Source organism: Tachysurus vachellii, chromosome 4, assembly GCF_030014155.1.
Source record: "Tachysurus vachellii isolate PV-2020 chromosome 4, HZAU_Pvac_v1, whole genome shotgun sequence".
Lineage (NCBI taxonomy): Eukaryota > Metazoa > Chordata > Actinopteri > Siluriformes > Bagridae > Tachysurus > Tachysurus vachellii.
In genome coordinates, this window is record NC_083463.1 from 12,927,333 (window position 1) to 12,999,421 (window position 72,089).

At 38.3% G+C, this 72,089-nt stretch overlaps 1 protein-coding gene across 1 annotated transcript; it reads right to left on the reverse strand.

The window, feature by feature from the left end:
* Positions 1–6,011: 6,011 nt before the first annotated feature.
* On the reverse strand, positions 6,012–59,486 carry znf644b (zinc finger protein 644b). The gene is made up of 8 exons (XM_060867254.1): positions 59,367–59,486; positions 37,938–38,059; positions 27,086–27,132; positions 16,807–19,539; positions 15,439–15,960; positions 9,989–10,114; positions 9,697–9,802; positions 6,012–8,368 (listed from the first exon to the last, which is right to left on the reverse strand). The coding sequence occupies exons 1-8, from the start codon at positions 59,484–59,486 to the stop codon at positions 8,197–8,199; spliced, it is 3,948 nt and encodes a 1,315-aa protein (XP_060723237.1). The 3' UTR covers positions 6,012–8,196.
* Between the last annotated feature and the right edge of the window lie 12,603 nt (positions 59,487–72,089).

Consider the following 72,089-nt stretch of genomic DNA (forward strand, 5'->3'; position numbering starts at 1 on the left):
CTCTGTAAAGTATAGACAAAGTGCAACAGGGAAAGCGATGTAACACCTCAGTTCTCAGCACGAAGGGATGTGATGTCGCATCTTTTTGTCAACACAGCCCTTTCTCCATGCATGCTCTTATGCAGAGTGTAAACTCCAACCCAATTTAGAATTATACTCCAGGATATTATACATGAGACATGAAAAAGCCATGATAAGACTTTCTATATATCACACTATTTGCTTCCTAGATTCCAATATAAACAATAAAATCTCTATAAGATTGCAGCAGAGATCAAGCACTTGGTTATAAAGTGAAAGAAAGTGACAGAATGCTGTTTTACACAGACTTGTTGAAATGATCACCCTTACCTCTGGAGGTTATTGTCAATACACCTAGAACAAGCGGAACTATTGTTCTGTTTTTATTTAGAAAATATGGAAAAATTCTTAGAACATATTTCAAGTGATAACAGGTCTTTTTGTGAAATCAAGGTTCGTATCAGTAAATGCATCTAATGCATAATATAAATGTACATTTGACATCTGGCCATACAAGAACACAACCTGTTTAGGAAATCTGTAAGTGAAAACACAACATATCTAAACACTAATTAATGCAAAAGTGTGTGAGGAGGAAAAGAAGGACATTTTATTCTATAAATTGCTTGCAGAATGATAATGTTATAACTGTTTCAGGCTGATTGATCACAATATACCCTCACACACACTCCTGTATTGTTGCATCAGAACACAGTGCTCCCATCATTCTCACCGAACCCCAGGACATTCTCATTGTTTGGACTCTGAGTACCAGGAGGGAATACTGTAAAATAATGCTACATCATTTTTATAGCATGTATCTTATTTTATTAGAAATCCTGAATAAAACCAATATGATTTCAGTTATTTAGAATGAATACTGATAATAAACAGAATGCTCACTGGATTAAAAAAAATAATAAAACTTTTTAAAGTTGAAATTGTTTTTATATAAGGATTTCAACAGTGCTGCCTCAACAAAGAGTCTGAAAGTGGGATATTGTGTTTAAAGGTTTCTGGGTGAAGTGCGTCGCCCCCCAGCGGTCATTTCCTGAAGCGCACCGCAAATTTCAGAAGGATTTAATAAAGCACCGATTTTTACTACTTTATTTTTTTATTTTTAACTTGCGGGCCAAAATATTGCAAAACCCAAACGAAGCGTTTTATCATTTCGGGACGATTAGATAGGCCCTATTTCTTGCCACATTTGGTTATTCCCGCTTTTAAAATGATTCATTAACACCCCAAAAAAGCGCGGGAAAGAGCAAATTGGCGCCGCATTTTATTAAAGCTGAGATTAAATTGCTGGTGCTTTGACGCTGCTGTTATTTATTTATAGCGTAGAATATGTAAGGAGAGGCATTAACACGTTTTACCCATGAGAGGAGACATTAGTAAAACGCAGAAGCAACTTTAATGAGATTCATTTGTTCAGATTTAAACTGACATGGAAAAGCTGCTGATGGGGAAGTTATAATAACAGTTATTAGCACATTCATCAGGCCTAAAACACCACCAGAGTCAACGTTCTAAGTTTCACAGAGAATATGATGGATGATGTTGATGAGATGCACGTTGTAGGCTATTATCCCCATCACAGACACAAAAGGGTTCAGAGCGCTCAGATATGGCGACACGCGAGCTGATGCTTTTGCTCATCCTCTTTTTCAGACGTGAATGGATGATGTTTTACGCTTGACGTGTTACGGCCTAGTTCACGTTTCCGCACGCTGTCTGACTCGTCACGTTTGGCTCATATTCTGCATTTCATCTCAAATTCGAATCACTTTGTGGCCTGTCAGGACTCAGCTTTAGCAGAGGGAAGAAAAGGAGGTCAGGAAGCGCCCAAAGGGATGAGGGCCAGCTGCTCAAGGAGCTCACCTACCTACAGCTCGTCTTCCTTCACACAGGGATTCATGGAAGATAATGGTGCAACATCGCCCTAAAGCATGGTTGTGCGTTACTATTTTATGCTTTATTATATTAGTTATTGTGGGTGACATTTCTGAACCGAGGCCCGACATGGAGATTCGGGATTACATATATTTTAAGGAGGGTATAGAAAACCTGGGCCATTTTATTTCCTTTTTTTTCTTTTATTTTAGAAATTGTAAGCTGATTAATACACTGCAATCGAAGCCTTCAATCAAATGTTGAACTACCCCTTTTTTTCTTAAATTACTTTATTTACTAAGCTAATAAAACAAATCTGCACAGTCAAATTCATTTTTACCATCTTGCTTAATGCTTCTTCTGACTAGCTCAGTAGCACTTGTATCTGCCCAATCAGCAGACACAATTACACCATCTCCAACCCTAATTATGTCTCAATTTAAAGCTGGCAAAGCAGTGTGTAATTCAGTAATTCTAGTCCTTTGTGCCTTTAGGGCAGTGTGTGATTAGGAGCTGTCAGCTGCTGAAGTGACCCGACTCAGCCAAGCGTGCAGGTCGACACGACCTGCTATTGTTAAGGCTTGTCAACATATTCACTCCAATTCCCTGCAGTCATTTGGGGCTGAATTACAGCATTAGAAAAGCCATAGAGAAAGGGGAAGGGGAGGAGAAAGAGGCATGCTAATTGAAAAACAATTGGCATTTTCTATGAATTAATTAAAAGCCGTTGCCACATATCAGATGATGCCCCTGGCTCTTGTTTTTTTTTTATTAATGCAAAATGTAGAGTTAAAAAAGCTAAAAGATATTTTTTTCCACTGACCTTTAAGCCTTAAGTTCGAAATAATATGGAAAATATAGTGGAAAATCAGCATGTTTAAAGCAGACAGGTTATGCTATGTTTAATATACATTGTGTGTATATTGTGTGTAAAAGCTGGGCATTACACAACACAGGCTGATCCTTCACCAAAAGATGTAATTGCATCTGACATGGGCAATAGCATATTTTTAGAGGACCAAAATGGTGAAACGTGAAACAGGTTTGATTCTTGTCAAAATGTATTGATTTTTTTTTTTTTTGCACTTTTGTGGAGCAGCTGATGTCTCTCTTACATGGCGAAGGTGGTCAGCAGGAGGAGATCAGTGTAAAGTGCTTGCCCTTACTGATGTGGTTTTAATGAGACCCTACAACAGCGTTTCACTCAATCACCACACCATACCGGCACATAGATTAGTTCGTGGTCCCTGAAAACCAGACACATTTACTGTTGTACATCGCTTATTTATAGGGTATATACTATTTGTATGTAATATGACATTTATTTTGGACTCACTGTAAACTTTTTCCTGTAAATACCTTAAACATTAGTTTGTGAGTGTTTGAACAGGGAGTATGTTCGTGAAGATCAAATTTCCTTCTTGCTAAACAATCTCTGGAACGAGTAGTGATGGATGACAGACACTGTGATTGGCTTATGATTTTGTTTAGCCCCTTTCTAACACCCGACTGAAGAATTTCTCTTTCGCAGTGGTGAGACTGTCCAAAAGCATTGAACGTTATCGCACGTTGTGATGCAGCTTAAAAAGACAAAGCTCGGAATGCCTCTGCCTACAGTAAACATCTAGCTTTATGGCTATACAGATTATGTATACCAGCTCGTTTCACCGCTTAGAGATTCAGAAGTATAACTTTGTATTTATATACCAGGCCAAAGACATGGATTCAAGTAAGAAATTTAAAGGTGGACTAATATTTTAACAGTTATACCAATTTTGTTATAAGATCTAACATAAGAAAAGAATAGATCAGAGGTTTTAGCGTTTTAGGGTGAATTAGACAGACAAAAATATTGCTAATTTCAAGCTGCATCACCAAGCATACTATGCTCATACATATTTCACACAGTCTCCTACACACATACACGCCATCACAAAACTCTTACATGCATATTGGATTATCGTAGTTTCTTCAGTATGGGTTGGGGGCAGGAGATGGGCAGTCAGGGGGGAAAAAAGAGAAGGCGAAAGAGAGAGAGAAAAAAAAAGAGCTAGTGGCCGACTGTGAAGGTGATGAATTTCTCTCCGCCACAATCAGTGCACCTGGGTTTCCTTTGGTGGATCCAAAGGTAAATAATTGATGCAGGGATAAAAGCGTTAGTGGAGAGAAGTAAGACAGTCAGACAGCCGAGGATGGGGGTAGGGTGTGAAAGCCAGACCATGTTCGACCCCCCCCACCCTAGAAAAGCCCTGATCCAATGCCCACTGCCTCCTCACCCCATGCTCCTCCGTGCCCCCTGAGCATGGCCCCTTGGCGTATGATGGCCCTTCACGCTCTTGAAGTGCAAATCTGTGTTCTGACTTGTTCCTGCGCACTGTCAGCATGCTTTCCTCTTGTCAGTGGCGATCGAGCGCGCAGGGAGTGTAGCGGGATCACTGACACGCCAGTGACACTGCCCAACCGGATAATGGAAACCTATTGATTTTTTTTCACAGCCTCTGACTTTCTTTTCCTTTCTTTTTTCCCCCACTCATGGAGGTAGCTGGTGCTTTTGAGTGACCGTCCGAAAGCCAAGACAGAGCTCAGTGATTGTGATCCCGAGGTCAGTCCTGCCACATGACAAGTGAGGAAAGACACACCTCAGGTAAAGGAAACAGTAAGCGAAAGAAAGACAAAGTGTCCATCAATCAAACAATCACTAGCTTTAATGGTCTGGGTTTCTACCCGAGACACTGCAACAAGAAGATAAAGCTAACTTGACACAAACTCACAGCTCCTCACTCCACCTGTCACTATCAGTCTGACAAAAAGGATGTGCTTATGTGCCGAGGTTGTGGAAGATTTTTAATTACCACCTAAGGTTATGTTATGATAGAAAGCAACATGCCAGATGTGGAGGTCTTGATTTAACAAATGAAACACGACGATTGTAAGAGTACACGTAGTTGCGTCTTCTGTCGTTTTGCAACCCTAACTCGTTATCCCTCTCCGCTCGCATTAGGCATGCTCTCTCGGCCATGCTTGTACTTCCACACGGAGAAGGCATGACGGGTCTACGCGCTTTTAATAGAGGAATCTCCTGAGAGCGGCGCTCTTTGATTCGCTGCCTAATGATAAGCGTGCGCTGGTGGCAGATGGTTGGTGCGGATCCTACACTAGATACACATTTCTTTATGTTCCTTGCCTCCCCCTCGATCTTGCTCATTCATAATGCTGCCAATAGAATAATGGGAGAAAAAATGCGATCCTGGTCACGGTTAGCTCAATCTCATTATAATCCCTCGTTTTTTTATTCATTCGGCCCCTGGGGATGCCCGGTCTCGCTCGAGAGGCCCCTTTTGATTCGGCCATGAGCACCTAATGAAGTCACAGAGAGATACAATTACTTCCCAAAGCAGGGGCATTAATGTACTCTGAATTCCCTCTGGAGGAACGTGACGACAATTGGTTTGTACAGCTTTGATCGCCTGTCTAAGCTCTGGCCGCGATAAACCAAGGGGTCACGCGGAGAGCCGGGCAGCAAGATGGAGATGATTACTGATTACATAACGCTGATGTGGCTTTTTCAGCGGAAACATAAGAAAATGACATGTCACCACAAAGCTTATACTAAAACAAAAAAGAACACAGTTTTACATGGGTTGTCAACTAATTTATTAATTATGGCGACTCAGAGAACCCTACTTTTGCTCAGACAAACTCACTTACAAGCTCTAACTTCTTTTAATAGTCCTCAGTAATGCAACACACATTCTGTAAAGGCAAATAAAGCTTAATTTAGATGAAACAGTCAATGTTTTCCGGACAATATATGAGGTATAAAACAAATGCACACATTCTGGGAAAAAAGAAAAACTGCATTCTTTTTTTCGTAGCAGTTTTTTCTATTACAGTTGCCCTAGTTCAGCACTGTACACTATCCTGAGGCCTTCACTAGAGCATTGATCTTAAATTCTGTCTGCTTTAAAGAAGACCGAACACTTCTTAAGTAATGTCTGTTCATCCAGTTACTGCCCCTCAATAATAGCAACCACTTCTAACAGTTAACAATAGAAAATTCACACAAGTTTCCAACATATGAGATGACTAGTTTGAGACTCATTTGTTAAATTATCTTTATTATTTTTACCTTTAATCTATAGCTCTGCAATGAACATTTCAGTAATAATGCTGTTTTGTTAACACATGGGATGTGGAATCTACCAGAAATTCTAGAGTAGCATGTCTACTGTATTTAAAAAAAGAAAAGAAATTTAAAAAAAAAAAAAACCTTAAATGGGAATATTATAATTAAGCTTAAATGAATTAACATATCTTGTTTCACTATATATGCTACAGAGGGCAAAGAGCAAATCTTATCATCTGGAAAACATGGCATGTCACTTATTCACATATAAAATTGTTCATAAATAGTTTAAGCACAGAAAGGTAATAGATTATTTCTCAATAAATCATAAGTAAGAGCTGACTATATCTATTTGGATGCCACACAGTTCAGTTAAGTGTAATAGATAAACAATGCTGAAATCTGCCATCGGAGCTGATGTTAATATTCATACAAAAAAAGCAGTGTATGAGGTTGTTACAGCAGTGTAGTGTAGTGTAATGTAGTATCACAGAACAGTGTGCTTTTAACATCTAGCTGAGCCTATATTAGGAGTTTTGAATTGTCTTAAAGTATAATAAGCATACATAGCGCCATTGGTATCCAAGGAGTTGAAATTCTTTTGATTTAGTGTGTCCTAAAATGCAAACATTAATGTAAAATGAATTTAAAGCATCTAAAAGGCCCGTTATCATGCATATAGAAATGCACACAAATTAAAAATTCAGGACATACTGCATCAAAAGCACAGAGTAAAAGAGAAGAAATGTGAATAATATAAGGATTATTTTTGGTTTTATTTGGTTTTTGTATCATTGCATAAATTCTATCCATTTTTTTGCATTTTGTTTGGGGGGTTTTGAGTAAAACCCAAGACTAATCACTAATAAACAAACAAATAGCATAAAATGCTAATCTTGCACTGCAGGTGATTATGGCTGATAATTGGCCACAGCTGTTCAGTTCAGTTCAGTTCAGGAGAATGTAATGTGTATGGCTGTATGAAAAGGTACACATATGAAGAGCAAGTCAGATAAAGCAGTGAAGTAGGTGGCCCGGTTGAGGAAACATAAATTCAGCCCAGGAATGGACATAGGGGATGAGATTGAATATTCACACACAAAAGATAAAGTGACATCACACATGATGCAGAACACAACCGTCCTTATTCATCAAATTTGCATAGAAACGAGTGCCGATGTGAGGACTTGAAAAAACATGAAGTTACTAGCATGAAGCCATCATATGACACCAAAACACTGGTGATTCAGGAGCAGATCATCTTCTGCTGTGTAGTAACAAGCTCCCACCCATTAGTCCCTTATTTACATGTCGTAAACAGTCATAGAATTATTGGCACCCTTGTTAAATCTGACTAAATAAGTGTAGGAGAAATGTCTTTGTGGTTGTTTAGCTTAATCTCATCCTGAAGTCAAACTTTTCATTCAAGTACATTGATTAATTCTAAGAACATAATCCCTTATCAAAAATATCTATATATTTATATCTATATGTATATATATTTTAATACAGAGAAGGGAACTAATGGTTGAAATTTGCAGGCTCGTTTTACATTTTGCTGTATACAATTTTGATGAATAAGGGCCAGGCTTTATTAAGCCACTAATTAAAAATGAAATGATTTATAAAGTGATACTGTTTGATATATTTAATCTTACAAAAAAAAAAAAAAAAAAAATCTTTTCATCGGACAGAGTTTCAGCACATCCCTACTTACACAAGAATTACACTTACAGAAGTAGTCTTAGCAATAAATGTAACACTGTGTGCACGAAGTATGATTGTGGTTTAAAAATAGATCAGAGCACATTATCTCTAAGCAAATATTCAGCTCTGTACAAGAATATATTAATGTAGGAACGTGTCAATACCAGACTTTATTTATGACAAATGTCATGTCTATAAGGGGAACAAAAAAAAAAAAAAAAAAGGGAAAGAGAAGAGAAAATATGTGCAATATAAGAAAATATTCTCTCTCTCTTGATCTCTCTCTTGTTTTCTGTTTGTTTCTGTTTGATTTATTCATAAATATGTTTTATATAGATTTCTACACTTGTCCAGAGATAGCTCTATAAAGAATAAATCTGTGTAGGTCTCTTCCTATGTACATAAGCAGAAGAGTGGTACCGTGAATAAAGCTTGTGTGTAAACGTGATTTAGAGCCCCTGAGTGACACAGTCTGGAGCACATGGCTCCTCACACACAGCTGGAACCTCCACCATCCCAGCGCCTGTGCCTCTGACAGCAGTGTGCATGAGGTGTCTCTGCAGGTGCTTCACCCAGTCCTCCTGCACACACTGTGGGCCCTGGAAGACCAGATCACAGAACCTGAGAGAGAGACAGAAAGAGAAAGGGAGAGAGAAAGAGACACAGACACAGATAGACAGACAGACCGATAGATAGACAGACAGATAGATGAGCCAAATGTATTATATTTAAATATTTTGTATTGTGTTATATGTAGATATTATATGAATAGGGTTAAATACATATTATATAGTATATATAATATATATATAGATCTAAAGGGACATATAAATTGCCCATTATTCTACACACAATAATCCATAAAAGTGAACACTTGGTTATTATTATTTTATTTTTTTGCAAATGCATTAAAAAGCAAACAACAGAAATCTGATTTATGTGACTAGAGTCAACCCGTGCAAATGTAACTAAGAAGACATGAATTAGAAAGACACCTGCAAAACAGATCTAGTCAATGGTATAAAACCATTCCTAAATCTCTGACTGTTCCAAAGAATACAGTGAGAACCACCAGGACTTCATGAGCTGGAGCTGGCTAGAAGGGCATTTGGTTAGTAAGAGGACCTGCAGAGATAAGAGATCCTGCTAGAGTAATAATCCTCTCCGAAATACTCCATCAACCAGTGTCTTATTGAGAGAGTGGCTAGAGAGAAGCCTAGACTGATGAAACAAAACATTTATTATGTGCTGTACTCTAAATTCTACGTCTGGCAAAAAAACAAACACTGCTCATTTATTGGCTAAATCCATGCCTCTATTAAAGCATGGGAATGACAGCGTTGTGCTAATGGGGTTCCTCTTACGAAGAGGCCTTAAAAAAACTGCTCCAAAGTGCACATGACATCTGACTGGGGTCAAAGTTCACCATTGTACCTGACAACAACTTAAAGCATACAGCCTAGACAATGCTGGAGAGGCTTCAGGACAAGCACCTGAATGTCCTTGAATGGCCCAGCCAAAGACCAGACCACAGAGCATCTGCTGAATCCCACATAACACCTGTGTAGAACTTTTAAGAAGGCAGTTCAACTGAAAACCCCATCCACTTTGATCGAGCTTGAGAATGAGCAAAACTGCAGAAATCCTGCTAAGAAATGCTTGAGGCAGACGCAAGACTCGAAACTATAACTGCTAACAAAAGATTCCTGTGTCTGGATACATGTATAAAATTGCAAATTTCCACATTTTTAAATAAAGTTGAAAAAAAAAAAAGTCTAAAAAAAAATCACTTTTGCAAGTTGTCATTATGGGCTTGTGTGTGTATCTGTAGGGCAAAGAAGTAAATGTAATATTTTATAATTAAATCTATAACGTAATGAAGTATTTAAAAACTGAAGGAGCCTGAATACTTTCCCAGCCCACTGTTCTCCAGGCTAGAGATAGAGTACCTGCATGTCAGTGTGTAGATCACTTCGGAGGTGGCGTGTACAGTGTGGAACGCCTTTCTCTTTGGCCCGGACCTCAAGCGAGGCAGTTTCTGATTACAATCATATGCTGAAAACCACACACTTACAATTAGCAAAATGTGCGTGGAGTAGCGTGTAAAGACTGACAGATTCAAAACTACGCACTGGTCTTATTATTTACAATAGAGCTACACAGAATCATTCCAGGAGAAGAGATTCACACTCCTGACATGGTCATATGTACATGTGTGAATAAGATGGAAAGAGTACGTACACGTTCCCTCCAGCATGGCGATCCTCTTCCTGCGTGCATAAGCCCTAAGATGATTGGAAAGACTGACGCCACTTTGGAAAGTTGCATTACAGTGGATACAAATCTTCTTATTTCCTTCAAACCTTCCTATAAAAAAAATAGATAGAAATGCTAATAATATACTTCATAAAATAAACAGAAAGTTGTTTGCATGTCAAACTGTACCAATATTTAATGCATTAGATTTCACAAACATTCCTACAGTACCACAAAAATGTAGTAGTATATGTTATTAAATGTTCTTATGTCTCAGCACTGCTGAACTGCTGGTCTTTATTTGCCACAAAAGCTTTTTATAGGTTTTAGTTCAAGTGCTTGTTCGAAATCATTGATTAGTTAATACAGAAACAACAATCACAGGGACTTGTGTGGCAGATATTACACACATTATTTAAGGAGTGTTTGTTGAGGCAAAATGTATAGTCATTGATATACTGGTTTTGCATAAGGTTATTAAACTTATTTAACAGTTATTGTAGAAGGTTCCAGTGTCAGCACTTTGTAACTGTAGGAAAGGTTTTTGCCTGGGGAGAGAAGAGAGGTAGAGAACAGAGGGCTTTGCACTTTCTGGCTTCTTTGCAACATGACATGCTGACATACATCATTAAATGCATCTATAAACCCCTAAACAGTATATGTTGTTCATTAATTAATCACAAAACTACAAGTGTTCGCATATTGATGTGTCATAGGAAGAAAAATAAAACTTCTGGACATGCTATAATATTTAAACAATAACAGAACAGCTGCTTAACGTTCTATACCTGACATATATTAAAGAGAAAAATGTGATCCTAAATATTCTCTAATTAAGGACAGATGATGGATATATGATTTGCCCACCCTGTCTGATCCCCTAAACAGCTTCTAAGATTAAATATGTTTTGGTTTGTGTGAAGGGTCCGAGATGTCATACACTGCTCTTCTCAAATAATTTTGGAAAAGGAGGATTATGACAAATCCCCCTGCTTTCTGTTCATTCTTATGTTTGCAGAATATTTTTATGCTTATTATTTCGCCACTCTAATGTTTTGGATTGTATTCTTGTAGCAAGATGCAAAATAGAGGTGGATTTCTTGTAATCCAGAAGGCATTAGGCAGGCAACAATAGCATAAAAAATGACTACTAAATTAAAAATAAAGTAACTAAGCGCAATTTTGATGTTCAATGCATACTGTATGAGAACACATACTTCAACAACTACAGATAATTTTATTAACATGTGAACACTATATTTAGATCCTGGAGTGTGTGTGTGTGTGTGTGTGTGTGTGTGTGTGGGCAACATTTCAAGCACACCAGCAGCTTGAGCGTAATAAACTGTGATTCCCTTAGTGTCTTCACCCTCTCACTCCATCTGTTGTCAAATCTTTACACTCATTTCTGTATTGTTGAGAACAATGTTTATCAAAATACACGACACACTTCTTTTTTTCTCTTGACAATGAGAGAACAAAAATCAGCAAGAATTCAGGAATGATTTGTTCTTCCTGAGATGCAACAGGCTGAAATAGACCATCAAATTATTATCATGTAATTCTATGCAGGATTTTATTATTATTTTTAATTAAAAGAAAAACTGACAGTCTCACACATAATACTGTGTATTGCCAGCCTGGATTGAACCTTTACACTGAACTGATTAGGCTTCATGTTGTGAGAAAAACACGTAGCTAGCAAGGGTTTAGGCATCTTTAACTTCACTGACTACATTTACTGCTGCGTTAACTGGATCATTACCTGATGTGACAGACAGCGAAATCAAGACTAAAAAAAATAGCCTAAATAAAAAATGTCAATGTCATTTTAATAGAATGTATAGTTCTGGTATTGTACCATGTAAACAGATGGACATATGGATGGATGAAAAACAAAGATGCAAAAGATGAATTGCGGTACATAAAGGGAGTGTTGTGGGAAAACTGTATAACAGCTTCTAGTTATTTCACACCAAACCATGCAAAACATATGCTACTTGGACTTGTTTTTCATAAGACACCAAAGGTTATTTAAATTACCTGCAAATTGTTGTACTGACAATTACGTGCAACAAATCAACAGATGTCTTAATTACCTTCCTAATATCTTAAGGCACATTTTCCCTCCATCTCGCTCGATCTGAAAGTAAGATCAAATGGTAACAAGTGCCAATGCAGGGCTTTTAAAGGTTTTACGATTCAAGTAATCTAACAAACAAACTGAATTTCTTGCCAGTGATTCAATCACTCCACTCAGAATATGGCACGGTCAATAAAAACAGTTTTAAACTGTGTTAAAAAGACTGGTTATAAATGTGGCCTGTGTATGAGTCAGTCAAAGTAAAAGGGGTGTGGCTTCTGTGCCCATCAATCACAATGAAATCGACATGGACTCTGTGCCCATTAGTCCAAGTTGAGGGCGTAGCCTCTGTGTACATTATTCCGAAGGCGTGGCATCTATAACGGTCAGTCTCTGTACAGGAAGCATGGCCTCTAGTGGGCCTGGTATCTGTACAAGTCCGTTCCAGTCTCACTTAAGATACCATTTTCCTACACAGGTACACAATACTGAATCCCATTATACTAATTCTCACCAACAATCAATCCTCTGTTGTGCACAAAAGCAAGCGGTATCAGATTTTTAACTCGTTTTCTCTTCTAATGCTATTGAAATGCTTATTTGGACAGACATGAAAACACAGGTGTGTAAACACAGCTGAGGCTTTTCCAACATTACTTCAAAAGACCATGGTTTGAACATTTGAATTTCAAAGCCATGTCAGATAATAGTCCATATTTTAATTTGTGTTATAATAATTTGATGGTAGCAAGTTTTATTTATTTTTTTTCCTTTTTTCTTTCAACGACTTCGAGAAGCATCTTAAGACTTGAAGGATACAAGATGAGATCACAAAGAGATCATCGCTGCGTTATGAAGTGTGTGCTGTCTGCCATACAAATTTAACAGTAGATTGGGTGGTTAAACCATGAAAGAGTTAGGGGTGGAAAAGATGTACAAAACAGCAAGAAAATAAGGTTTTGTGCTGCTGTAGCACATTTATCATCACCCCCTTTGTAAATGTCTCAGATTAGTTCCACCAAACATAATTATTATACGCATGCAGAGGCTGTAAAGAATAACACTATTTACATTATTGTGAGAATAAATAATGTTCCCTTCTCTTAGGTGACCCAGTTTTTTTTAGCGTATCATACAATTTAGCCATTACCTGTCTGTAGCATCACACTCACTGCGCCTTTGATTCTACATCAGTAGAGACATGATAGATCATACACACAGCTGTCTGAGACCGAGAGAAGGCCTCGCCTTACAATGAAGCTGTGTGCTCATTAAAACAGGCTGAGATGAAGTAGGGTGATTTATGTACACTTCAATTCAGTTCACATTACAAGGGAAGACTGTAGATTAACAATTACTAATAGCTTTCAGACACCTTTAACTAGAAACCCTGGGTATAATAGTGTGTGTTGTGCTGGTGTAATGAGTGTAACCTAGAAGTACATTTAGAGACTTAAACAATTCCTGTTCCAGAATGTTCCTGTCGGTTCAGTAATCCAGTGAGATGATGAGCAGAAATATTTAAAAGCTTTCAAGCTTAATATAGGCTGTAAACTTGGTGTAGCAGTGCAGACTCTGAAGTCGGGTAAAACTAACTTTTTGAAGATTTTTACTGGCATAGAGTTTACAAGTAAATTTCTAATTGGTTAGATATGTTGACATTAGCACTAATAAACCAGTGAATCAAACCTTTTTAAAGGGGTTGTAATAAATGATACTGGAAGTTTATCTCTCTTATCCTGCCAGCTTTATATCTGAGCGCATGCTTCTGTCTTCATGAGTACAACCTAGGATCCTTTTGTTTCTGTGCCAAGTGCCCATCAGTCTCACCTGTACTTGTACTCACCTATATTTCATGTTACTCCTAATGTAATCCCACTAAATCCATAAAGAGGCAGTCTACCTACACTAAAAAACAATCTGAACTTACTTAATTCAAGTGCATACACCAGTTCTATGTGGGTTACATCAACACAACGTCAGTTTAATTCAACTTTATTTTTTATCAGTTAACAATGGACATTGGCAGAAAGCAGCTTTAATTCAGGATTCAAATTCATAAATACCTTGTCTCTGACTTGCTCATTAGGAATATATATATATATAAATGTTAACTTTATAACGTTTATCCTCCTATAACATGCTTTGCAACAATGCACACTGTTACAAGTGCTATACAAAAAAATGTTAAATTATATTCAAAAATGTATATACATGTTTCATTCAAATGATATTAAATAAATGTTTCCAATTTATACTGTGAATTTACCAAACTTGTTTTTATACATCCAACATGATTTTGTGGTTAGGGTGTTGGACTACTGATCGGAAGGATGTAAGTTTGAATCCAGGTCCAACAAGCTACCATTCCTGGGCCCTGAGCAAGGCCCTCAACCCTCAATTGTATAAAATGAGATAAATTTTTAGTCGCTGTGGACAAGGTCGTCTGCCAAATGGCATAAATATATGATTTAGTATTGCATTTTTTGCTATACTAGTTTACATCATGTTTAAATCGTGTTCATTCAATATTTAAAAGTTCCTATTTAAAGTTAAAAGTCAGTGACAAAGTCCTTAAAAGTTTTCATAATGTAATTTTGTTAATAGTAGTTAATACTACCGAAAACTGATCACACTCACTCTACCTCATTCAATCTAGTCCAAAAATTGTTTTGAATTATGTTTAGTATAGAACAATTAAAATCAGATTTTAATAAACATAAATGTGTCTCTGTAAACGATATGCAATATGTTCTATTAAATCTGATTACATATTCCATTTTTCTTCAGTGTAGGGAACCCTCTCACAAAAAAAAACACCAAGAAAAAAAATAGTGATAATATTGAGATTATTAATATGAATTAATATAATGAGTGATACACGGTATTTAAAATGATTAACACTAAACACTGGTTAATCTTGTAAACTTCTAATTATTCACAGATTTCTATTTGATCTGATTGAATGCAATGGAAGAAGCGTGTCAAATTGTGGTAATGCAATCAATGTCGATGTGGAACTGTAAAAAGTGTGAATTTGTCCGTTTGGTTAAAGGACACTGTTTGAGAAGAGTGAACAGAGAACTGTTTTAAAAGTGAATATCTACTATATAAAGATGCCATGAGCCAATGCTATTTGCAATGAGCCAGTGGTATTTAAAAGGAGGTGTTAATTATAGCTAAAGTGCAGATATTGACTATGCTGTTTTAAACGTTCCATAATACCTGCTTATCCCTAGTTCTGTTAATTACTATGATTGCTTTTGTGAAAAGTGCTTAGCCTCTGCTGCAGTGTAGGTTTTTCTTTTTTTTTTTAATTTCACTTAAGCAGATGAATCTGTGATTTTCTCACCTTGGCTACATATGGTGTCAGGCAAAGCTTCAGGAGAAACCTTCTTAGATGGAGAAATGATAAAACGAGCTCTGGCTGTCTTCGAGTGACATGTGACTGCCAGCTCCTGGTCCAGTTTCTGCCTTTTAAGAAGCTCCACTAAAGCGCTTTTGCTGTTCTCATTCTTCATCTCCTTCCTCTTCATTTGCTCGCCTTCCTCATGCACCAGCCTGTTAGAGTTCTGGATCTTCACTGGGACACCAGTGGGTGCAAGAAACAGGCCCTCGCTTCCTGCAAACTTCCGAGAAACGAAGGGTCTGGAGAGGCGAGGTTTGGCCTCCAGTGCTCGGAGAACATTCTCATGTTCGTTCTCGTCCTGCAGGAGCTCAGTGAGGATGCACAAGGGAGACTTGCTGACACCTGAGATTGGCTTGCCAATCCGCTTCAGGTGACCCCGCACATGATTGGACAGGCCGGTTTTAGTGTCAAACCAGCCCAGACACAGTGGGCAGGTGTGTTCAGTCTGAGACTCGGGTTTATCTGCTGTGATAAAAAGAAGGAAACACTTTTTACATACAAAAATTGTAATGATGATCCTTACCGTTAAAGACAAACATAATTCAGAGGAGATTTTCTTACAACACTTGGCACATTATAAAATGTGAAAGGATCTAAATTGTAATTGCTAAAAAAATTGCAATATAATATTGTAAAATATTAAACATTAAACATTATTTAATGTATGATGTATTTTCTAACCTTCAATGAGATTAATTAAGGTATCAATCAATTACTAATTTAAGTCTTGGGTATCCAAAAGTATTCCTCTTTAATTGTAAACTCTTTTTAAATTGTAATTTAATAAATAAAAAAAATAAATAAACCTATGCATCCACTCAATAAACATTTAGTTAATAAATTAGACAAATATTGGGTTTATTATTTCAAGTATGTACAAGAACATTCTAGTCATGAAGTTTGTTATTACTGAACGTTCTCAATTAATCAAATAAGTTATAGACTTTAAATTATATCAGCTTGGATCTAATATGTCCTATTGGTGGAATCAATACATTCAAGTGACCAGGCTTATAACTATAAGAGAACCACCATAATAATAAGAGGAAGAAGAAGAAAAAGAAGTAGTAGTTTAATATTTATTACTTATAATATTAACTTAAATTTTTGTGATTTCATTTACGATATGAAAATTAAAATTAATTTAAAAAAAAAAAATCACAATTTTAGAGACCACCACTAGGGTCCCTAAATTCCCCTCTGCAGATGTGCTATAACTTGTGGTGGGGAAATAAGAACAGTATAGCTGAATGCTGTAGAGTAGCAGATTTTTTAACCCAATTGGGTAATTATTTTTCAGTAGCAATTCACCTCTCCGGATCCTGTTGTTCATGGAGGTTGCTCTTCTGCGAATGCGAGGCTGCCGGTCCTGAGACGCCACCTGTTCAGGTGACAGCATGTGACGAGCCTCATAGCTTAAACCACATCTGTGCAGATGTCCTCTGATGTGATTGGACAAGCCCACCCCTGACTCAAACACTGCAGGACAATATGGACAGCACTTCCGTTCTGTTTCAAACACGGGGGACACGCAGTAACTGGTGAACGAATCGCTGAGATTAGGATCGGTACACTCTGGATTGTCCTCGCTCACCGCACTCTCCATGTTCTCTTCTTTCACTATAAGTGTGCTGATCTCATCCTCACTTTCCATGTTGCTATCAAGATCTGACTGATCAGGAGAGTTATGGACGTCATCTTTGAGCAAATGTCCCTGCTGGGTTAAGGGGTCAGAGGCATCGCTGTTATACAGGTAGTGTGCTTTGCTTTGATTGGCACAATCAAAATTAGCACTTCTGTAGTTGCCTGTAGAACAAATATCAGTCCTTTCTGGTTGATGTTTCGGTACAATTATTGGAATTTTCTTGGGAGTGTTGTGATATGGAATGGACATTTTTCTTTTAGAAGGAGATTTTTGTGTCTGTACTGCTAATCTGCTTCCAGGAGAGGGACCTTTGGAAGTGTTAACATCATCATAGTCCAAATGTACAGCTTTGCTGGAGTCGGCAGACTTGGTTGCAAGGTTCAAGCTGGAAAGATATTTTGTGTTCTGTTTAGAGACAGCACTTTCACATTTTTGATCGTCCTCTTCACCATAGGAGAGACCCTTTGTCACATCTATCCTCTCTGTAGGCAGAGATAATTTACTTGGCTTGTCACATTGCAGGGAAGACGGTGACAGGTTGTTTGCTAAGCTGCCAAAACTCCATTTGATCAGTGAGGAGCTCAAATCTTTACAGGATTTTTGTGTGCTGTTATCTCTCAGAAAAAGGTCAGCAAGGTTATTGGACCATGCAGACAACCGTGCTCCACTTTTGTTCTGTTTTTCTCTGAGGTACTTTGGCTTCAGTGAAGGTGGAGATAAGTTGTCCATTTCAGTTTGGCCCGTTATCTTGTCCTGCTCGGACACAGATCCCGTAAGGTGAGCTGCCATACTGTGTGATTGAAGTTCATAATGCCAAAGTGGCTGGTCATGTACGAGTTTCAGGTGCTTCCTTAAAACGTCTCTATACTTTGTTCTAAATGTGCAAATTTTGCAAAAAAGCATACCCAAGGGTTTTATGACTCTTCCTTGGCATGCACTGAGGTGAGCTATCTGTTGGTGTGCTTCCATATCGGACTTGTTCAGCACTATATGATTGCATTCTTCACAACTGTAATAAAACGGTTTGTCCTTTTCGTGGGTCTTGGCATGATTAATGAGCGTTTGTGGACAGTTGGTTTCAAAAGCACACTGGGGACACCGAAGCTGAGCTTCTCCTTTCTTGCCTCTCAATTCGTTCAGATCTTTAATCTCCTCCATCAGCTTCTCCCTTCGCACCTGGTGGATCAGCATGTGCTTCTGCAGGGAAGAATGCTCACAGAATGAACGCCCACACTCTTTGCATATAAAGGGGTGGATGCTCGCCTGCTCTACCCGATTATGCCAATCTAAATGATACATCATATGCCTATGCAAATGCCTTTTCTCCTTGAAATTAACATTGCACTTTGTGCATTGGAAGAACGAGTGCTCTGACTCAAAGTCTGTTTCCTGCTCTCTCTTTAATGGCATTGGTTGGCCACCCACGTAGGTGTCTGCTTCATTGTGCCCGCCTGCATTATCACTTGAAATTAAGTTTTTCTTGTCTTGGCAATTCCCTAGATGGAAGTCTATGTGTGCTTTCAAACTTTCTGAATTCTGCATCAAGGAATGTTCTTCACTAATTGATGAATCAAAATCCAAGTCCATGTTAATAAGGGAGGAACAACTGAAACCCTCGTTAACTTTATCTTCTATTGGTATCCTTTTCACTTTGCAGGTTTTTCGTTTTCTCCTCCTTGAGCTGGCTGACTGAAGACCCCCAACCTTTATCTTTCCTTTTACCACCTCATCAAGTATCCTGCCTTTCAACAGGAAGCACATAAACTTTTCTCGGAGGCTCCTGTTTAGACCGTCATAGTTGTCAGAGGAACTTTCTGACTCAGAATCAACATCCCATAAGGATCCTGTTTTGACGCCGTTGTTTGTCCACACCCGGCTGATTGCCCCGTTATCTGCATTGTCCTCTACCAAGGGAGTCTCACAGTAGCTGTTGTCTGACTCAGATAGGGTCCGTGTGGATGGTGCTTTCATAATGTGCCCTTCTGGTTTTTGCCAAGTGTTTGATTGAAGCTCACAGGGAGGCTCCAACACCTCAGGGTTGGTGTCTGTCCCAGCCAAAGGGGATGCATCCTTGTTGGGGACATGGGGTTCCTCTGAGGTACAGTGTGAAGCAGATCCATTAACAATTGCTCCTGAAGGCAATGAATCGTCTGTGCAGGGGGCAGCCAGGACACCGCCACAGACAAATGGGTTCGGCTGTGCTCCATTTAAAAGACTTTGGTGACTGTCCAAAGATTGGCACTGCTGTGGTCCCACACTGCTGCTGTTGTTGTTGTGGGTAGAGGTGGTGGGAGACGAAGTGTGAGAGCCTGACAGCTCCTGAGTGTAACATTCAGCAGATTCCACCTCTTTTTCTTTCTCGGCACTATTTCTCACTGCTGCCATGGCAGAGACAGCATCTACAAAATAACAATTAGTATCAAACAGGTCCATTATCATGTAAGGTACTACAACTGGATAACTAAACAAAAGAAACAAAATGTGTTAAACAACAGTTCAATGAAAATAGACAGACAGACAGACAGACAGAATGTGGTCATCCATTTCCAGGCAAAAACACAATGACCAAGAAAACTAAGAAAATCTCTCCTCTTGCCCATGTACAAACAACTATTTTCTACTTTAGAGAGAGTAAAATGTTCTCAGTGGAGCCAAAACGAGAAGACCATTATTTTTAAGTTGCATTATGGGTTTCTGCACCTACTGCCACCGTATCTATTCACAGCACACCCTGCTGTTAGTCCTGGAAACACTGGTGAGGAAGCTTAATTATGTGAGCAGACCTTTGGGATCCAACCTTCCTGTTTCTCCCACTAAAGTTCTCAGCCACTTCTTAAAATTGACCAATTTCCATGGGAACAAAGTACACCTCCAATGAGATCATATTATTCTATCTTAGCACTCTGTGATGGTGCCAAAGCACATCCCAGCACGAGACTGTTGTTGCTTGATTCTTGACAAATTGGCATACATGTACAACCTCACACACACACACACACACACACACACACACACACACTTTACAGATTGATAGATGAAAAATAAAAGGGGCTAGTGACAGACTTGCACCTTGAAATGAAGAATTAGATTTAATGGCTTTAAATCCAAGCCTGCAGACCTTATTGAAGGTGCGTCATACTTTCCCTCCCCAATAAAAAAAACCCGACCCTTTAAAAGGGTCCAGACTTGCTCAGATAAATGTATGCTCTGAGGATTTGACATCCAGCACTGGCTGCTCTCAACAGGAAGCTGCGTTGCTAACGAAGTGGTAAATTCAGTGTTAATGAGTGGCTTCACTGTTACCACCTCCAAGGTAAACCTTCCCGGCTCCATATTCTCTCCATCTGTTCGAGTGTGAGGGGCGTTTCGGAGGGGGAACAGACGCTCCACATTTAAAGCAAACTTCACTGAAAGCCCTGAACAGCAGGGTGGCAAAGCCATCAGAAGCCTATTTCGGCATTAAATTTACAGGCCTCATTAGCTGCCAGCTTCCACACCAATCTGTTCCATACACCACAAACAGGGGTGAAATGCAATGCATCTTTTAAAAATTCATTCACTTCTATTTACTCCATTTAATCAATCTTAAAAGGATGACTTTGCCTTGCTGGGAGCTATTTACAAGGATTACAAGATTAAATAAAATGTGCACTCTGTACAGGGGATCAATCTGATGTGATAAGCTCTTTTTTCCTCCTTCCGAACTCACACTTGCTTTTCTTTCTTTCCCTCCTTCCTTGCCTTTGAACGGGTTCAATAATGAATGCACAAACAAGGACGAATCAGAAGAGAGCCCATTGTGATCTGTCTAAATTAACTGCAAAAGTAAAAGAGCGCTTAACACTTCCACAACACACATATGTCACTGTGCTTTCTCTCTCTGCCGCTCCCTGCTCTCTCCATCAGCACTTGCTCTAACACTTAAGTTACACCTCATCTCGAGGTTACTGCTGAAAAATCTGAGGTGATAATTGCATATTATCATTACACATTATTCTGTAATCCCGGAAGATAAACTTTTCTTTGATATATTTATTAATCAGAGGGGAATAAGAACTACCAGAGATTATCTACTGTGTTTTAAACTTTTAATTTCTTCTATTTTTTTTCCTACGTATTTGCAAAAAGACACAGAGAAAACTCACAACCATGAAGGAAAAGCCTGAAATAAACACTGTGAGTGCTCTATAAATACACATTACATTGATGGCACAGAAAAGGACTTTATTATAAACTTAAACGTTTAAAGATTTATCCAATAAATACTGGTGAAGCAGAACTATATCATTTCCAGTTTCTAGCTCTAGCTTCTGGTCTGAAACAATGCAACATCATTTGTGGAGGAAAACAAAACTGTGAAAGTAGTAACTCGGGTATTTAAAATATTTATAAAGAAAAAATTGAATTCCCAAATTTTGACTCAATTTATTAATTTACTTGTTTTACTTGGATTTCATACTCAACTCTGCAGTGAGCTCTCCTGCCCTGTTTATGTGTGCTGCATCAGTAGATAAAGGTGATCAGTTAGACGGACTTTGTATTGATTTGCTGTTCCCATTTAGGTGACCAGCAAAAAGCCTCAGAAATCACAACCGAGCCAGCGGAGCCACCTGTGTACCTCTAACCTACACTTATTATAACCTACCCCTACCTACCCTTGCGGAGAATATGTAACCTCAACTGTCCATATCGCTTTTATAAACTGTGCACCTAAAAATGATCAGCGAGTCTAACTACAATGTAGGTTTACCTAATAACCTGGCAACTCTGACTGACATGTTTGCTCATCCGTACTGTAACATCCCTGGGGTGTACAATTTGAAAAACACTGAGGAGAAGTTTTGCTGCAGTTCCTCTAAGTTGTAAATTTAATCAAGGGCGGTTACTAAGCAACTTGCTGTCTCTCACAGGTTTTTCCTCCCCCCACAGAGTAGGCTGAAGGTGCACAGCCCAAAGATTTCCCTTTTTGAACACATTTCCAAATAAGAGCTCAGAAATAACTTGCCTTTATTACACTACTTACTCACAGAGCAGAGGTGCTCGCTTGGAACAACTCCTCCAAAAAAAATGTAATAAATAAAAGCACCTTCAAACAAACTGGTGCTCATCGAGAAGCAGAGTCTGACAATTCAAACATCCTAGACGGCACAAATGGTGAGAGGTTGCATTTTCCCTGGGCAGCTGCTGAAAGCTATGCTGATGCAAAGCTGCAGCAATGTGAGCTCATCTAGATTAAAAATGGACCACCAAACTAAGAAAAAAAAAAAAAAAAAAGACAACAGAACACCCTGTCTGGATAATACAGTTTCTCAGATTTAAAAGAAATTCAGATATCTAGTCACCTCATCCTGGAGCTCATCAACTATTCCCAAAATAGACAGAGAGTTAGTTAGTGAGCAAGGGTCATGCTTGATGCTAGCTTTAGCATTGCGAAAAAAAGGCAGCAAGGGTCTGATAAAAGGGGACAGGCAGCGAGTGACAGTCGGGTTAAGACAGAAGCCTTGTTCGATAGCAGGTAGGGAACATCAAACAGCGAGTTCACAGAAAGCCCATGCAACCTCGTCTTGAAGAAGGATTTTCTGTTGTGGTGAGTAGATTAGCGGCTGACGCGGTCTCATTTACCATCCAGTGGTGTTCGAGCAGGGATTAAACCATATCAACTTTGAAGCCTTAAACAATACCTTTCAAAATTAAAGGGATTAAGAGAGGGATGTCTGATGGGGATTTCCCAGGGCTTTGTTAGGTTTCAACTTCCATCTCTTTTTCTTAAAGGTGGTGGTGGTGGTGGGGGGGGGGGGTGTTATATTGACCTGGATGTGGAGTCTTATACACACAAATCACAGCCGAGTCAATGACTTTGAATCGACTATCAAATTGATCTTTTGAAGTTAAACAATATTTTAGCAAAATTAAAAATACATCAAATGCAAATGTCTTCATTTCGGTAGTCTGCTTTTCAGTGGCTGGATTCGTTCTTTCAGTGTTTTGTTAACAGTGCTTAACAAACCTAAAACATCTCACAAATGTATGAAATTTACATAAAGAAATCACCCTCAGTTAAATCAGAACAGTTTAAAGTTGAAATTAATCCCAACCCATGCACAAAGGGAACAGAGCTCACATAACCACCAACAAGTGAAGTATACAGTGACTGTTCTAAATCTGTGACATCAAACTATGGAAGAAACTGATTCTGGTTTCAAGATAGACTCTGCTGCTAGTGCCTTCTGGCCATGTGATGTGATTTGCCCATTTTTATAGATAACTGTGTCAGAAACAACAATAACAAGTGTGTCTGATATATTGAAAACCTGACAGTTTTCATAACTCCATTTGGACTAAAGGGAGAAATGGTGTGTGTTTGGTTTGCCTGAAATGTTGCTTTCAATTTGTTAAAATTGACACTGACTGTTAACATATCGTCTCTGCTTAAGCCTCAAAACATGAAGCTCACAATCAATCTCATTTACTCCATTTTCCATTATGTCGCTTGAAAAACTCTGAGTGCAGAGACGTGTGCGTGATTGAGGGCACAATCGCAACCATCTGTCTCTGCTCGACTTCCATGAAGAAAAAAGCCTTAACGTTGTCACCGTCACTTCGCTTAGACACGTGACTGATCAGATAAAAGCGATCCCATGTCAGTGTCAACACTCAGCTCCAAAAACAGGATCAGGTCTGGCAAGCAGCCACCAGCACGCTCACATTTAGAGAAATGTCAAGAGCCGTAGGTATTGGGACGAGGCCGCTCTTATTAGCTTTCATTAAAATGTAGCGCGAAGTGCTGAGCGAGACGTGAACGACATAAGACAGCAGAAGGGAAGTTAATTTGAGGTGGAGAGGATCAGTAAAGAACTTGAAGCTGTGCTGATGCACAGATGTTACGTGCAATGCAAATACATTAGTATTTAGTCTGTTAACATGTAAACTATTAAATCCTTTCCAGTTAAACCAAATTAGCGAAGAAAAAAAAAACAAAAAAAGAAGGCTTTTGTGATCATCTCACCTGATTCAAACGTTTCCCTGAGGGTATTTAAAAAAACTGTCACTTTATTATTATTTGCCTGCTGTTTGTCAATGGTGACATTAAAGCTGAATGAAGAGGCGGAGTCACACACGAGCCGCCAATTAACACCCAAGCAGCCCTTGATCAGAGCGGCCTGGAGGAGGAAAAAAAAAATCAAAAGAGGGTAGTCAGTGGAAAGGAGTTTACAGCGGGGATAAGCAGGAGACAGGCCTAGTGAAAAGATGGAAATGTTCTCCCAGGAGAGTCACGCCTGGCTGGGAAGGAGAGGCTGGACGAGAAGCGACGGGAAGCTAATGAGTCTAATGGTAAATGTATACAATAAAGAGTGCGAGAAGAGGCTTTTGACGTCCCAATTAATACAAGGTTAGCAGCAGGGGGTGTGGGGTTGGTGCGGTGAGGTCATTAATCCTGCAAGGAAATAAGGGGACATGTTAAAATGTTAATGATGCATCACAGCCGAGATCAAAATGTGACTGACCGAATCAAAAAAGATCAAAATGTCTCTTTTGACATGTGATAGACAATGCGATCTCTGTCTGTGTGTGTGTCTGGAGGTTTAGTGTTATGTTCCTATGCATAATATAGCTTAAGTAAAAATGTCAGTTCAATAGGTATGATCTATTGAGGTTAGGAAGTTCATAAAAAAATAATACAAAATAAAAAGATTCAATCCTTGTTCAATTCTGCCTCACACACATTTTGATTGACTGCAATTATACTTAATACTTAGACGAATTAAGACAAAATAGAGATACTAACATGACAGTTGCTTTCCGTTTATTTTCACTCTTGACCAACAGATGGCCTCATAATTACATTCCCCAGTACAAGTCACTAAATCTCAGCACGAGATACAGAACCGATAAAGACAAGTACACCGAGACAATGTGCATTTGAACAAAATTAATGAAATCATGAAAAGTTTCATTTTTTTTACCAAACGTTGTAATCCTCAGTGAAACACCACTCTGCCCTCAAACTAATATACAAGCGTTGTTTCTATAAACCACGTTGTCTTTGTGTCTTTTATTCATCTTAAGAAAATGATCGTAGAGAATGGGGCATCACTTTGACTTCTTTTTTGAAGATCTGGAAGTTTCTATAATCATTAGGTGTTAGTAAATAACAGAACTAACATATGCACAGATCACAGCTAGTGTCAGATTAGCATTACTTTCCTCTACTGAAATATAATCACCACCATGCAACTTTCAAAATTTCAAATGTTTGGATACCACAAACGGCTCTTGCAGAGTCCAAGCCATAGCACTGCCAAGCTGCCACCACTGGGCCCTTGAGAAAGGCCCTTAACCCTCACAGCTCCAGGGGAACTGCATCATTGCTCCCTGTGTTCTGACCCCTACATCCAAAAGTTGGGATATGCAAAGAAAAAATTTCACTGTGCTTCCAAAAAAAAAAAAGCTTTTCATATGAAATTCTGTAGATTTAATTTGCTCAATAAATCAGTAAATCTGGCCAATCAGTGTAGCTGAAATGTTAGACACTATTGATCCAGCAATCCCTAAGAGACAACAGCAATTTACTGCAGATTGTAATAAGAAAACACTCCAACAGGGCGGTTCATGAAGTTAAGTGCTAAGCATTCATTGCATTTCCTTTTATTTTGAGTCAGTTTGGAAGAAAACACTAGCTGAATTCATTAATGCAAATGTTAAAATTACATTAATTTATGAGTTATGAGTAAAATTACAATTCAAACTATTCACATTTTGCTGTAACGAAGTTATAAACGACTTACATGAAATTATATTATAGACTGGTGTGGGTTTTAATGTCGGTTGCCACGATCTTCTAGCCAAGCTGCTGATTATTGTGATGAAGTTAAATAAGATCAGTGATCCAATTCTGCCCCCTAGTGATGAACCTAACATCACTGGCTGGCTATGGTGGAGATGTCAGAATTGTGCTTATTGTATACAAGTACAGCTTTGGAGAGGAGGTGTGAGCTTTTGTGTTTCCTGTAATTCCCTTAATGAAGTGGCTAATTAAGGAAAGCCTCTCGTTTGCCGGTTCAGGTGTGGATAAGCGCCTGCTACAGGGACATTGCGATAAACCTTATTCACGCCTGCTACCTCAGGTGAGGAACCTCGCTACCCCATTAACCGTTAACGTGACAGGGCTCGAGGAAGTTAAGGTAACAGACGAGCCTGGCACACGTGCAGGATGAGAAGATGAGCTGCTGTTTTATAGAAGCGAGCAGCACAGTCCCATTTCAGTCAAGTCGTCACAGCGGATATAAGAGTACAAGCTTTAAAAAGAACAGCTCTTTGGTACCGAGAACAACTCTAACAGGCATTTCTTGATAGCTGCTCGATCGCTTCACAACACGAAGCAGGTCACGGATCATTGTCCAATTACGCAAAATCATTCTGTCAGGTTTGCACATGCGAACGATACCAAGAATCTGCTTTCTTTTTTACTTTTGGGTTGTGTGCCAGGAAGAGAAGATGAATGTTGCCATGACGAGGTTGCCAGGCAAGTGTGACTGACAGCTCTGATTTCATTTGACTGCTGATCACACCCAGTTATAGTATCACAGTAGTTCACACATCCCAGCTCGACTCCAAGTGTCGCCGAACGTCTGCGACATTACACACAAGCACACACACACACTCTCACACACACACACACAGTACACCCAGAGTGAGTTTTGCTCATAGTTACAACAGATCCTGCATTGACATCTATTTTTATATGAAATATTATACTGTATATAAGCAATATACAGCTTATGAGGCAATATAATGTTACATGAAATTACATATAGGCCTAGACAAAACTTTACATATACAACAATAAGCAAGAGACAGGAATGTAATATACCTCATCCATCTGTTTCAGTATTATATTTTTAGTTCATAGGTATTATATGAAAGTGTTGGAAAGACAGGTCTTACCAATAGTTTCCAAAAGAGTGGCACCATCCAGACATGTGATCGCCAGCCTAGAAAAGAAAATACACATTAAATATGCTTTCTTGAACACAAAGCACATGCCACAGGTCAAGCAGTGATACAAGATGAGACTTTTCAAAAACCCATATGCTTAATGTTCCGTCTCTAATTTTTGTTTCAAATACTATCACGTACGAGAGGAGGGAAGGATGGGTGTGAGGAATCCGCAAAACTGCATTTGCACAAATCATGGTCAAGACCAGCCCAAACCTGCCCCCGAACAAAGCTCCTAAATATAATCACTTCAGGTCATTGCATCATAAAAATGCCTTACCTTCCCACTATGATGCTCTAGCAAAGAAAAAGAAAAAACTTCTCCAAAACCATAACCTGCTTTGAGGCTTAGCATGAGTTAACATTAACAAGTAAATTACATCAGACCCTTAAAAAAATCTTTTCCTTCTCTTATAAGGAAAAGTTTTATAACCTTCATTGCCTCTCCTTCACGTTATACTCCATAAAAGAATAAAACAAAACACACTTTGCATGAAACAATGGTCATGTGAAAGCCACCATGCAGACCAGGAAGTGCAGCACGCTACCAAACCTGAGGCTACCTGTAGGATTTGGTACAAGTTTGGATGCACTGGACCTGTCGTGCCATACGCCATGTTTTCTGTTCAGATAATGATCTACAAAAAACTGCTTTTATTCATAATTGCTTTTGAATAATTCGGTGAAGTAAACACCAGTGAACGGCATGTTTTTCTTTTCTCTTTTTATTTAAAATTGGAACAATATAAAAACAAAATCTAAAAAGCAAATATAAAATGATTCTACTTCTGGTTTCAGGAACCTGAAACAACAAATAAAACAATACCTCCTGTTTAGGTACAAGCAGCTCATCTTCTAGTAGGGCAAATGCCTGTTCGGTGTTGCAGGGAGTTTTCTCTGTGACATGCTTGTTTTTGTTTGTGCTACAGCACACTGCTGCTAGTAGTGCCGAGCTCCAACCTTAGTGACACGAAACAACTGCTAAAAAATGTCTCGTGACACTGGCGATACATTTTCTATTGTACTACAATACGTGTCAGCATGTCTCACACTTCACGTCCTCAATTTAGATATTCTTGAACTGGACCTCTTCCCATTCCCTACACAACCTACACTAGTGCCTGTAATACTGGCCTTCTTCTTCCCTTGTAACCTCAATCTCTAAAACCCCTAACCATCTTTCACAATCAGGTTATTTGGTCCTAACCAGTGATCAGGAGGTTGTGAGTTCAAATCCCAGCACTGCCAAGCCACCACTGCTGGGCTTTTAACCCTTAACTGCCCAGTTGTATAACTAAAGATAAATGTGAACTGCTCTGGATAAGGTTTGCCAAATGTCATAAAAGCAATGTAATGCACCAGTCCTCGTAATGTAATCCCCAAACACTAAATCCTAACCCACTTGCACTCTGAGGTTCTCTGCCATCTACTGGTCTCCTTCCATCTCTTACACCTTTATCCTAATCTAATAAATCACTAGATGCACTGTAGTTGCAAACATTCCACATTTGCTCCCTTAAAACATCTGCAACCTCCTTCTTTACAAGCTCAGAACAAAACCTAGCTTTTAACCCTTTACGGCGTTGCCAACTCATGTTCCGATTACTAGAGGTGGACGTTAATACCAAATCTGAACAGGGTCAAAAGGATACAGATTTGTCTAGATAATGCAGTTCTAGTATCCACCCTTTTTCCTTTATACACTGTGCTTGGGTTTAACAAAAGGAACTGTGCAAATAACTATGTAATTATTATTATACAGATAAAATCATATAATAGGTGGATGATTGCAAAGGTAAAACGGTGTGTAGCTGAGAAGAAGGACTACATGCCTCTATTTAGTGTCTATAATAGACTTATGGAGGACTCTGTGTTCTGGATTTTGCTGGAATTCCTCTGCGGCCCGATTACAGTTCTGCTGGGTTGCTAATTCAGGCTGCTGTAACTTCCAGTTTCTACATTTAGAGCACAGCAAGACTGGGATATGATGGACCACAGAGGTGAAGCTACGAGAATTTCTTAATTGTGCATATTCTAGAAATACAAGCCCGTGCAAACATTTGATTATGTATCGTAATTTGCACAAAATTGGCTTGCAGTGTTTCAGTTATTCAGGCTTACAAAACTGCCTGCAAGACTTGATTGGCTTGTGTGACAGGATATTTATGTTGAACCACCCACTCATTTCTGTGTGAGATTGCATAGTCATTTATATTCTACTGACATGTCCAGGCATTAGTTCTACATGCCTGTTTGCTTTAAAAACACAATGCTGCAGTATAAAACTATAGGTTTAGGCAACATTCCTCATCTAATTTTCAAGCTTTTCGGAGTAGGACGCTTTAACCATCACTCAATAATGTCATGTAATATCAAAGGTGAAGGATATTCAGCTTCACCATCCATTTTGGTGAACTTCACCATCCATTTTGGTGAACTTCACCATCCATTTTGGTGAACTTCACCATCCATTTTGGTGAACTTCACCATCTATTTTGGTGAACTTCACCATCTATTTTGGTGAACTTCACCATCTATTTTGGTGAACTTCACCATCTATTTTGGTGAACTTCACCATCTATTTTGGTGAACTTCACCATCTATTTTGGTGAACTTCACCATCTATTTTGGTGAACTTCACCATCTATTTTGGTGAACTTCACCATCTATTTTGGTGAACTTCACCATCTATTTTGGTGAACTTCACCATCTATTTTGGTGAACTTCACCATCTATTTTGGTGAACTTCACCATCTATTTTGGTGAACTTCACCATCTATTTTGGTGAACTTCACCATCTATTTTGGTGAACTTCACCATCTATTTTGGTGAACTTCACCATCTATTTTGGTGAACTTCACTATCTATTTTGGTGAACTTCAACATCTATTTTGTTATCCGTTCAGTTACAGAGTTAAATTTTATAAATGGATCAAGCATTGCATTTTGGTCCAACTTCGTTTGGTCCAATTTCACATTAGCTCATTGAAATGAATGTAATATATGTATATAAAGACAATGCATTGTGAAATGAAATGTGTTTCTCTTTCACAAGTATCTCAAGCAGATGTGCTTCTGGGGAAAGAATAATATTTATTAGGCTTTGAACTTTCGGAAAACTTTGATTGATTAGGCAATCTGTCAATGTATTTGTTAAACTGGCTTCTTGCACACTTGCAACTCATACCAAGGTTTGGAGGTAAATGCGTCTTTTCCTTGTCATTTTTGAAAAATATATTTTTGGGTTGTTTTTTTTTGTAGTCACAGTATATTATTAGCAGAAACATTCCAGTTTGGTCGAAATTTGCCTCTTTTCCAGAATTCAGTCGTAACATAGTTGTCATAGCATAACTACATACTTTTTTGTTTTCTGTTGTCAGTTTACAGAATTAATATAGATTGTGTGAGAACAAGCTTAATGGGTTACAAAGCTCATTGACCATCAATATCATCAACTCTTTACAGATCCAACCTCTATGGCAGAGTGCCATATTAGATAAACTACAAGCTTCTGGAACAATTAAAAATTTTGCCTTTAAATGAAAGAAATGAACAGTCAATTGGTTTGTAGTCCAAGCATAATGTTTGGCACAAACCAAATACTGCTGAGGGATCACAATACTGTGAATAAGCATCCTGGTGGTAGCATCATCTTTTATGCTTGCGTTCCTGCAGGAGGATCTGAAAACTCGTTGCCATCATGGGCAACATGGAAAGAATCAAACAGAAGTAAATGTCGAGGAGAATCCGTGAGAACTGATCAGCCAAGCGTCTGCATTTAGAGCAAAAGTATAGAGTATGTTCCAACAAATCAATGAGCCAATGCACTGGGAAAAAAATAAAAAGTTAAGGCTCAGGAAGAAAAAAAAGACGACTGCAGTTTATGTTTTGCTAAAGTTGCAAAATCTGCATTTAGGAATGGAAGAAAAATGGTGAAATGAAAATGTGCAAGCATGACTCAAAGACGTGCATGTTTTGACTTGACATTTCACCCTGATTCATCTTAATTTTATTTCGGTTGAAAGTCTGAAAAATCATTTTATATGCTTATATCTGATGTTGCAATTCTGCAATAAGTAAATAAACATACAAGTGTAAAAGAGGATATTTTCTAGCAACAGACTGTACAGTAGACCTAGACTGAAGAAGTAATAAAACTTCAGTATTGTAAAATACTGAAGTAATAAAACTTCAGTATTGTAAAATACTGAATCACACGAAATGTGTCGTTTTGAAATCTTGCGCTATTAAGAACTGAATCTTTCATATATCTGATCATTGATCACGTATAAAGTCTTGCCACGTTACAGTGTTAGAGAAACGCACTCCTAGTTTAAAACGACATGTCGCTAGAATGATTTCAAAAGGTTTAAAACCATTCATTGTGGAGCTGTTACAAGCTTTGGTTGTTCTTATAAATAACTCAACATGTCACTGATCTGACTGTAGTTTATTACATATGTACACCTAAATAACACTTTACAATGACACACTTTCAATGCATGATTTGGATTTGGCTACGTTAACATGCCTGAAAAGTTTATGGACTATTTATACCTTCAGTACTTATTTTTATTAAGAAAAATAATGGACTGAACACTTTAAGGCATACATCAGTGTCTGACGAAAAACCTGGCTGAACAACGTGGCAAATCTGAACCCACCATCCAGGAGCTCAATGTCTGGATCATAATAACAAATAACGTTATGTCTGTGCATATCTCGACAAGCTGAAAAAGAGCAGGAGAGAAATAGAACAGAGACTGGAAAACAGCACAGCAACAGAACGGCAAGTGAGAAAAGGCATGGAAAGTTATAAGGCTTTGATATGAACCTAGCTGTGTCGGAAAACACAACGATGCAGCCTAGAAGGCACGACTGGTTAACACTATTCACATCAGTCAAAAACAATCATCTCAAAAGTTAGTTTCAAGTCCCAGCTGTGCCACATGCAATAGTGAATCAGATGGTTGCTGTTTAAACATGTATACCTGCTTATATTCACATTTTTACAAAGCGGCGTTATAGAACTGGCAACAAAAACTGGCACGGTGACAGCCATTTAAAAAAATAATAATAATCCATCAAGAAGGCATGAGGGCACAAACATGAGGAACTAAATAACCCAAAAGTGGACCATGTCCTCTTCTGTGCCACACCTGATAGTGTCACGCATACACAGTGTCACAGGTGTGTGCTGGATTTTGGCCTCCTTATGTACGAAACCATGAACTTTCTCCAGCAAAAAGCAAAGTTGTTAAAGGAAAGTTCCTCCAAAAATAAATGTAAACTATCAGCCAATATACGTTTCGTGTCACATGTTTGCCTTTTAGCTGTATGGTCTACAAAACTACACATCACTGCTAAAACGGATTTTTTTGGGTCATAAAAAATAAACCATGATAAATTCTCATTTAATCTGATCTAGCACCCAAGAAAATTAAAATAGCAGTGGAAAAGTTTTAGAAAAAAAATGTGCAATGTTAAAACACTTTCAGGCTTTTCTATAGCTTCTTCCTGTTCTTGTTCGTTTTAAGGGGTTTCACCCTTCAGTCTCCTCTTCAGGAGGTGAAATGCTGCTCAAGCAGGTTAAAGTTTGATAATGTAAAAGAAGTTGTAAAAGCATCAACAAAGCAGAATGAAACAGTCTGGTGGGTAGCCAAAGTCAGTGGGTAGCCAAATTGATGCAGGTTTTACAAGCAAGGAATATGCAACCAAAATTGAAGACAGATCAGCCATTTTTGTAGGACGACTGAAGCCATAGAGCTCAGGAAACATTTACAAGATCTCATTGTTGAAAGGCATCCATCAGAAAATAGGTACAAAAGAATTTCCCACACATGTAACAGTGTGAAGGGCATGCATCAGCAAGTGACGTACCACAGTGACATTACCAAAGCAAGTGACGTACCACAGTGACATTACCAAAAAGAGGGCATTCGTCCAAAAATAGATGAAAGGATAAGATGAAAATTTATCAGACGCCGTTAAATTAGCTGCAGGGATATCTAGCAAGTTCTGCTCACTTCCTGCATATGACAATGTCTCAGCTTTTTTATCTCAATTTTTCAGCTATGTGGTAGAATGACTAGATGGAAGCCCTTTCTCATGAAGAAAAAAAAATAATAAATAAATAAATAAATAAATAAAAATAATAATAAAACCATGCTAAAATCCCCCCAAACCAAATAAGCATGTGTTGTGTTCTTTCTCCCTCTCTTTTCTTTCTCTCTCCCTCCCTTTCTCTCTCTTTCTCCCTCTCTACCTCCCTCTCATTCTCTCTCTCTCCCTCTCTCTTCCCCTCCCTTCGTTTTTAGACATTTTAGCGTCACGTTCACGACAAATGTGTGTGTAAAAACAGTTCTCCTATACATTTGATATTTCTAGAATATTTTTCCCCCAATAGCACAAACTTTTACTTGAAATGAGAAAACACTTGGCTAATTAGTGACCATCACCTACTTCTAACTACAGACGTTGACAGATATGAGGCAGGAGGCAAAATGATTACTCTTTCACCCGATGTTAGAAACAAAACTGCGCCTCACACCATGTGGGCTGCATGGAGTACAGTCAGGTCACAACAGGCCTAAAGCACTCCTCTCATTTTTTTAAGTTTTGGAGCACAAATGAATTCTTAACTTTGCTTACCTGACAGCATACAACCGTCAACCCTCAAGTATCCAGTTTTTCTCAGGGCACAATGTGTGGCCTGCCTTTACAAGATTGTTATACCTCATGACATGTGCTTTGGTAAAACAGATATTTTTGCTGCCTTCGTTTGGTAGGCAAGTTAGATTCGTGATAGTGTGTGTTTGGAGTTTACTTTTTTTTTTAAACCAGCCTTGAGGATTTGTTGATTTCATATATTTTATGTGCTTCAGTCTAACATGAAAATACAGATCAGTGCAAAGATAACACACATATCTACATAGGTAGAGATTGTGTGCTTTCCTTATAAATGTAGCTCTCACACTGTTTGCACGTTGTTTTCACTATTACAAAATAATCAGATACCCAATCAGTATATATTTGCTAAGATTTTCAGCATTTATCAGTATTTTTCACAGATTGAGTTGACGTCCAATTAAAGAAAGTGATAAAAGGAAAAATCTAATTTTACATGGGTGTCAATAACATGACTGCTTTAAATACATGACATCTGGAGCTCTACCTGTAGTGTCTCTATCTATATTTTCTGCCATATGGAGAATGAAAGAAGTCAGAATGGTGCAGTATTTCTATCCAATTACTTTTTCAAACATGCACATACTTATATATTCATAGGGGAAAAGTATTTGTTGTTAGGGCTTCAATAACACGTGTATTCCTTAGCAGCTTCTGTAAGCAAGCAAAATCTTGTCAGAAAGTCAGAAAGACAAAATAGTCTTTTTTTTTCAGAAAGAGTGATTAGCAGCAAGGTCTTACTACTGAAATACACAAAATTAGTTAATCAAACAGTGTGGCCTTTTTGAAAACAAAACTTTTGTCAGATTGATGTTCTGGAGGAGTCTACGTCATGCCAAGAAAAGAACACCAGCCATGAAACAACTGTGGCTGCTCATCAATCTGGAGAGGGTTATAATGCCATCTCCAGACAATTTAAATTCACCATTCTACAGTGAGAAGGACTGTTTAATGGAGAACCATAAAGACGGTTAACATTCTTCCCAGGAGTGGGTGTCCCTGAAAATTCAGTACAAGGTCAGACCATTTCATTTTCAGATATAAAGAAAAACCCAAGCGTTATATCACGTGACCTAGAGGCCTCTGTATGTACATTAAATGATTTATGATCATGACAGAACAATGAGAAATAACTGCACAATTACGGCTTTTCCACAGTGGCTACATAAATATTTCTCCATAAATAGTATAGCAGCATGTAGTAGTTAGAATATTTTATCTGAACAAACAGAAAATGTTCCAGAACAGTGCTTTGGACTCAAGGTGGGGATGTCTGGTCATCATGCACAGAACAATGTTCGGCAAAAATCCCTACAATGCATCACCACAAACACCTTATACTAACAGTCAAGCATACTTACAGTCAGCCATAAGCCCTTGGAAACTTGCTGTCATAGAGATAAAAACTTTATACCAGAATATTCTTGAGACCAGTGCAAGGCTATCTACTTATCGGTCCAACAGCTTAAGCTTGGCCTAAATTGGATCATTAACAGGACAATGATCCCAAGTAAAGAACAAATTGACATCATAATGGCTATAATAAGAAAAATATCAAGCTTTTGTAACGGCCAAGTCAAAATCCAGACCTCAACTGCGAGATGCTGTGGGCAGAGGTTAAGAGAGCGGTGCATAAAAGAACACCCTCAAATAAACCGAAGAACTGTTGCCAAGATGACGGGCATATAATTTCACCAAATAATACAAAGAGACTCCTTCAGAAAATATATACTTCAAGCTATTGTTGTTAAAGGTGTTTCTACAGGTTACTGAATTATAGGGTGTACTTCCAGTAAGGTCCATGAGGTATTTGGACAGCATCACATTTGTCAGAATTCTGCCAAAATAGATTTGAAATGAAGCAATCATCTTATGATTGACCCTCAACATGTTTGTATTAGTTTCCAGAATCAAGGCGGTCACTGACTGAAAATGGAAGAACAAGCCTATGTTAAAAAATGACTGCAATTCCTACACTTTAAACCCTTTGTTTGTTTTGTTAAAGCCTTTGAATTACAGCTGAAAGTCTACAAATCAGTCACATCTTGATTGCTTTATTTCAAATCAGGTCGAGGATGTACAATTATTTAATTGCTGGGTGGCAAATTATGAACAAATACTTATGAACCAGACTATTTTCACCACCAAGTTTCTGAATTTTGGTTTAATTGGTATTGACTACATATTTAAATCTGTTGTGGGCTATTTTTATTTTCTTCATATGCATTGTCATCTGTTTGTTTATAGGAGTTGATAGATCTGATAATGGTTTAGTACTGTGCATGATACTGTTGAATGCTAGTATAGATTTCTTTGGAAGGTTTTTGTTAGACAGATAGATTCTCATTATCAAGTATGTTATTATACTGTAAGTGCTCTTATAGCCTGACTGACTGATCACTTGAATTAAATGGGTTAATTATAACTGAAAAAAGTTGCAAGGCTATAAATAATGTCAATTTCGACAACGTGTTCTATTAGTGGAAAATCTAGAAATAAAAATATTGTTGGTACAATTAAACAGTCAGAACATTATTCTACAGATTTGAATATAACGTGTCTAACATTTAAATAGTTCATAAAATAAATATGGGATGAGGCGGTCAGTAGATTTTCAAAAAGTACTGTTTTGCATGCAGACACATTTAACTCATCTCTCCAGGCTCATTTTTAAACTTTTCAGAAGACTCTTGGTCTTTCCATTTTGGAGCTAATGACTGCTTACAGCATGCAGCGTAACTATTATCTATAAATCTGTTCTCCATAATAATTGTTTTTCACTTTATATGGGCTGTTTGCTGAGTCACATAATCAGCTATTTACGCCATAGAGATCTTATCAAGATAATATGTCTTATGGATAAAATTTTAGAGTTTTAAATACTGAAAAAAAGATTCACATTGAGATTACGGCACTACAAAATGGCTATTATTGTGGGCTACTCTAGTAACAATAACATCTACAATAGGCATCTAGAGATCTACCAGCTCCAGTTAGCTCCTCCTAGAGAGAAGATACCAACTCCATGTGGTCTTTTGCATCAATACAACATTTGCCAGTCTGTATATTTATAATCACACCCTCTAGTGTCACCCATATGAGGATGGGTTCCCCTTTGAGTCTGGTTCCTCTCAAGGTTTCTTCCTTTACCGTCTAAGGGAGTTTTTCCTTGCAAACTGCTGCCTGAGTCACCTCAGACTTGCTCATTGGGGATAAATACATACACATTTAAATATATCTAATATTAATCTTGAATTCTGTATTCTATTCATCTTTATATTATTCTTCATAATAACCTTTTGTTCTATGTTTATGTTCTGTAAAGCCGCTTTGAGACAATGTCAATTGTAAAAAGCGCCATACAAATAAACTTGAATCGAATTGAATCGAATCTACCATACATACCTTCTTGAGGCTTTGCCTGAAGTATCAAATCCCAAATATTAGACAAACTGAAGAGTTTGACATTTGAATTTTTATTGTGAGGTACGAGATAACGTGAGTCGCTCTGGATAAAAGGCGTCTACCAAAATACTGGAAATTAATTTGTGGGCCAAATCTTCTGACTTCTTTAGTGACTGACAGCACTCCAGGTCCACACTAACACCACCAGGCTTGTGTGGGTATAATACAGTATGTTCCCAGAAACACAACAGTCAAGAGTCTGCATGCTTTGCAATAGCAAAGAAACTTAAGAGTAATTAATCAATATTTAGTAAAAAGGATTATAAAACTGGATCATGTGTGTAAACATATCTAAATGGTGCCATATTGTGCTGATTTAAGAAAACTTCTATTTCTCCAGCAAGTCTGAGTAAATGGGTTGATCCTAAAATATTACCCCATGTTCTGATTACTAACAGTATGCTCGAATGAGAGACTCAACACTATTGTGTATGTACAGACAGACAGACAGACAGACAGAAAGACACACACACACACACACACACACACACACACACACACACACACACACACACACTGACTTGGCCATTTTGTCCATTTCCACCGTGTCTTTCAGCTTTTATCCCAAGGACTCCAACCCCAAAGGACACAACCTAGCTACATATCAAATGGATAAAGTCAGACACATGTAACCGAGTATCAGACCTACCTTTCCGACGCTGGAAATTTGTAGGCAATGGCAAGACCGCCATGACACTCGGTTAAGTGCTGGATATTCGCCTGCCATCCATCACCCTGTCGCCATTTTGCCTTTAAATTCCGCAGGTCGAACTATAAACTCCGAGAGGGGTGTTCCGGAAAATAACGACGTCTCTTACAGCGACCTGGAACACTGTCGGCTTCGTTAAGCTAACACAACAAATAGCAAGCTGTGTTGTTTATATCAGTTCTGTTGTTTGTTTGCAGAAGGTTGTCTTGTTTAACAGTCGCGGTGTTTAGTTTTAAAGTGATCCCCTCCTAGGAATATGGATTATTCCCAAAAAAAAAAAGAGGCTAAGGTTAATACATTCCTAAGCGAACTTGCTGCTGACTTACAGTAATGTACAGACTAAAAACCTCTGCGTATGATGAACACACCTCATCTTTTAAAGAATGAATTTTAATATATGAAATATTTTAAAAGTATCTGACGTTTTTTTTTTAAATTCTGGAATAATTATTAGAAGACAGTTTTGTAAGTTGTCCTCAGGTCTATCATGTGTACTGAATGTAGGCCACACTGGCACTAACTTGCATTTATGTATTTATTTATTTAGTATTTTTTTTTCATATTTATTTATGTATTTGTATTTTATTTTTTTATTGTTACTTATTTATTATTATTATTTATTTGTTTGTTTGTTTATTTATATTTTTATTATTTTTTTATTTTATTTATTTATTTATTTATTTATTTACTTACTTATTTATTTATTTATTTATGTTATTATATTATTATATTAAGCTCAGAATCGAAAAGGGGGCCCTGAAGCTGTGTGACCTTATTCCGACTGCACCAAAATTTTGTCCATATCATTATAACTTCGTATCGTTTATGGTATATATACGTCTCCAGTAAAACCTTAAATCAAAAATAAGACATTTTATTAGTAGTATATGCAAATCTGTAATCAGTTACCTTTACAAGCATGGTGCACAGTTACTGTAGTGACATGAGTTTTGCAATAAAAGGTGCTGGAGCTCAGATGACAAAACAAGATGGAAAGGCTTACTAAGTAACTTCATATCAGATATGCAATATATGCAAATCTGTAATCATTAACAGGCAATAATAGTACTAAGTTAAATGTGTCCATATAGTATGTTCCCTTTAAATTAAATACAAATAGCATTTAAACAGTGCATATAGGGGTAAATAAATTGTGTTAATATTCCCTGAAAATATTCTCTATTCACTGAAACTAAGTCCATAGAGCAAAGCCTGTGCTTCAGTCCTTTGAGAATAAACATTTCTATACTTAGCATTATATCAAATCTATTACCATTGAAAATAAGTGTGTGAGTTTTAAAACTAACCCTGAAGGTACAGGCTTTTTCACTGCTTTGTAAATGAGACATTTTTATCATCTCTCCCACAGAACAAGCCTCCTACAATACGGAATACAATTTTAAACTTAGTTATAATTATGTGGTTTTCATAACTGAGACAACTGAATATATATTGATGTTCTGTCTGCTGTTGTCATTTTTTCTTAGATCAGAATCCAGTTACAAAATCAGCAACATAGTTTAATCCAAAAATACGCCAAGTGTTAAAAAAAAGTAAATACATAAACTTGATTATGGGGTCAGGAGGCCGAAATATTCTGTAAACTGATGTTCTGAGCTGTTGTGAGTTTTGTCAGTGGTGTGTCTATGGTGTCAAATTGGAAGTAACAGGAAAACATGTTGTATGTCATATCAACCCACATTGAATTTAAGCACAAAATAAGTCAGTATTTAATTGCCCCTCTTCCCAAATACCAAACAGTTTATTAGGTCACCACTGGTGTTATTAATTTCTATGCATACTAGTTTGTGTGCCCTATCCTGTTTGGAATGCAGCTCTGAAATGTGTTACTAAGCAAAGTTCTTATTTTTCTTTTCAACCAGTTCAACAAGGGGGAGTGGGGTTTGGATGCTGACTCCAGTAGATAAAACTTGATTAGATGATTAGTTGATCAGTCAGTCTGATTGATTTCTTGTGGGGGTGGTTTTTTAAAAAGGTTTAAAACCTTTTGCTGCTGCTAAAGTCGGGAATCTGATTGGCCAATAGGTGTTAATAAATCTTCTATAACAGCATAGCAAGAAATACTGTTTTTGCTGCACAGTTGATATTCATTCATTCATCTTCTACCGCTTATCCGAACTACCTCGGGTCACGGGGAGCCTGTGCCTATCTCAGGCGTCATTGGGCATCAAGGCAGGATACACCCTGGACGGAGTGCCAACCCATCGCAGGGCACACACACACTGATTCACTCACACCTACCATGCATGTCTTTGGACCGGGGGAGGAAACCGGAGTACCCGGAGGAAATCCCCAAGGCACGGGGAGAACATGCAAACTTCACACACACACACAAGGTGGAGGCGGGAATCGAAACCCGACCCTGGAGGTGTGAGGAAAACGTGCTAACCACTAAGCCACCATGCCCCCACAGTTGATATTAACACACTTATTTTAATAGGCTATTACTTCTGTAGTACCAACTAATACACTGTGCCTCATATGGTCAAAAACTAATAATAAACAAGTTTTTATATTCCTGTTAATAAAAAGACTGTGAACATTGATGTCTTTATAAGTAGACAGTTATTCATTATATATGGAAGAAATCTAGCTTTTTCAACACGCAGGAAGAAAGTCTTCAAGACACATACTTTGCATTTTTGTAGTTATGTAGTGATTGAGGAATCAGTCAGTAAGTCCTATAAGTTTAATGGGTTAGTGGCAAAAATAAACATGCATTTTGTTCTTAGGGACTGGGTTGCAACTCTTCCGTTGTCATTTCAAAAGCATAATCTTGCCATGTTTGAGCACAGTCAGAAGGATTCTATACCTTTTCTGTGTTAAAATAAAATTGACATTAGCAGCATAAAATAATTCTTTTAATGGACAGACCTGACAGATTTGAGTCTAATATAATAGGAGAGAATCTTAAACCATTTCTTATGCTGTTTGTGCTTGGCACTGCTAGTTACCATCTGCAATTTATTCCCTACCTTGGGCTACAGCAGGGCCACTTTTCTCATTTTCACTGGCTTGCTTTTTTTTTTTTTTGATCATGTGCATTGCAGCCTAAGCTTCTGCCTGGAGCTATGGTGTTGGAACATCATCACAGAAAAATGCGTTATTATTCCACTGCACCAGCTTGAATAACAGGGCATAAGAAATAACACATAGGTCACAATACACCAGAGGAAGTTTGACTTTAATAGAGAGCACACATCTCTTATGTGTCTCCAGCACCACTCTTAACACATTAATGGAAGGCACTTTGCTTCATTGGGTGCTTCAAGGTCTCTCGGCCAAGTTCACATGTTCATAAGGAAGCTTTGATAATGCGCAACCTGCATGTAGATGATTTGCATGGAGCTGAAATCTGCACATCTATGGAGTTAGGCCAGTAATTTTGGTAAGAGCCTTGAATCTAAACCAACAACTCATGCTTGAATTTGGTAATTGTACTTTAAAGCCAAAGCTATGGCTATAGCTGCTAAGACTATGATGGATGTGTGTCTATATATAAATCTAGGTAGAAACACTAATGTCAAAAGGCTCCACTGTAGTAGGCAAAATGTGTGGAAAAACAGAACATTTCAGACAGAAGTTCATTGTCAACTTTATAAAACTCTTGACGCTGCAGGAGGTCAAACAAGTTGATGTTCAATTTTAATGCATAAATTCTCTTCAAAGGGTTTCCATAGTTACAAGTAGAATATTCCCTTCTCCATAGTATTACCAACTCTATAGCTAGCCTGACATGATCTAATATTGGTGGTATGTCAGTTACTGTCAAAAAATATGATAAGTTTGAGGTCTTTAACTTTGTGTCTGGAATTGCAGGTACAAATTATTTTCTAGTTTTTTAACTAAGTGTTTAACTTGGTTAGCTAGGGTCAATAATACACAATACACAACACACAATAATACAAAGTCCAAAAAGGCTACAACTACATGTAATATCTTGTCATGTGCAGAGCAGTTTAAGGTGATGTAGGAAAAATTTTATGTACATGTTGTAATTGATTTTTTATTTTCCAAGATTTTACTAAGTAGCAAAAAGTATTTCTATATATAAACTATAACTTTATAACTGTTATAATAACCTCCAATGATCTAGAAAGACATACCACAAGATTTTGGAGCATGACTTCTGAGATTTATATTGAGATGAGGATGTTGAGGTTCTCTTTAGGAGTGACGAGGATGGACAGGAACAAGCACATCATAGGGACAGCTCAGGTGGGCTGTTTTGGGGACAAGGTCAAAGAGATTGGGATGGTTTGGACATGTACAGAGGAGGGAGATGGTTATATTGGTAGAAGGATGTAGAAGATGGAGCTGCCAGTTAAGAGGTTAAGAGGAAGGCCAAAGAGGACATATACGTATGTGTTAAATGAGGACATGAAGGTAAGAGAGAAGAGGATGCTGAGGATAGAGAAGAGGATGCTGAGGATAGAGTTAGATGAAAACAGATGATTCGCTGTGGAGACCCCTAAGGGGAAAAGCCGAAAGTAGAGGAAGTAGAAGAAAAAGAAGAAGAAGAAGAAGAAGAAGAAGAAGAAGCAGAAGACATACCACAAGATTTTTGAGCATGACTGCTGAGATTTACATTGAGACGAGGATGTTGAGGTTCTCTGAGAACGAGGATGAAGAGAACTATGCAAGTATTAGTCAATTCACGCACTGATGTCAGTCAAGAAGGCACAATTTATTCAGAGCTGGGGCACAATTTATCTCAGGTTAATCTCTTTCATGGAATTTCCAATGTGCACAATGATATTGTCACGCAGGTTAGGGCTGCTTTCTTACACTGAAGGAAAACTGGTACTACAAATGCTTCTTTTTCTTGTCCACATATTTATGGTCTTATCGTGTACTCTGGTATTTGTAAGTGCTCCATAAATTATTAATTTTCATCTTCTTTTTGTTTCTCCAAAGTAGAATTAAACACTTTGTTTAACTAATATACTTTTGAATCCTGAATTACAGTGCAAAGCATTTGACTTGATTATTCTACTTAACTCCTAGAGAGCTAATAACAGTTAAGGTAATAATGTCTCAGTGGCTAAGGCTGTGGATTACTAATCAGTATGCCATGGGTGCCGACAATGTGCTCTAACCCATCATCTTAATAAGCTGGGTTATGAAAAGTATTTGATTGTGCTGTAATGTATATGTTATGAATAAAATCTTGATATCTTTTTTGCATGGGGCAGAGTAGTGGGTAGTGTTGGTTCCTCATAGCTCCAGGGTCCAGTTTAGTATGTGCACCATGTTTTCTTCAGGTTATGTGTTTTCCGCAAAAAACATGGTTTGTAGGTGTCGAAAAAACATGGTTTGTAGGTGGACTGCCTAATCTTTATTTTGCTCAAAGATGTGGATGCACATGTGCCCTGAGATCCAGGGTGAATTCTGTCTTTGACCAATATAAACCAGTTCTAGATGAATGAATGACTTTCACGTTAAAATGTAACTGATACATGATTAATGTCAAATTTCCATTAACATATACTGTGGTATTTATATTTATTTATTGTTTTCCCAAAGTGGCTAATAGATAACTTTAGCTAAATAGCTTTATGGAAGTCTTGGAATCTGGACTGACAACCTTCTGCTAACCAGCACAAACTCTTACCCACTAAGGGTGCATTTACTGTAGCTAGAAAAAAAAACCTTTACTAGCTACAAAAAAAAGGCATTTCTTTCATACCAAATTAAACTAGTGTACCTTATGACATCTGACCAAAATTGAAATAAATTTCTATTGCATTTATTAATTGAAAACAGTATAAAAATGACCTCATTAGAGAAACAACATTAAATGCTCACAGGCTTGAAACATTTTACCGAAAGCATAAAAATGAAGGAGGAAGTGTTGGAATACCACCTAATTTTGTGGAGCAAATACATGACCTTATTGCATTTACCCTTTGCTATCTTAAAAAGTATTTTGATAAAAAAAAAATCTTTTATATTTTGTTAAAATTTAATAACATTTAAGTGAATATAACTGAGACTCCCCTCATATTGTGGGTCTTGCTGTTTTCCCAAACATCCTCCTGTTTTTAGACTTCCAATTTCCATATTCCTCAGGTGCTCATGAACTGGAAATTAGAAGTCACAAAACCTCATAGTTTGGGTTTCATGATGATAGGCTTGAAATATCAGTAACCAAAGGACTGAATAGTAAAGACTAAACACATTCACATTCAGTGCCAAAATCAATACTGCCACTGTATTTTGTACCCACACTCATCTGCTTATGAAACAGGCCCAGTCTATTTCAACTCTTTAAACTTGTTTAACTCAAATACCTGTAAAAATCTTCAAGCATTTATTTGCACTCAAAATAATAAGAGAATGTACTTGAATTCACAAGATGTTTGCTGAGTTGAGACCTTTTTGGGTTTTATTGCAGTGGACAGTAGAACCACAAGGTGGCAGGGTGTCCTCCAGTTAACCTCTAATATAGTCCAGCAAGGAGCTGCATCCTATATGAATGAGACAGCTCTTACAGGGAATCTGCAGGTTCACTATCTATCTATCTATCTATCTATCTATCTATCTATCTATCTATCTATCTATCTATCTATCTATCTATGCAAAGTAAATAACTAGCTAGCTAGCTAGAGAGAGAGAGTGAGAGAGATCTATCAGAACAATAGAAAATGGACTCTTCTTTGTGTTCAGGGAAGTGCTTCTACTCACCTGAAGGCAAACACAGAAAGAATGAGAGGGAGCTTAGAGTTTGCACTTTACTTGTCTTCTCTACACACACTACCTCTACTGGATTTTTATGCCGTGTATACAGTATAGCATATATGCACTAAAATTGAACACATCTGCACTTTATACATAAAAGTCATATGGTTCTGCCACAGATCTGCATTCATGTACATAAAGTGATTTAATTGTTTGTTTGGTCAATTAATTGTTTTTATCAAATTAATAATAAATGATTACTTACAGATAGTTATTAAGTCCTTCAGCACGAATTAAAGGATCTTTAAATATGTAATCTACATTTGGTGTGTGTGTGTGTGTGTGTGTGTGTGTGTGTGTGTGTGTGTGTGTGTGTGTGTGTGTGTGTGTGTGTGTGTTTCATCCTTTTATAGTTTCTAGTCCTAGTTTCTCCTGTTGCCTTGTGTTTAGTATCACTTGGTTTGGATCTTTGCCTGTTTTACCAGTATAGAACCATGAAATGTAGCACAGCCTCAAGAGGCTTGCATGTACTGCCCCTGGCTGCTGTGTTACAAAATTGCAGCTTTGTATCTTCAGCTCCATCATTTATTCATGGCTGCTCCATAGAATCGTTTATGAAAATCTGCCCTTATGAAAATCTACAAACTGGTAAAGAATGGTAAAGAGCTTTTTTCCCCTTCAGGCTTCTTTGCTTTTTGTTTACTCAATACTTGGCTAATCTTTGTTTTAAAACTCAGACTGGCCTCCCTCTGCAGAGTTATTGTCTATATAGTTTGTAAAAAAAAAAGGCTAGCTCTCCCCTTTCTTATGCCATTTTATCACTTATGCTCTTCCCTAGCTTGCAAACTCCAACTTGGGTGCTCTGTAAACTTTCAGTGCCAGAGGCTTTGTTGACTGATTTACTTGAGCCCTGAATGTCAGTAAACTTAGCAAAGTGCACTATTGTAGCTGAGGCTTCTTTGTGCTTTGTTATGGAAAAAGCATCAGTGGGGCAATTATGAATTATGAAAACAGAGGGTTTAAAGCTATCATGCCAATTAAATTGTTCATTGTGAAAAAAAGATCCCAGGCCATCCCAGGATTCGGTACTTGTAAACAAGTTAGAAATGGATATAGATTACAAAGAAATGCAGACCGTAAGTCTTTTTCCTCCTGCTTTGATGTCATCCTGACAGGAAAATCATCAAGAACGGAGAGACCTTGGATGAGTGATGCCAGATGATTACTTTTGCACGCTAGCTGGCTTTGGAAGGTTGCTATGATATTTGTTTTCTATCCACTGGATATCTGAGGAAGTCAGACAAAAGTGAAAATGCTTTAAGTTTCACTGATTCTTTTGTTCTTTTCAAAAGAGAGAAAAGGCCTGTGATCCTTTACGTCCACTGTTGGTGCTCATTACTGCAATGAAGCGATTTGTGCCTCCACATCCCTCTATAAAGAGAATAGTCAATGAATTATAGAGCACCGCTGTAACTCCGCTTAATGTATTATTACAAAGGAATAAAAGATGTTGGCTGAGGCTACTAGAGCAAAAAAAAAAGTGAAGACCTCTGGCTGAAATGTTCTTCTTTGAGTGCTGTCAAATAAATCAAGTCCTTTGGTGGATGGCTGAATTTCAAGCCAATTCTTTTCTCTATTCTTTCTCAGTACGTTTACAATTTAAATTAATACTAGCCAATAAATAGCTTTACAAGGAAAACCAACTTAGAAAGTGACTGGGTGTTTACAAACACAGTAATCGTCGTCATCATCATCATCATCATTAGTAGTAGTAGTAGTAATAGTAGAGGACCTGTTCATTTTGTACTGTTGTATCTCACTGTACAGATTTCATGGTGTGTATTGTATTTGTTTATTACTCTTTGCCCTATCTCAGTATCTGTTTTTTTTTTTTGTTGTTGTTTGTTTGTTTGTTTTGCTTTTTTTGTATCCTAACTGTATTTTAAATTTACCAAGCTACTACATGTGTTAATTAACATATTAATCAACTAATCAATTAATAAAGTTTATTATATTCTATTCTATTACCACAACTTATTTAAATGCAAGGTTGCAAGATTAAAATTTTAATTTATTGATTTAATTAATTTTAAGTTGCAAACATTATTTTGAGGGGTTGTACTGATATAATCATTTTGCTAATACCATCAAGGTAATACTGTGTGTAATTTAAACTAACATTTATGTGTTAATTGATTTAAAAGTCAATTAACCTTGAAAACCTTGAGTTTAGTGCCCACCAACTACCCACTTAACATGACTGGATATATTCAGATAGAAAAGACTGTGTGTTAGAGGATCTGTAGGTTAAACAAATCCAATACAAAGGACATTTGAACGTGATAATCATTTCATTTGCAAATAAATTCTACTAAAGCAATACATTTTTGGCATATTCTTAATTGTGATGTGAAAAATAGTGGGCCCGTGTACTGAGTTTAGGCTACACCTGCTAATACTGTTGATGGAATGTGTTATACTACTACACTAAGCTAATTCTACGCTAAACTATTGATATTACTAATGAACTAATGTCATATTTATCAGTGTACTTTGACCATCTACCCATTAGTTTAGATCAAGAGTAGATCAAAAAATGACAAAGTTTCATTTGACAAATCTGCTCAGCTAGAAAATAAATGTAGGGTAGAAAAAAAAAACTTGTTCACCTGTGTGTTTGTTGTGTGTGTTTTTTCTTTTTTTGTGTTTAAAAAATACATAACTGCAGTATTGCAAAATTTTAACGATATTGTTGGTGAATGAGTTAACTTCATTAAAAGATTAGCCACTGGCGTACTCGATTCCTGAGACCACCAAGCTGCCACTGCTGTCCAACTTTTCCTTTAACTTTGTTCATTGAACATAATTTGATTAGAAATTTCCTCGGAAAACCATTCAAAAAGATTCAAGCAATCTGTTGCATAATTTTTTTTTAGCCTAAAAAATTGCCTTTAGAATGTGCTACTTTTGATTATCATTTATTTGTTTGTTTGGATCTTTGTTTGTTTGAATTATTATTATTAAATTCTCTCTATGATGTCTTGTGTTATTAGACTTAAAAATATACTCTAACATTGTGAAATTCCATTTGGATTAATGTTGTTAGTCATCTGCAATCAACACTTTAACTCCATCCATGTGATTTGTGGTTTGGCCTTAGTAGGCTATATATTTAGCTATATATATATATATTAACTAAACTAACCTCCTTTAGGTTTTACAAGAAATTTGAGGGTCTACCACCATCCCCACCTTTTTTTTGTATTCAACCTACAGTATAGATTTAGCCTTTCCATGTCATTCTATCTATTTCTTTAATAAATGTGAAAAGTAACGCAATTTGTTGGCTGAAATATCATAGTTAAAAATACACCAAATAAACCACATTATATCAGATGTCTTTATATTATACTATATATTTTTCAGTATGTAATTTTAAAAAACATGTTTTAATTAATTGTTGTATCGATTTCCATATTGGAATAACATATATTGTTATGTCACTATCTATACTGGTGTAACAGTTATTTAGTAGCAATTCTCATCTGTATAAGTCACAACTCGCACTGAATCGTTGTTTTTTGGTCGGGCATTTAGCTACAGTGTGAAATATGACAGTGATTTATGTTCTTCTAAGTTGTGTCAGACGTTGTGTCATTGTGTAAGAGAATAGAGAGGCATCAGTACACTCTCCTCCAAATCAAGTTCCAGCAATCTGGTTCTTCTGCGGCCCTGCACGGCCAAGCAACTTCCTGTACAACTGACTTTTAGTGTGTGTGCTCTGGAGCCGTACTGCAGTGATGTGGAATGCAGACTTTGGCAAGTGTAAGCAGTCTGAGTTATAAACGCATACACAGACATACACTTAGAGCAAACCCTTGACCTATACACATACATATTTACATACAGCACACACAGCTGATATAAATACTCATAGCAATCATATATTAACATGTCTCAACCAACGGGGACCAAATTCCATTCTGTCATGCCACAGTCCACTACAATTTAGAATGTCCCTGTTTAAAGCAACAGGATGTTCGATTTTGAAATCTGGATAGGAAGAGAAATGGGATAGGAGTGATCCTGAAGGATGAGTTTGTGAGGAATATTTTAAAGGTGAAAAGAGTGCCAGACAGGATTCACAGTTTGAAGTTAGAAATTGGAGGGATGATGTTGAATGTTATCAATGGTTATGCTCCACAAGTAGGCTGTGAGTTAGAAGAGATGGAGAGATTCTGGAGTGAGTTAAATAAGGTGATAGAGAGTATTCCCTAATGGGAGAGAGTAGTGATCAACATGGCATGTTGGTGAGGGGAACAGAGGTGATGAGGAGGTGATGGGCAGGTTTGGTGTTAAAGAAAGGAACCTAAAAGGACAGATGGTGGTGGACTTTGCTAAGCGGATGGAAAAGCTATAGTTAACACATTTCCAGAAAAGAACGGAACATAGAGTTACATATAAAAGTGGAGGTAGGAGTACGCAGGTAGAAAACATAATATGTAGACAAGGCAATCTTGTCTACATATTATGAGAGAGATTAATGATGGCAAAGTGGTGGTAGGAGACAGCATCGGATGGTGATGTTGCCAGACAGCATCGGATGGTGATGTGTAAGATGTACCTGGTGGTCAGGAAGAAGAGGAGAGGAAAGAATAAAAAATAACCAAGTGGTGGAAGAAATTCAGACAGCAGCTAAGACAGGCTTTGGGTTGTCAGGAAGCGCTTCCAGATGACTGGGAAAGTACAGCAGAATTGATTAGGGAGACAAGTATGAAGGGGCTAGGTGTGTCATCTACAAGGAGAAAAGAAGATAAGGAATGGTGGAGGAACGAAAAAGTACAGGACAGCAGGCTATCTAAAATGAAGTGGGTAGAAATGAGCGAAGAAAATAGTAAGGATTACAAGGAGTCACAGCACAGAGTGAAGAGGGACATTGCAAAGGCCAAACAAAAAACATTCGATGAGTTGTATGCCAGGTAACACATGAAAGGGAAGGCATTAACTACTTGTACAGATTAGCAAGACAGACAGATATAGATGGGAAGGATATGCAACCGATAAGAGTGATTAAACAGGTGGAGAGTGTGCAGAGAAGACGGAAGGAATATTTTGATGAGATGATGAATGAGGAAAATGGGAGGGAAAGACAGGAGGAAGAGGTGAATATTGTAAAGCAGGAAATACCAAAGATTAGAAAAGATGAGGTGAGGAAGGCTCTGAGGTGAAACAAGAGTGGAAAGGCTGTTGGTCCCGATGACATACCTGCGAAGGCGTGGAAGTGTCTAGGAGAATCTATCTATCTAGTGGAATCTATCGCAATCTATCTAGATTGTACAACCAGATTTTAGAGAGTGAGAAGATACTTGGTATTCTATGCCGATCTTTAAGAACAAGGGCGATGTGCAGGCATGTTGGAGTGGGTGGAGAAAAGTGTCAGGAGTGTTGTTTGAGAGAAGAGTGTCAGCAAGAATCAAAGGAAAGGTGTACAAGACAGTAGTGAGACCGGTTTTGCTGTATGTGTTAGAGACAGTTGCAGTGAGGAAAAGACATGAGGCAAAGATAGAGGTAGCAGAGACAAGATGTTGAGGTTCTCTTTAGGGGTGACAAGGATGGGCAGGATTAGGAACAAGCACATCATAGGGACAGCTCAGGGTTGCTGTTTTTGGGACAAGGTAAGAGAGGCTGGATTGAGGTGGTTTGGTCATGTACAGGGGAGGGAGATGGTTATATTGGTAGAGCGATGTTGGAGACGGAGCTGCCAGGTAAAAGGTCAAGAGAAAGGCCAAAGAGGAGATATATGGATGTGCTGAAAGAGGACATGAAGTTCATTGTGTGAGAGTAGAGGATGCTGAGGATAGAGATGGAGTGTAGAAGAAGAATCATGAGTAAAGTACAATATTGATAGGTTAAGTGTATCAATCTACATAGATTAAGAGAGAAGCATCAGTTCATTAATAACTCTTATCCTCAACAGTCATGCTCATCCTTATCGGCACTTAAGTGATTCTAATTTTTAAATAATTAGTACTTGAATGTGTCTCAACCTCGAGGATGAGCATGACACACCAGTGATTATCATCTTAAAGAGAGTACAATATTGATGCTTTGAGCAGTAATCATTCGCCATAGTAAAAAGTAGTACGCTTGTGATGACTTGAAATATGGTCTCCTTGTGTTGAGGAAGTAGAACGGTGGGTTACATATATAATCAAGGTTTCACAACTAAACAGAGTACCTCTATTTGGGTTGAAAACAATGACCAGAGGATGTGAATGATGTCGCAGGGGGCTTTTATAAGCTACATGTGCAAGGTCAGAGTCACAAAGTAAAGCCTTTTCTATTAGTACTTGGCTTGGAAATGAGCACACAGGAAAACTCCACTGGCTCTGTAAATGGCCGAGGCATTTCTCCACTTGTTGACATACACAACCTACCATTTTCATGACCTTTTGGCCACTAAATAGCTTTATTTGTACAGAATATTTTATACACAGATGTAATTGTAAATGATTTACACAACTCCACATAAATAATTAACACGCATCAATTATATTATAAAATTATACATTAAGGAACATATTTTAAATGATTAATACATTTAAAAAGGAAAAATTTACTATTTTTCCTATTAATATTAATTAATGTACCTAATTTGCTAATTGTCTTGTAAAGGAGCCAAACCCCCAAATTTCTGTTGGTACAATCAAAATATTTTTGCATTCATTTTGTTTTAAGGGAAAGCAAACTTTACTAGAATTTTATCAGAGGCAGGAAAACCTCCCTAACCAGAAAGGAGCAACATACCTAAAAAGGAACCAAGCCTCAGTAGGGGGCGCTCATCCTCCTCTGACTACTACTAGAAATTGAACAGATATTTTAGGAATTTATAAGCAATATATTTTAAGGGTTAGTGAAAATGACACATTATTCTAGATAGCTTGGTTTTTCTTCGGAAGAGGGTTTTTTTTTTTTTATAGTTTCTTGGGATTTTTAATTTTCCTTATTGATTCATGTGTTAGTAGGCAAATGTATTATTACAATGTCTTAACCTATTAAAACTCCTTGTAGTGTTTAACAGCATCAGTGGACATTAACTGCATATTGAGTCGAATCAACTATTATGTTTGTTCAGATCTGTAGAACATATTTAATTTTCTAGGATTTCAGAATGCAGGTCATACTGTGTATGCATTTGAACAAATTGCAAAGACAATAGATTAAACACAATATCAGGAGACCTTTAACCTCCTCTTACACAAAGTAACCAATCGAGGGAATTGTAATAAAACTGCTTCCTGGATAGTTTAATAATCATCCCAATGCTGTACTGACACACAGATATTACAGTGGATAGAATAATTACTGTAGTAAGAAGCTGGAATATGTGTGATTTATATTATATTTATTATATTCTGAAGTACATTAATTAGGCTGCAGTGTGGTAAATACGGTAGAAACCAGAAGTTGACTCTATGTGTAAACCCTATTAGAAACAAGAATTTAACTCTTTGTGTGTGCGTGTGCGTATGTATATGTGTGTAATCATGACTGAAGTGCTGATATCTTCTGAGGATTGGATTAGCCAACACTATTAGCCTTGGGCACCAAAACATGCTTCTCACTTAATCAAATTCAGATGAAAGTTTTTACGCTCAGTACCTCAATCCATTTGTTTTCAGTGATAATTCATTCCATTTTTTCAAGTCAGTTAACCTTTCCACATATGCCAGATTTCCTATACATAGTTTTATGAGCTGTGCTTGGCCATGTCCATTATTGCATTCATATGTACTCCTGTATCTGATTCTAGAACATTCCCTCTGAGAGGTATAGCACATATATACATGATGTGGTTTGCTGATACATACCAGTGGTGAATGGGAAGAGAGACTCAGACAACCAGAAAAGTGAACCTACAAACTAGGCCTCAAGGGTCATACCGAAAAATTGGCCTCTTCTCTCATATACATCGTTACCTTGAAATGTCAGATCTAGGATTACAATAAACAGACACAGTAAAACAGACACACACCACTTCGGGACCTGTTACATGTCACATATGTGACTGTTCGTTGTTCACTTGTATTGCGGTTTAAAAGAGTGAAAATAATAAGTCTATTATAATACAGGAGTCATCAGTTTCAGTTTAGTAGGGTCAAAGTTGACCACAGTTGAAGAGGTTCTGTCAGTAGTTTTTTTAATTTATATAACTGAGCAGTTGAGAGCCTTGCTTATTGCTCAAGTAGAGGCAGCATGGGATGCCGGGATTTAAACTCTTCTGAATATTAGTCCAGTGCTGTACACTCAGCTACTACTGTCCCTAAAGGTACAGTGGACATGTCTTCAAGCTTATGCATAAAGCTATAGTCAGTCCCTTTAAAATGTTTCTGAATAGACAGTTTAAGATTACACTCAAAGAGGTCAGGTTTTCATGGCCTGTTGAGTTTTAACTTACACATCTCAGTTTGGCGTAAGTCCAATCAAAGTCTCTCTCTCGCATTGGGAAACCGCAAGAGTCCAGCTGTGCCAAACCATACTGCTCACTGGCAGTACAGCCCAACCAGCTCCATCTGCAATTAATTATTTTGAAGGACTAAGGGGTGCTGTGTTTTTTCTCTTTCACTCACTTCACACTGCTTCATGTTTTTGTCTTTTTAAGCATCACTACGTTCCGGCCTGCATCACATCCTACAGCTTTTTTCCATCTCTTTGCTGTTTGTAACACAATTAGAAAAAGAAATATGGTGTATGTGTCTCCCAATATGCTTTTGTTTTGTCTTTTCATATATGTTGGCAGAAATTCTAATTAAACAAGCATGATTTCAGTATGATTTTATTTATTTTAGCTCTTGGCAAATCTAATACTTATGAAATATCCCTCTCAAAACATGGTGTAGTTGCAGGATACAGTTCTTTATATATTTATTCTGTTTTTATGGATGTTTACATTATGTCATTAGGCAACTTCTGATCTGATTGTGCAAAAAGAGAGCAGTATGGTGGGCAAGTCAATAAATACAGAATGTTGTCCTTGGGTTAATGTGGTTTCTAATATGAACAGCAATGATTTACTTTAACACATTTTGCAGCTTAATTAAGATTTTGAAGGTAAGAAACCTCCAGCATCCTGGAAACATTACTCTTCCATCTTCTCCTACTGTATGATTTCCCTTGTCTACTAAGTATAAAGGTATTGTTTAATTATAACATCAATTTATAATTCTCACTCACTCTCTCATCTTCTACCGCTTATCCGAACTATCTCGGGTCACGGGGAGCCTGTGCCTATCTCAGGCGTCATCGGGCATCAAGGCAGGATACACCCTGGACGGAGTGCCAACCCATCGCAGGGCACACACACACTCTCATTCACTCACACAATCACACACTAAGGACAATTTTCCAGAGATGCCAATCAACATACCATGCATGTCTTTGGACTGGGGGAGGAAACCGGAGTACCCGGAGGAAACCCCCGAGGCACGGGGAGAACATGCAAACTCCACACACACAAGGCGGAGGCGGGAATCGAACCCCGACCCTGGAGGTGTGAGGCGAACGTGCTAACCACTAAGCCACCGTGCCCCCCCAATTTATAATTTAATATATAATAATTAATATTAATATTTAATCATTTAATATTTTATTTAATTTAATATCTTGGGAATGGTGGCTTGGCTGTTAGCATATTTGCCTCACACTTGGGTTGGGGGTTTAAATCCTGCCTCCACTGTGTGTGTGTGGAGTTTGCTTGTTCCTCTGGGGTTTCCTCCAGGTACTCTGGTTTTCTTCCGCAGTCCAAAGACATACGTTGTAGGCTGATTGGCATCTCTAAATTGTCTACAGTGTGTGAATGGGTGTGTGTGCGATTGTGCCCTGGTATAGACTGGTAGCCTATCCAGGGTGTATCTTGCCCTGAGTCTCCAGGGATAGATTAAGTAGGATAAGTGGTGTAGACAATAAATGGATGGATAATATGGATAAAATGGATGGATAAAATGAGGAAAACCTGAGGAATGGTAAATATGTCTGACCAGCTTCAGACTTGTTTAGTCACTGAGAATATTTTAATATACATTTCATGCATGCACTGATATACACAGTTGTTCAGACTGTGGTGTGTGTAAGAGGACAGGCAGTTAAGTGTAGTGTGAGTGATGGTGAATGCTCCTAAGGGAGCCCTTTCCCCACACAGCACTAAATGTTCCGTCATGTCTGTCCTTCCTCCTCCTCTGTCTGGTTGTATCTGTCTCCTGGCACAAGATAGAACTGTCCCCTTACACAATGGCACACACACACACACACACACACACACACACACACACACACTGTATTTTATTGCATTGCATTGCTCTCTGTCTTTCCTTCCTTCTGTTTTCAGTCTTATTTCACTGCAATCTTCCTCCCTCACCACTTTCCTATACTTTTTCTCCCTCTCTTTTTCCAGACACAGCCAGATCTCTGGGTGATCTCCAGGTGACATGTTTTCTGTGGCTCCTTTGAGAGAAGCAGGTGGAAATTTAGCAGGTTTTACCTCCGTGAAAAGACTAAGACAGACAGTGAATATACTGCCATGTGCATGCACACACACACTGACAATAAATATATCAAAACTTATGGAGAAAAAAGTGAAAATTATGAGCACTTCATGCCTTACAGGTTTATTCACAGCAGAAGGCAGGTATTGACAATGATATCTACTAAATCACAAAATTTATAAGATCATTCACACGATTAGAAAAACTAATGTTTGTCAGTTCACTGGAATTCAGTGAAAGATTGAAGTCACATTCTTCACTCAGTCAATGGTCATCGTTAAAAGCTCACACTTGCAGGACAGATTGCCATAAGCCTAAGTGCATGAGCATACCATCAGAGTGGGATGATGTCCTAGGAATTGGGAGAGTGAAGCAAGACATTGATCTTGACTTTAACTAATTGATACCAGCATTTCATATAAGGTATGTAAAAACTTCCCTAAACTCCTTCTCAAGCCATATGGGGAAGATACCGGATTCCACGGCAGTGAACAATTAAGTAAGGGTTTTACTAGTTAGACTAGTTCTGCATCATCTATTTATTGAGTGTTGAGAAAAAATATTCTTCACCTTCTGACCACCTGATTACATTTTTAACAAAAAACAGCTTGTCAGTAAAGAGCCCAGAAAGGGGCTATCCCAAGAATGCTAGATTGTTTAAAGAATATGGAAAAGTTTTAATGAAGCAACTCACAGAAACCAGGGAGAGTATGGGTAATATGTAGTGCTGTGGCAGGATTACTAAATACCCCTAGGTATACTCCACTCATGCTTATACATCAGGAACCACCTCATCAGATGGCTGACCTTCTTGGGGGCCTGAGCAGCAATTGCAACTACATCGAAGATTTTTTTTAAAGGAATTAATAGGAAAAAGATCTGAGGTAATACTTTGCATCAAAGAGACACACATTATAGGGAGTCCAAAGAGTCCAAAGGTGTCCAAAGCCTAAACTGAGGAGCTGGGGACAGTGAAGAGTAGAGGATACTGTTCTACAAAATTAAGGCTCCATCACAAACAACTAGGGGGATTGGTGACCTGGGGCAGGGTGAGGGCTGGGGTTCAAATTTCTAATACTGACACTGTCACAAGGAAGGTGAAGCACTTCTTAGTCCAGGAGAAGTTTTGCTGTACAATGTCTGTCCAGAACCGTCAGTGTTTTGGGAATTCTGAGAGTGAAGAAATGAAGAGACATCCATAATATCACTGAAAAAATGGAGAGAACTTTGAAATTGAGGAGCCATCTGGAGTCTGATCAGCTTCAGCTGGGTCACCTGGAGGAGGGTTATGATGTTAAAAAAACCAAAATATTTATTGGTTCTAAAAGCATGCACAGAAGATGAATGAGCTCTGATATATTTAGTCTGGAAAGATATTGAACTGCTTATTATTAAGTGGAGCTGACCCAAAAGTTTTGCTCCAGTTTTTTGTAAAATGATCATAAAGATAGGGAGCTAACTAGCTCTAGTTAAAATAAGGATTCATACAAAATGGTGATTAAATAAATGGTACATTAAATATCAATATAAATATAAGTTTATAATATAACTTGATATGATATGATATAAACTTATATCAATATAAGTTTAGCTGAATTAGTTAAATAACAATGACTATATGTTGTAACTTATCTTGTTAACAGGTTAAACAGCTGCTCTAAATTTCTTACAGAAGTATTTTCTGTTCATATTCTTGCGAGCTCATTCTTACAAGGTATAATCTGGCAAGAACAGTCTTTCCAGGAATGCATGACCGTTCTTCACATTAATGTTATTGAGAAAATGCCACAGTGTTTATAATATTACGGAAAATATTCTGCATAAAAATATATAAAATATGTATAATATTACTATCAGGTAGTTAATATTTTGTTTTAATTATATGAGGACATTCTATTACTCTCTCTATGGAGGTAATTGCATATAGACTAATTATCACATACCTCTTATGAGCTGTTGCATTAGTCCAATAAATGTGGAGCATAAACATTCAGAAAAGTCAGAAGGGTAAAATGTCCCTGTAGACGATGCCATGTTGGTGATTATTACTTCATTTTCAGTAATTGTTTCCTTTTGTTTATATGATGGCTTAATTGAGGCTGATGGAGAACAGCTGTAGCGCTGGCATGTTTGTTTAAAGGGCAAACTGAAAAGTAAGCAGAGTTAAAAAGGTGAGGTGACACATGAAATCATGTGACGTCTCCTGGTCTTAAAATCAGTATGTCGGCTCCACTGAGTGTTCGTCTGTTCAATACCAAACCCAAACAAAATACTCTGCTTGGGAGGTTTATAGTTTTTATGCTTATCCTTGCTAGGGTTTTGTGAATTTTTTTACTGATTTTATTTTTAAAGACACTGTCTGTTGTTAAAGAGTGTTATGCAAATAAAAGTGTGTAAACATTCTATTGCCCTCAGTAGGGTGTAGGGTTAGGATTTTGCACCACAGTGGAGTGTTCATCTGTTCAATACCAAATCCAAATCCAAAAGTAAAGAGAAAATGGGCTCAAAGTAAATATTCAGCTTCTATTACGTTTAGCCTTTTCTTCAAAGATTTTTTAAAATGAAACTGTCTATTGTTTAAAGAATATTATACAAATTAACTGTTGTAAAAATCCTTTTGACCTCATATGGAATAGAAATTTTTCAACTGAATTTGATGTCAAGTGCATCATTTCCTAGTGGATCACTGAACTTATTATGAAATTATTGTTAGGATTTTGAAACACACAATGAACAAACAGATACGGATGACCTTTTGCAAACATCATAGTTCTGAGAGATTCTGGCTGCCCCACTGTCCTAGAGAAATGCTACTGTATGTTAAAGCATAGAAGGATGCTTGTGGATCAAATGGAACATTTCTACAGTTTATCTACCGGGTGTCCCAAACGTCTCTCTACATAGGGAAAATCAACACTTTTTTATTCAAATGTAACTTTATTTACAAAATATCTTGATTTGACAATTCTCTGAAAACACAAATAGGTAGATAGAAATTTGGGAAAAGTGTTCATTTCTGCTATGTATAGAAACGTTTGGAACTCCCTGTAGATTGGAAAAATATCTGATATTGATTAGAATTTAAAGGACATGACATCTTCTAACTGGTTCAGTCATGCAGAGATGCTTTCTCAAACTGGAATGTGTTTGAAAAGGAATTCTGGCCAAAGTCCAACAATGCCACAGCCCTCCATGCTTGGGAAACCAAGAAAGTATTATTATTATTCTCTTTGGGTGGTAAAGATAATATATCTCTCTTTTATCACTCAGATTTGATGATAGTGGATTGCAAACATCTGTAAAGAGTGGACATTTCATTCCTCTTTACAGCTTACCTGTTACTTTAACTGTAACTTACCTGTCCTTTACTTTCAGCTTATATTTATGTTATAAATGTTATATATTATGTTGTATTATAACAGTTCAAAATGTTGCAGTAGGTGTTCAGTGTAATAAGTCTGTCTGTATTTTACCCTGTTTCTGTCTGCTGTCTGCCCTGCTGTTAATTGTTTGCTCCGCCCACTCATTGGTTACCATGGACACTAATTGAACTCCATCTCTCCCTCAGGTGTGTTGTCTTAGTCTCTGATTGTCTCTGCGCTGTGATTGGTTCCTGTTTGTTATATCTACTCTGTTTGTTCACTTCCCTGGTGTTGGTCGTTGTTACATGTCGTATGTTTGTGTCTATGCTCCTGTTTCCTGTTTGCTCAGTGTTCTGCCCTGTTTTGCCTGCCCGTCTGTGTGCCTGTTTCGGATTAATAAAAGACTGTACTGCACTTGGATCCTCGCTCGCCTTTGTCTCACCGTGACAGAACGACCAACCCTTATGGATCCAGCAGAAATCTTGTTCTGTTTACGTCAGGGGGATTCCCCAGTCGAGGAATATTCGTGGACCTGTGTAGCCAGGTGGACTTTGGGGGAAAAGGCTCTTAAGGACATGTTTAGGCATGGCCTAAAGGACCAGGTACGCTATCTGATGCCTTTGGGCCGAGAGATGGGGTCTTTCACAGACCTGGTCAATTTAGCATTGCTCCGGTAGGCATCGGGGTCCGTGGGCCACAGAGCCAGACCAGCCACGGACGCCTGAATGCTCTACAGTACCTCAGCCCAACCCAATCCTGTGTACGCCTGTGACCGAGCCTGTCCACATGGCTGCTAGACCGGAAAGCTCAGTTGAGGCCCGTGTAAACCGGCTGATCTCCAACCTGGCGGATACCCCGATGGTGTCGGTTCGGGCGGCCGGCATCCCTACGGCACCTGATTCACCAGCCGGACCGATCGGGTCGACGTAACCAGGCGGGCCAACCGGGTCGACCGGGTGTTTGGAGCCTACCGGCTTGATCGGATCGATCGCGTCGGCCGGGTCACCCGGAATGACGGAGTCAGTCTCTCCCTCTCCTGTCCCTACTTATAGGTCCAGAGCACCTCCAGCACCACCCTGGCCGCCAACTCTGCTATGGTCTCTGGCTCGACCTGTAATAAGTCTGTCTGTGTTTCATTCAGAAACCAGAACATTCACCATGGATTTTTCCAGATTGATAGCTGTGAGAGGGACTCAGCCAACAGGTGGAAGTTGGCTAAAATAAAATAAAAAGGTGATTAAATAAGACAGTCTTCAAATTTAAGTGCCAAACTATAGGTGGAGGTCACAGTGGAGGTCCTGGAGTGATTAAAACTCCTACAATTTGCTCCTCCATAACTAAAATTTCCTTTCCACTTAAATGCAATCATAGGAATATTTTCCTGCATACATTTCTTTGAGCACACAGAAAATTAACCCTTAAGATCCTTGTCGGTTTCCATCATAGCTCATTGTAGTAGAGCTAGTTTGGAGTTTAACCCAACAGTTTGATGTGTCATAAATTCTTCAGATTGAGACCTGGTATTCAGTGCAGCTGTGCACCACTACGGCCGTCCCATCATGCTAATATATTACAGCAAGAAAAATAAAACTGTCAAGGACATTAAAGTAAACAAGGCTGTCACTTTGAGTAAATGGTACAGGGTCATAATCCTGTATGTTTCTGTTTAGCTTGCCATATATGGTGAGAAACCACTATCCCTGCACACACATGACCAGGGTCAGCAGGTCTGTTTATGCAAAGAATAATCAAACTGATATGATTTTTTTTTTCTTGTGAAAAATCATGATAGAATCACCAGGGGGAACTTTAATATTCCAAGACTCTTGACTTTGGCACATTTGAGAGCAGTGAAAGCAGATGTCTCAGTACAAAGGCAGATATAGACACAAACTGGCCTTCATGTCTGGGCCGCCTCTGAGCTGTTTATGCAATCCATGCACGCTAACGTCTGTGGACCGTTATCGATCCTCCAGAAATCCACTCTGTCTGATTATATAAATGCTTACATAGACTCCTGCCTTGCCTCTTCACAAAAAAAGTTTTCGTTCTATTTTAATGATGTTTAACAGAACTGCTGGCCTGAAAGATTGGCAACTCACTGGTACTGTGATGCAATGTGTCATCGTTGGAGTGGCAGTGATGCAGGAGGAAAAAATATGAACTATTTAGTGCTGCTAAGGTGAAGAATTGTTTATTATTATTATTATTATTATTATTATTATTATTATTATTATTATTATTATATCAGGACCAAATTTTAAAATGATAATAATAACAATGATAATGATAATAATTCTTTCTATTTCTATCTACCTTTTTTCCTTAACATGATTACAGAATGAAAACATTATTAGGATATATTCAACAAAACTTAAATAGATGAAAAAATGGAGACTAGAGTTTACTAGTATACTAGCGTGTTTAAATGATTTAATTTTGAGTATTGACATTGACCTATATTTGAGGCAATTTAAGGGGTTTATAATAGCTAACCTCTGAATGACTCTGTGTAGAATAGCAATATGTCATTTGATTTAAAGTTTAAGGATTTGTTATGGAAGCTGTTATAATATTCGGTAAGCTTGTGATTTGTTACAGACACAGGAGACATGTTTGCAAAAGAGCTACTTGACCTGCAGCACTTAGTTTTGTGGACAGGTCTGGGGCAGTAAAAGAATAACATGGTTGTTGTGTGTGCGTTTGTGAGAGAGAGAGAAAGAGAGAGTGTGTGTGTGTGCGTGTGCGTGCGTGCGTGTGTGTGTTTTGTTAGGTGTTTTTCACTGGGTATTGACGTTAGCCAAGTGAAGGGAATATTGTAGCAGGTGATATCTTCATTAACGCGATGAATAGGAGGAGATAAATATCTTTTCACCCAGCCTACATTAACAAAGAGGGTTACTCTTTATAGCTTTGCCTGCAGTAGGGAGGAAATATGGAGGTCTCTAGGTGTAAATTATGGTTCCCTCAATTTCTATAATCCTTGGCGTTATTCTACAAGCACTAAACTACAAGCTATGTGTTTTCCTAGATAGCTCTTAGTATAAGACAAAAAATCTAATTGAACATTGTGATGTGGATCAGTTGAATATGTTAATTGGGCTTAATTCAATTCAATTCAATTTAGTTGTATAGCGCTTTTAACAATTCATATTGTCTCAAAGCAGCTTAACTGAAGTATAGAAACAGAAAAAAATAAATAAATACATAAATGTAAAGTTTAAAATTAATTTCTTATCTCGTGCCACAACTTCATATTTCACTAAATAATGTACAATTTTTTACCTAGAAATAAGAAATATTTATCAACAAATAAGTCACAACAGCAAGACAAAGGTTTCTTTAAAAAAAAATCATGATAATGCAGAGATATTGATGAAAATAAAATAGAAAGGTTGTATGTTTTACTGAATCCCTAATGAGTAACAGTTCATCTCTTTAACAGGAGAATTTTTGTCCAAACCTTTGCATACAGCTGTATATAATATAAAACACATACTGTACTTTGGCATGGAAATGATTTCTGTAAAAATAATTCTACTTCTTATTTTACTTCATCCTTTTTTTTTGCATAATGGTGATATGACTACTAAACCTTTTACAACACATATTGTATATAAATTTGTTGTATATTTTATACATTTTTTATTTTGGAAATGGTTTCTTTTCAGCTATGATATTGTCCATGTGCTATCAGGGATATTCCTACATTTCTCTAAACTAAATAACGTCCTCCAAAGTGACAAAACATTTTCCATCAGAGTATCATAATATGTACAGTATAATTAGTAAGCATGTTAATCAAGCTAATGTTTGTCGATTATGAAACCGATTTAAAAAATATATTTTTGTTACATTCAGGGTTGCAAAGAGAGTTATTTTGCTTCTTCTTGGCCATTTGCCATTATACTCTAATCAAGGTTCTATCTTTTCATTCAAATATCCGCTGTAGAGCATTAGCTTAATTAACAGAGCGTTAGCTTAATTTACAGGAATGTAAATGAAGCTGAAGTTATTCATTCCCATGTTAATTTTATATACAAACAAATCTTTCAAAAACTGGTTTACCTCAGAAATTAAATGTTTTAATTTATAACAAACTTAGGATTAGCTGAATAAACTCTTACACTCTAAGTTTATTACTCACTAATTAATCTGTAAGTAATTAAGCATTAAAACTAATAGGAAATACTAAGAGGTTAAAGTAAGCCAAGCATTACAACTTTGGGTGTTTCACCTGCTCAGTAGAATTGCCTTCATACTTTTCTATACATAGGACAGAATGTAAATTTCTAACCCTTGCTATTGATAGTTTTAAAGGAAACCACAGTGTTTCTTACAGATGAAATCAAGAGATTTTTCATTTTTATGTTTAACTAATGCAGAACTACAGAGAATCTGAAACTGAAATGGTAAATTGCATCTTTTTCTCACACTTTCTACCCCTGATAAAGTAAAGTTTAGACTTTGACTATGTATAAAGCACACCACAGACTGAAGGTAGAGTCTAAGCTTCTGTTTTTGAGATCAGAGAAAAGAGACAATTACTCCTCTGAGAGGCTTTAAGGTAACGTCTGTAAAGAATCCAACCATTACACCAACATGATCTAGTTCATTGCCTCCTCGTCCCCCTTATACCTTCTAATCCAAACACAGTGTTAACTCCCACTCCAGATATAATCTTTCAATCGCTTGCAAATTACGTTTCATCATAAAAATGTTATAGTCTCTTGTATATTTATTTGCTCTGCACAAGGTCCAGAAATAAGCCCTGGTGGCATGTAAGTACAAAGTAAATCAGCTTTAAGAGCTGATGATAGTGATTAATGCTAAACACTATGACAGTGCCACCATTAGAGAGATCCTGATGCTGCAAACATCAAAGTACTAGTGTTAACATATACAGATAGATTTAATGTGTGTTAATTACCGGATACATAAACCAAAACCAATATGGCATCAGTGAATAGTGTAACATCAGACATAAGTGTAAATGCAGACTTGTCTAATAATCTTTTATAACCCAGCATGATGGTCATAAAGAATTAGAAGATATTTGGAACATTTTAATGTGGACACTAAAGTACATGATTAGAATCAATCTAAAATTGTGGCAGTTTTTCTGCATTCATATTCCATGAACATTGGGCATAAAATGGTAATGCATCCTGGATAGAACAACTTGTGCATAGAAGAGAACCAGGTATACAGACAGTCAGAATTAAACTGGGGACCCTGTAGGTGTAAGGCAGCAATGTTATCCATTCTACCACAATATCTCTACAGGTAACTGATGTATATGTCTTAAAGTGTTAAGTATGAAACTGGTTCGATCAAAATGATGTCACACTTGCAAATTTAACAATAACCCAATTCCTGTGAAAAGCTACAAAGATACTGCAGGTATTGTTGCTGAGTTCTGGATACTGTGCATGTGTGTGTGGACTTCTATTCATGTTCTCCAATGGTCCACGTGGGTTTCCCCAATTTCTCTCTTTTTAACAAAGATAAATTGCCCTAGTTATGAATCAGTGTGTGAATAATGCCATTTAATGGACTGGCATCCTATCCAGAGTATTCCCACCAAAGTGAGTTACAAAGTTAAAAAGGTTAGGGGTTTTGGTAGTTTTAGTATTTTGCCCTCTCTTGATTTAAATTCATTTAACTGTTTTCATGAAATCTGATTTGCTTAGTTACAAAAGAAATCAGCCTTATGTGTCAGGACTCATTTGTTTACTCAAAAACTTTTGTTTTTCCTTTTTGTGTTCACGTGTCTGCCCCGACCTTGTCTCTTCCTTCCCCGCCTCTGCACACCTGTCCCTCATGTGTCTGATAATTATTAGTACTATTTAGTATAGCCGTGTTGCCTTGTGCAGCGCGGAATCCTTTGTTTTGTCTTATTGTCTTCGGCTTGTCGTCTGATGTCGTGTCTGTGTTTTATGTTTTTTAGTTATTAAACCTGTTTTTCTTTTAAGCTATCTTGCATTTGGGTCTTTTATCCCCGTGTTTCGGACATTAAGTCTCACAATTCCTCACATAAAAGACATTGAAGGTGAATTTAAAAGTAATCTGAAATAACTGGCAGTTTAATGTTTACATACAACCTTTTTCCAGATGGCAGGAGGGTGAAGAGTTTGTGTGAGGGGTCTGTGGGGTCATCCACAATCTGTTGGCTGTGCGGATGCAGCGTATGGTGTAAGTGTCCATGATAGGGAAGGGAAGGGAGACCCCAATGATCTTCTCAGCTGTCCTCACTATCCGCTGCAGGGTCTTGCGATCCGAGATGGTGCAGTTCCCAAACCAGACTGTGATGCAGCTGCTCAGAATGCTCTCAATGGTCCCTCTGTAAAAAGTAGTCAGGATGGGGGAAGGGAGATGTGTCTTTCTCAGGCTTCTTATATAAGTAGAGACGCTGCTGGGCTTTCTTGGTGATGGAGCTAGTGTTGATTGACCTGGTGAAGTTCTCCGCTAGATGAACACCAAGAAATTTGATGCTCTTGACGATCTCTACAGATGATCCGTCGATGTTCAGTGGAGAGTAGTCGCTCTGTGCTCTCCTGAAGTCAACAACCATCTCTTTAGTTTTATCAACATTCAGAGACAGGTTGTTGGCTCTACACCAGGTAGTTAGCTGTTGCATGAGACCCACCACGGTCGTGTCATAGGCGAATGGTACTTCATAATATGGTACGACCTGTGCATTGCTGCAGAGTCGTGAGTCAGCAAGGTAAACAGCAATGAACAAAGCATGCAGCCTTGAGGGGCTCCAGTGTTCAGTGTGGTGGTGTTGGAGATGCTGTTCACGATCCGGACTGACTGAGGTCTCCCAGTCAGGAAGTCCAGGATCCAGGTGCAGAGGGAGGTGTTCAGTCCCAGCAGGCTCAGCTTCCCAATCAGGTGCTGAGGGATGATTGTATTGAATGTTGAACTAAAGTCTATGAACAGCATTCATACATAAGTGTCTTTATTGTCCAGGTGTGTGCGGGCTAAATGAAGGGCTGTGGCAATGGTATCGTCCGTGGAGCGGTTTGGACGATATGTGAACTGTAGGGTGCCAAGTGAGGGTGGTAACTGGGTCTTGATGTGCCTCATGACAAGCTTCTCAAAGCACTTCATAACGATGGGTGTTATATAGACAGAGTACCTGATCATAGGGGGAGGGATGGTCTTCCTTGCCATTACGTTGTTCTGCGCCTCAAACCAAGCATATAAGTCGTTCAGCACATCTGGGAGGGAGGCACTGCTATCACAGGCAGGTGAAGCTGTCTTGTAATTTGTGATCGCCTGTATGCCCTGCCACATGCGCTGGGTGTCTCCACTGTCCTGGAAGTGGCTGTGGATTGTCTGGGCATGTGTAATCCACGCACTGGGCTTTGCCTCTCTGATGGCTCGGGACAGTTTGGCCCTTGTTGTTCTTAGGGCCGCCCTGTCCCCTGTTCTGAAGGCTCGGTCTCTAGTCTTCAGCAGCGCACGCACATTAGCAGTCATCCACGGCTTCTGGTTGGAGGGTGTGGTGATGGTCTTGGAGATGGTTACGTCATCAATGCACTTGCCGGTGTAGCTGGTCACTGATGCCATGTACTCCTCCAAGTTAATGGTGTCGCTGTTGGTTGCAGCCTCCCTGAAGATGTTCCAGTCAGTGAACTCAAAGCAGTCCTGAAGAGCAGAGGTGGCTCATGCTGACCAGGTTTTCACCTGCTTCAGAAACTGTTTAGAGTCTGACGAGTGGTATGCTGGAATTAGCATAACAGAGATGTGGTCTTAGTAGCCAAGGTGTGGGCGGGGCTCCAAGATCCAGCGTGTTTTCACCTCTCGTCGCAAAGTCCACATACTGGTGGAATTTAGGGAGCACTGACTTGAGATTTGCATGATTGAAATCTCCGGCGATGATAAACAGTCTTTCGGGGTGAACATTCTGCAGCTCGCTAATAGCCCCGCATAGCTCACATAGTGCCTCTTTAGCACTGGGGGGGATGTAAACTCCGACAATGAAAACCGTGGTGAATTCCTATGGTAAATAAAATGGACTTCATCTAACAGTCACAAACTCTTTATATTCTTTGCTCTTAATATTGAATCAAATTGTTTTTTTTCCTATTAAGTAATCTCCTTCATAACAATTCATAGCACACAGATACTAATCATTTTCTCCTTCAGGAGTGGATTAAAGACTGACTTAAAAGAAAGTTGTTTTTTAGCACTATTATCCAACATTTTTTTATCTTATGTGTAATAGCACCTCAGGAAATTCCAGTAAAACTTCTAAATAACCTTGTTCTTGGAATCAAAGTACTGTATTATTTGTTATAATAGCATCCGGTTGGTGAGAGAGAAATAACCTGAGCAGGAAAATGTGAAATCCAGACACTGAGGCTCAGGATACAGATTTTAAACAGTTCTCTTGATGAGGCTGTAGGTAGTGACAAAGCCTCCTTTTCTTCTCCGTGCTGTGCATCAATCAAACAACATGTTCGGCTGGCCCTAAGGTCTCACACACACAGCGAGTCTTTCTCACCCCACATTTCTCAAATTTTTAGCTTTGAACTCAATGCAGCCTCTGATCCCTGAGGAGGTAACACAAACACACAGAATAACTGACCCAGCTCCACCTTGAGCGGTCTGACCATGGGATACACTCTTCCAAGGAAGAATGGGAAAAGGTTAAAGCAGAGTCATAAGCCAGGCAGATGGGTTAGGCCTTTAAATGTTTTTTTAGAACATTTTCAAACTTCTGATGAATTTATTTTGTGTGATTTTCAGAAATAAAACTCAAAACACCTGCTGAATTACAGTGTTCTTACATCCTGTTCATGCATAGCTGAGCGTTTGAGTATATAAGAGTTGATACAAAAATCTCTCAATTGTCAATTGTATAGAAATAGAATGTGGCAAAAAATTATTGATTTCCAGTATTAGCTATTTAGACGGCAGAAAATGGTTTTCCGACTGCAGTTTAGCTTTGCAGTTTGCGTATTGTTAAACAATATCTAATCCTTAAATCTAAATCTAAAATCTAGCTGCCTGTTTTTGTTTCACTCTGGTGAAGAAAGGTGTCAGCTGAACGATTACTGTGATTGTAGTTCTCTTTCATCATCTCGTGTTCGAGATCCACCTATGGGAAGGGCATCCGTTCCTGACCTCTACAGAAGCATCCAATTGCACCAAGTCTGGCTTGACAGACAGGAGCGCGTGCCAAAGGCAGGTAAGGTAACGCCCCTTACTCGAGTGCATAATGCACCTGCACGCGCTACCTTTCCTCAGTTAACATTCGCTTCTTGCAACTTCTGCTCCTACCTCACAGCTCCCTGGTTTTTTGGACTGCACTTGCTGTCTTTAGGAGGACATATTGGCTGATCAGCCTCCGCCGGACATGCTCGTCCTCAGCCAGGTTAGCTTCGCGAGCCACCCACGCTCGCGCCCCCCCTTTTTTTCTGTGGGCTGCCCGCCTGCCTTTTTGCCTGATATCTCCGACTCTCAGCCAGGGTCGCTGTACAGGGTTTGTCTCTGATCCTCATAGCTCCCAGGTGGCCCAAGGAACCTTGGCTAGCGGAGATAATACCTCTGCTATATGTGGAGCCTTGGCCCCCTCCTGTTGCGCACGGACCTCCTGGCCAAAGCAAACAGGGAAATCTTTCACCCTCACCCAGACAGGGTGGCTCTCTGGGCCTGGCCCGTGAGAGGGTGAATTTAAACACTATGGGGCTTCCCCCGCATGTTATTGCCACTATTCAGAATGCCAGGGCCTCTTCCACATGTTCGCTCTATGATTGCAAATGGCGTGTGTTTGAGGAGTGGTGTGAGGAGCGCCAGCTCGTTTCGTATCTGTGCTCTGTCGCTGATATTCTGGGTTTTTTGCAGGACCTTATCGATCGTGGCAGAACCTTTTCAACGATTAAGATCTACTTGGCAGCTATCGCTGCGTGTCACGCCGGTTTCGGCTACACTACGGTGGGACAGCACCCCCTTATCCGTAGATTTATGAAGGACGCGCACCGCTCCTTGCCAGTCACCAGAAGTGTGGTCCCGGATAGGGATCTCTCCATGGTGCTGGAGGTGCTGGCCCAACAGCCTTTTGAGCCCCTGGGGGGTATCTCCCTCAAGCTGCTGTCGTTCAAGACGGCTCTGCTCCTGGCTTTGGCTTCCGCCAAACGTGTCAGTGATTTACATGCGCTCTCGGTTCATTCCTCGTGCACCAAATTCTCGCTCTGTAGAGATAAGGTTTTGCTTAGGGGGCACGCTTAGGTAAGGCTGTAGGGGGCACGGTGGCTTAGTGGTTAGCACGTTCGCCTCACACCTCCAGGGTCGGGGTTCGATTCCCGCCTCCACCTTGTGTGTGTGTGTGTGGAGTTTGCATTTTCTCCCCGTGCCTCTGGGGTTTCCTCCGGGTACTCCGGTTTCCTCCCCCAGTCCAAAGACATGCATGGTAGGTTGATTGGCATCTCTGGAAAATTGTCCTTAGTGTGTGATTGCGTGAGTGAATGAGTGTGTGTGTGTGCCCTGCGATGGGTTGGCACTCCGTCCAGGGTGTATCCTGCCTTGATGCCCAATGACGCCTGAGATAGGCACAGGCTCCCCGTGACCTGAGGTAGTTCGGATAAGCGGTAGAAAATGAATGAATGAATGAATGAATGAATGTTAAGTCTGTGCATACTATGTTCTAAAATATAGCAAATTGTTATACAACATAAAATAATTAAAATAATTAAATTAATAATAATATAATATAATATAATATAATATAATATAATATAATATAATAATAATTGGCATACCGTATGCACTAAATGTGCTGTGTTTATAGAACAAACTAAAAATAAATTCAAGCTACATTCAGGCTAAATTAAAAAAAGTAAAATATGTATATAAAAGTGTCCAAACCTGAGTGCTTTAAATAATTTCTAATTATGGTTAGTGGATGGTTAGTGGATTTAGTTTTACCTATGATGAAGATGAAATCATGCAAATCATCATTGGCCAGTAGAATTCCCATAAATTCTGTGTGAGTTCAGTATGTTCTGGCATTAAGCACAGCCTTAACTATCTGCTTTCTCTTTTAACTGATTGACTTTGCATTCACTGGCCTGTGTGTGTTTGTGTGTGTGTGTGTGTGTGTGTGTGATTCTGTGATGGCATGGAAGTGGGTACATCATCTGGTAGTGTTTAGGGCCTGATGGAGAAAGCAGGGATGGGGAAACATTGTTCAAATGGATCCAGAGGTCCAGACACGCAACTGAGCTTCACCACTGAATAAAAAACCATAATGATGGTTTGGTCTTCCTGGAACATCTGGCCTGTGTTTCTGGCAAAGACTATCAGGTTGGCAGTGGATGTGTAAGTCAAAATAAGCTCAAGTTTTAATGGATGAATTTCAAACGAGGCTATAAACATTTAACTCAAAAAATATATTACTAAAGTTCAGAACAGAAAACTGGACAAAAAATGATGCCAGGACTCATTAGATTTCTTAGACTCATCTTCCAGAGTGACATATAAAGCATATTTCTGATTTGTTACAGCCTGAGAAGAAAGATCAGGTATCTGATCTGAAGATATCTGAAGAAGAATTCAGTCCATTAGGTAGGTAGGTAGGTGCAAGCTTAACAAGCTCATCCTCGATAGATAGATAGATAGATAGATAGATAGATAGATAGATAGATAGATAGATAGATAGATAGATAGATAGATAGATAGATAGATGGTTAGTTAGTTGGTTAGTTAGTTAGTTAGTTAGTTAGTTAGTAAACATAAGCTCAAAACAGAAAACTGAAAAAACTATGACAGGACTCATTAGATGTCTGAGACCCCAGAGTGATATCTAAAGATTATTTCTTATGATTGATCTTATGATTTGTTACAGCTTGAGAAAAAAGATAGATATAAACAGGTCTCTTTTTTTGGTTGATCACATTTATTGGCTACAATTTATGCTCAGAATCACTAGCTAGCGACACATTAGGACTTCAGAGGTAACAATATGACAGGCTATACTGGAGATTTAATGCAAAAAGAGAAAAAGCAGGGTAGATATCTATTCTCATGAGAAAATGTCATTGTCCAGCAGTTACTAGGATTTTATTTTAAGGTTTTCCATTTAGACACTGTTAACATGGCAAGATTCATTAATGGTGGGTCATGCTATAAATGATTAAATAACTAATTTATGCCATCCCTGTGCACTGTGCCATTTACTTAAAATGTATAAGCATGTCTCACACAGATCATAAGTTCTGTTGTTCCTATCCCTATCTGAAAGGATTTCCCATCTGCAACACTGCTGCACTGTAACTGTAATCTATGATGGAGTGTACACTAACTGATCATCACAGCTGTCCAGATCAAGGTTGTTTGCGATGCATTCAGGAGAACTAATCTTTTAAACTTTTAGCTTTTCACCAAAAAAGGCATCACCATTTGAGAACCAGTTAGACTTGTGAATTGTATATTTTGTTTCTGATTATTAGAGTGTCAGCCTAAACAAAGCTTGCAGACTTGATAATGACCCTCTTCAAAGATCTAAACAAAAGGGATGAGAATAACGGCTTCTCCGCTCACTCTCGGGAGGAGTGTTTGGACTGCGTTAGTTACACGGTAAGTGTTGAAGGGGCCAAAGGATTCAGACCTACACATACTTTTCCAACTGTGAACGCAGTTCGTCCATAATCCACAATGTACAATTAATCTGTCAAAGAACAATCTTCTAAGTTGGCCAGCTTCTCTTCCTCACGGTCATGTGTATCCATGTCATTAACTTTTTTTCTTCTCTACATAAAAGATACTGGCATCATGATAATTTCCAGTTGATGACTGTTTCTACATAATAAATCATGCACATGCTATAATACATACAGTAGATGTATTCATGTGTATATACACTCACCGGCCACTTTATTAGGTACACATGTCCAACTGCTCGTTAACAAAAATTTCGAATCAGCCAATCACATGGCAGCAACTCAGTGCATTTAGGCATGTAGACATGGTCAAGACGATCTGCTGCAGTTCAAACCGAGCATCAGAATGGGGACGAAAGGCGATTTAAGTGACTTTGAACGTGGCATGGTTGTTGGAGCCAGACGGGCTGGTCTGAGTATTTCAGAAACTGCTGATCTACTGGGATTTTCACGCACAACCATCTCTAGGGTTTACAGAGAATGGTCCGAAAAATATCCAGTGAGCGTCAGTTCTGTGGGCGCAAATGCCTTGTTGATGCCAGAGGTCAGAGGAGAATGGCCAGACTGGTTCGAGCTGATAGAAAGGCAACAGTAACTCAAATAACCACTCGTTACAACCGAGGTATGCAGAAGAGCATCTCTGAACGCACAACACGTCGAACCTTGAGGCGGATGGGCTACAGCAGCAGAAGACCATACCGGTACTAGTAAGGTGTACCCAATAAAGTGGCCGGTGAGTGTATGTGCTGTAATTGTGTAGACATTTACATCCCAGTGCTGCACTCTCTCCAGTGGCATCTGTGTCTATTTTATTCC

Excerpts from the sequence above, each read along its gene's own strand:
- znf644b (XM_060867254.1), bottom strand. The coding sequence starts at position 59,486 with ATGCCGGCCGCCCGAACCGACACCATCGGGGTATCCGCCAGGTTGGAG. Across the intron at positions 38,060-59,366 it reads GGACAGGCTCGGTCACAGGC|TTCGACCTGCGGAATTTAAA; the intron begins GTACACAGGATT and ends CGGAGTTTATAG. Across the intron at positions 19,540-27,085 it reads CACTCTTTTGGAAACTATTG|ATGCTGTCTCTGCCATGGCA; the intron begins GTAAGACCTGTC and ends GTTATTTTGTAG.